Below are 72,089 nucleotides of genomic sequence, written 5' to 3'. Positions count from 1 at the left end.
CTATATGAGCCTAGGTCTCAAAAGCATGATTTGGAAAGGATTTTTTGGCGTTTTTGACTTTTTGGTGAGGTGTCATCCTGTTAAATTACCAAACTGCCCTTTTTGGCTTTTTTTTTATTTTTTATTTTGGGTTTGGATTTCCCATATTTTGCTTAATTAATTTATTTATTTCTTTATTTTAATTTTGGGTTTGGATGTGGCGTTTTTTGCTTAATTGTTTTTTTTAATTTTTTTTATTTTGGATTTCGATTTGCCGTATTTTGCTTTTTTTTTTTTTTTTTTTTTTGGGTTTGGATTTGGTGTATTTTTCAAACTTTTTTTTTTTATTTTGGAAGTGGATTTGGCGTTTTTTGCTTTCATTGTTTTTTTTTTTGTTTTAATTTTTTTATTTTGGGTTTGGATTTGGCGTATTTTGCTAATTTTTTTTTATTTTTTTAAATTTATGTTTTTGTCTTTGTTTTTTTCTTTTTACATGAATTAGTTCTTTTTCTTTATTTTTATTGGTATAGAAGCACTTGTTTTTGCTATTTATGTGTTTCATTTATTTGTAAATTACGTGACAAATAATGATTTATGTTTTCATGTTTTTTTTTTAAATGTTTTTGAATGAGGCGTATTTTTTTCGTTTTTTTTTTTAAAATTTACGATTTTGTCATTTTCTTATTCACTCACATTAACTTTTTATTTTACATTTTAAAAAAATGGATTAAGCATTTCTGATCTTGTGAATTTTGGTTTTTCAGAGTGCGGCACGTCACCAACTAGAAGGGGGTATATCCCCGTGTAAACACATACATATTGTACATGATAATATATTTCAATACAGTCTGTTCCACGTGTGTCATTAGTAATGTTACAACCCTACGGAAATTAGGTCGACTATTATATATTTCCTAACATTCCGTTATTACGCATGTAACATAATTTGTCGCGTATGTGATGGCGCACCAATGCCATATGTGGGTCCTCATCCCCAACCATTAAACCATTCTCGTCATGTTCAACTTCTGGTATGGCATTTACTATTGTCATAGCCTCTTCCTCGTCACAGATTGGGTGAATAGTTGTTGGGTTACCTGTGTTGCGCCGTATATAATTATGTAATGCCATTGACGCACCTACTAACTGAACTTGCACATTTGCAAAGTCATACCAAAGCATGTCTCGAATAAACCCCCATCGATTTTTCCAGGCACCGAAGGTGCGTTCCACCACACTGCGTAAGGGCAAGTGCACTTTGTTAAATAATTCCCTTGGCGTGTTTGCCGTCCTGTTCCGTGCAATACGTCGAAATTCTTGTTGGTGGTAACGGTGGCCTTTGAATGGTGCTAAGTACCATGTCCAGTTTGGATAACCAGAATCGACAAGATAATATTTGCCTGCAGACATGACAACAATGTATGGCACCTAAAATTTGTACAAAGAACCCCCTAAATCCACAAACATCGGCATGTGTTACCTTCGTCAGGATGTGGGAATGGGACATTGTCATTAGTTAGTATCTCGTTGAATATGCGACTATCATGCATACTTCCTTCCCATCCGCACGAAATGAATACGAAACACATGTCAAAATCGACTGCGGCCATGATATTTTGCGTGTGACAGTATTTCCTATCGAAATATGTTGCTGCATCTGGCCCCGTAACCCATGCACTTACATGTGTTCCGTCTATTGCGCCAATGCAGTCCTGCAAACAACCCAATTCTTTTGTTGCTTAAAAAAATATATGATGTTTTGTTTTTTCCATACGTCACGTCCAGTTAGTAATAAAAACAAAATAACAGACACTCTTTATGTATATGTGAATAATGTATTTCGGTAGTACCTTGAACGGTAGGTATTTCCGTCTAGACCGCACATATGGATGTATACGATGCTAATTGTATGTAGGCCGGCAATGAACAACATTGAACTGCTTCATGAAGTTAATACGTTATGCATGTGCCGAGACACAGTCTCCCCCGAATGTTGGAACCGTTCTTGGATTTCCCGATTTTGCTTCCCTTTCAACAAATGGATAAACATTGCAACGCTTTCTTCAACAGCTAAACCATGTGGACGTTGCGGGACTTGTAACCCAAAATCATTTACTAATGTTTCACACAGGGCGAGAAAAACTTCCTTCGGCATGGACACGTTTTCCTCAAATCGGCCCATATGGCCAGCATATAGTTCGGATATCCATGCATTCCCGGTTAGTATAGAAGTGCGACATGGCATTTTAGCCATGTGTTTTTGGTACCACTCTGTCGCATACTGGCATGCTTGTAGAAATGTGCAGTTGTGTTCTTGTTGCACCTGGACTGCCATTTGATTAAACATTTCTGTTATTCCGTCGTTGTAGCTTCCATCCCAGGGATTCATTACGTCTTCGTTGATGCGAAACCTACAAGAGTGGCACTGTTTCAATCAGTTTGCTTCCCCTTCATCGAGTCAATTAATTTCAAAATTTGCAATTACAAAATTCGAAATGTTGACAACCCAATTTAAGGCCTGCCGTCATCAATGTATTTTTTAACGCATAATGATATGCAAAATGGGAAAAACTTGAACCTGCTAAACTTTTGTCATATAGAGGGACCATTGTGGTGACAACCACAAAAGTTGATGTCTAATATGAAACTAACATCGCACTTTGGAAAATATAAACATACACAAAGCTAGCAAGCAAATCCGTTGTACCCAATTCTACAAAATATGCATACATTTAATTTGAACAGAAGCATCCCATTCATGTCTCAGAAAGTGTGCACAACAATGCTTCCATTGTGTCAACCCATGCACTGAACTAAAAGTTTTGAAAACCATAGGTAGCAAGAAAACACAAAAACGAAGGAAAAAAAAAACATGCACAGACAACCATCCTGTTTTAATACAGTGCCAACAAAAAACATAAGTAAAAGTTTTTAGAATGCAAGAGAAGGAAAGGCATATTCAACACTCGTAACACCGCTACATCACATCTGGCGAGCCCCGAACAGATTTGCAAAAGGCGCCGACGCAGTACACTGGAGCTGCTTCTGGATAAGCCACCCTATGATCGAGTCGTCATCAGGCTGGCACATCATCACCTCCTGCAAATCGGCGTTATCCATAAGTGATGTGGCGAAGTGGAATAACGGCATACCAACCAGCGATGTAATACCTGTCAGGCGATGCATGCACTCCGAAATAGTAAACAGCGGTTCGTTGCCTGTGAGGTGCCTCACCGTAACCTGCTGATTCTTCGTACGCACCACATCTGTCAAAGTGTTCATGCTTTCCGTAATAACTGACGCTCCACTTGTTGCCTTCTTGGACTTTGAAACACTGCTTGATGGCGTCTTTCTCTTTTTTCCCTTTTCAATCGAAACATGCTCCAGTGAAGAATCTGAATCCACGTCCTGTACTCCTGCGGGTATCGGATCAGCAAATGGCTAGGCCCCCAAACTGTGCACTGAATCAGATGAGTCATCGGCAGCTTCAGGAAGTTCCTCGCTTGGGGTCCAATGGTGCTTCCTAGTAGCTGACGCCCCCATGATGACGGTCTCTATCAACTCAAGATCTTCTAAGGATTTTTTTCTAAACTTGGCACACACCTTGTTTATTTGTTCAAATAGAGATATATGAAAGAGAATCATGTTACATTCCATATAATTAATTAAAATTTAACTACAAAAGTTAAAAATATACTGGTCAATGACACATATGAAATATAAGAGTACATGTACTTACCGATTCCATTTTGTCCCACCACTCCTCAGGTGCCTGAAACATACCGATGTCACAGTCAAACCCTATCCCTAACACTCCTTTGCTTGAATCCATCAACTTTGTCCACGCTTGCCACTCTTTTTTCAGATGCATGTACTTATTCTTCAACTGTTTGAGTCCATGTTTTCTTCCTATTTTTCTCTCAAATTTTCTTGCCAAGGACTTGTACCCTGCTTGGCTGAGGACTAGGAATGGGCGATTGCCTTTAGTTATCTCATTCGCAATCAACTGCAGGAAAACTTGGATTGAGGCATTGTCTCATGTGGCCTTGTGGCTTAAATGATTGTGTGTATCTTCAAGACTGTTTGACTTGTCAGTGACAACGCCTTTGCTTTTGGATTGGGTACGCGGAGAAGTACGTATGGAAGCCATTACTAATGTTCGGTTACAAAAGATTATCATCACACAAACGGTTGTTATATACAAACTCATAAGCCATTACACATTAATAACAAAGAAACAGAGAGATAAGATGTTAAATTACCCAGTATATAACCATTGCACATTAATTTTATACTACCACAGGTTCCATAGAAGTTAGTATTGCACATAGTTATGATAGTCATTAATACGTCTACCGTTTCGAAAATACCAACATAGTAACGTGTTTGTACATACTATTGTACATACTACCAATAAACTACCAACATAATAACGTGTTTGTACATACTGAAACATCGTAACGTTGCTTACATACGGAACAACAAAACGACAACGACAATGCATAACACATACACGATGGTCTTAAGGACACGCAAGGATTGTTGAATGTCTATGACATCAGCCCGCAATTGCATGACAAATTCATCCCTGGGTGACGCATAGTCTTGGTTATCTCGCCTGGGTTCATTGCACCAACCAATCCAACTGACACAGGGCTGATAAGTGCAAATTATGGAACTATTAGTTTCATGGGTTGTTAAAGAAGGACAGTTATGACCTAAAAGAATGGGTCACTCACCAAAGGGCGGGGATATGCAAAGTAAGGACGCCCTGGATTTTTGGTGGACCTGGAAATCTTAACAACACAGGGGCCATGTCCACAGGCACACATTCGTGGCCATGTACTGGAAGTTGCAGTAGAGGTAAACGAAGCCATGTTACGCTTTACAAACAATAGGCTTTTTTTTTTTAAATGTACATGAATGAACAACAAAACGTACACAAAGAAACAAAATAAAAGTTTTTGATTCTGATCATGGACACTTAAGTATGATAAGGGTATTGTGCATCTTCAATCAGTAGTACATTGGCAGGAGTAGTTACCGACCCATGTGCACTTGCACAGAGTTATGTTGTAACCACATACATATTTTATTGTAATTATGCACATTATTATTACTAGACTAGTAAAATATGTAAAATTATTTTCACTTGTTTGACTCAAGTGTTTGACAATACTAAAAAAATATATATAACATGCAAGATTGTACTTATTTTTAACATTGGAGATGAAAGTATAACACAATTGACATGCACATGAAAAATGGACATACTTGTTTGGTAAAAATATTTCGTAACCTAAACTCGTGATTTCATTACAAGTCAATAAGTATTTCATACAATCAGACATGCATTCGCAGTGGTCATTCACAATACCAATAGCAACTGGGTAGAGACTAGCTGCTGAATTTATGTATACATTAATTTGATAACTCAGAATTCATTCAGGTACTGAATTCGTAACATTCGAAATGCATTGACAAGAATCAGAGTGTTTCATCACAGTGTTTTACCATAATCAGAAATGCATTGACAAGAATCAGAGCGTTTCATCAGAGTGTTTTACCATAATCAGAAATGCATTGACAATACCGTAAGTGCATTCACAGTGCTCATTCAGAATTAATAATAAAATGAGAAACATATTCACTTGGGGAGTAAACTTGAATAACTGAAGTACTAATTTTATTGTGTAATTTTTTCTGAACATTGTTGGTAAACATTATCTTTGTATAAAAATTTATGAATGAGTATAATTAATATTTTTTAAAAATATTAACAAATTTATTACTGTATCTGAATATAATTAAAAAATGTAAATTACAATGTGAATATTTATTCATTAAGAACAGAATATGAAAAAAAAAATATATTTACTTACAGAAAAATGTTAATTAATAAAGAACAAATATTTATTTATACGAAGATAATATGTAACAAACAAATGTAAATTTTTTTGTTAATATTTATTCATTAAATTTTTTTGTTAATTTACAGAAAAATGTATATTAATTTTAATTTTTTTTTGTTCATTAATTAATTTTTGTACTTATCAGAAAAGTATTAAATTGTAAGTATTTATTTACTTGGTGAAAATGTAAACATAATTTTATAATATTTATAAATGAAGAACAGAATTTGGGGAGGAAAAAAATGGAAGAATCAACCATGTTTGAGGGATATTCTATATATGAGTTTGTTTTGCCCAAATTTGGAGTCTCATAACAACTGAAACAACAAATTTCGAACTGTGGCTTAAAAATTAACAAGAAAAAAATGTGAATATAGCCAGATCGGACTTTCTACAACGAAATACCATCAATACAGCCCAAAATACAGTGCGATCTGAAGTGGCGGAAGGAAAAAAGTAGAAAAAAATAAAATCATTTCATTCATAAAGCATTGGGCATTAAGATCTACGAAATCAGAATGGGTTTGGAAGAGTTACCACTTAATCGGTGGTGTATCGGATAGGGTTCGGTCTTGTTCTCCGCCGCCAGAAGCCTACTCCGGTGCCGATCGCCTCTGCGAGGCCGTATTTTGATGTCGTCGCCGCTGGTTGGGAGAGATCGCCTCGTTCGCTTCTTCCGTGCCCTAGGACCGTTGGGTTGTGTTGTGTGTGTGTGGTGACGTTGGACGAAATGAACAAAGGAAAGGAGATGTGAGGGTAATTTGGTCAATTTATCCGTAGAAGGGTTCTTCTCCAACCTTAGCAAGCGTTTTTGGCCTCATGTGGCTAAATGAGGCTGTTTTGTCGCATGTGGCTCATATAGCCTGATGAGCCCTTCCCAAACACACGCTTAGTATACTTTTTTCAAACGTAACACTTCAATACAACATATTAAAAAGCTCGTTAATATACTTTTTTCAAACGTAATAACGTAACATTCTAAAAAAAACTCTTTAGTATACTTTTTTCAAATGTAACACTAAAAAATTCATTAATGTACTTTTCTCAAACGTAACAATGTAACAGTCTAAAAAAAATTCTTTAGTGTATTTTTCCTAAACGTAACACTTCAATCAATGTAATACACAAAAACTTTAGTGTGTTTTTTTCAAATGTAGTACTTTAATGTAACACTCTATGTAATGTTAAAAAACTATACTAACAAAAATGTAGATTTTAACGTTCAACAACAAAACCTTTAGCCACCAATCCCCTTAAAAAGAATTTTTCACACCTCACCTTTCCATTCTCATCCCAAAAACAAATTAGAAAAATAGAAAAATAAATCATAAAAGAGTATTCATTTAAACTCAAATGGCACTAAATCAAATAAATATAACTTTTCAAAACAAAAATGACTAATTGGTTTATAAGAAACTCTTAGGACTAAATGGATCAACATTTCCTTATATAGATTTTATGGATAAATTTTATTTTTTTCACTAAATTAATTTTTAGTAGAAAAAAATTAAAATTAAAAAAATGAAATTAAACATAGTGATAGATATTTAAGAGTGTATTTAAATTTTGTTGTTTATTGACCTCCCTTCTCCACTACGATCAACTTCCTATCCCCTTTCCGTTGCTACTACTTTTCTTGCAGACCTCCTTATTGTTATCATTTCCTCCTCAACTTTCTTGTTCCATCATATTCCTCTTTCGTATTGTAGCCCATTTCCTTTGCCACAACCCATGTCCCTTGTCGTGAACCATAGTTACGAACTCCTTTTCAACTCTTTATGCCTTTCACAATTGAGATCGGTATTGAGAGAGTAGGGTATTTTAGGGGGGAAAATGAAGGAAAAAATAGGAAGAAAGATCAAAAGAAGAAGAACTAAGAAGAAGTAGAGGAAGGTGGAGATGTACCGTAAAGAAGAGTTAGAGGAGATAGTAGTGATAGTGACAGTGATGGTGGCTGGGGAGATAGTGGCGAAGGGATGATTGGGTTTAGAAATTATAGTTAGATATTTTATGATTTTGTGTCTTTTTGGAAAATTTTATAAAAGGGAAAAATTATAATAAAAATATAAAAAGCGTAGTGTAAATGAATCACCTAAATCCTTCCATCTCAATTTAATAATCTAAAAGTTTAACTCAAAATTTTACTTTAGTTATTATTATTTTAATTTAAATAATTTAATCCTTGCATTTTGAAGCAAATTTTAATTTGGTCATTCTGTTTAATTTGAACGTTAAAATTGATGAATTTGTAACACGTGTTAATTTCTTGAGATATACACAGAAAAATATCGACTGTTTAAACAAATGATCAAAATGAAACTGTACTTAAAGTGTACGGTCTAAATTATTTGAAAATTAAAACAATAAAGTTAAAAGTGGGCTTTTGTAGATTGAAAAGTGTAATTTATTAATCGGATAAATTACATATCTTTATACTTCCATCAAAATCCCACTTTGATCTATTCACTTTCAATTATAACAATTAATTCCCTACATTTTAAATCAAAAGTTTCAATTTTATTGTTCCGTCCATCTGGTATTAATAAAAGTAATGAACATCGAAAATGAAGGGACTAAAATGAGATTTTAGTAAAATTGTAAGGTTGTTAATAAGACAACAAATATGTTATATATACTTTGAATAATAAATTTTGTCAACTTTGTTAGCCATAGATCTATAAAATGGTGAGATTGTAACTTGATTTAGAGGGTAAAGAATTGATTATTATAATTAAAAGTGGAGAGATGAAAGTTAAATTTTGGTAAAAAGTATAAATTACGCCTTAAATATAACTTTAGAAGCTGTTTGGATACGCAAAATGTCGAATCCTTCCATAGCACTACAACAACGTCTTGTTTGGAAACAGAAAGGCGCTGGATAAGAACGTGCGCACCATAGATAAAATGGGCTCATCACATCCCAGCGCAAATTAGGGTTCCTCCTCAAAAATTCCCAGCTCCACCTTCTTCTCTTCTCTCAATGGATCCATCACCTCTATCTCTTTCTCTCTCTTCTTCTTCCATGTAAATTTCATCTTTCCCGCCATAATTTGCAGATTCAGAGACTCTGAAATGAAAACACTTGTTTCGTTTTGGTGAATTTCTGTGAGTACCCACAAAACCCATTTGCATTTTCTCTTGAATTTCTGATACTGGGCATTGGTTAGTACTGTGAATTCGTTGGAATCATTAGTGGATATAGCTGTTTCTGTGTATATATATACATGTAATTTGGTAGTTATTAGTGAATTTGATAGACAATGGATTCATCACTGGGTGACAATTGGTGACAACAAACAGATAATTTAGGAAAAATTTGATCTTTTCACGCCATAATTTCCAGATTTAAAGACTCTGAAATGAAAACATTTGTTTCGTTTTGGTGATTTTGTGCGAGTACCCACAAGACCCATTTGTGTTTTCCCTTGCATTTGTGATAGTGGGCATTGATTAGTAGTGTGAATTAATTGGAATCATTAGTGGATGTAGCTGTTTCTGTGTATATACATATATTTTGGTTGGGTTTAGTGAATTTGATAGACAATGGATTCATCATTGGGTGACAATTGGTGACAACTAATATAAATGCAATCGAAGTTTGTGGCCAAATTTGGAAAATTTGATCTTTTGATTTAAGAAGAATAGATTTTACAATGTAAATTGTTGAAAATTGAAATTACTTGCTCTGGATGCTTGTTTTAGCATGAATGTTATACAAATATATCAAACAAAAGAATGCTAGAAAATGCCAGAGTAGTTGTTCCAACTGTAATTGCATAATTTGCATTAATATTGAGCACAATTTCTAGGTCTATAATTGTTGTTGAATTTGAGTTGATCGAGTCAGTTACCTAGACAGCACATTCTTTTTAGAATGGTCCTATCAAATGTTATTTATTAGAAGAAAACCTTACATATGTATGCATTTCAGTGTATCACATACGTTGTGCTTTCATTAGTTACATCAATTGACATTGATATTGATTAGTCAAGTTGCCATAAGAATTGAATTGGCTGGAGAATTGATGGTTTATTTATTTATTTGGGCTAAAGAATGGAATGTTTGCTAGTAATACCAAACCAAACCAAACCAAGTCTTAAGTTCCATCAAATGGAGTCGGCTGGGATGTTCGCAAATAATGTTGAAAGTAAAAGATTCATTGGAAAGGATGCAATTTGTTAATTGTCAATTGATTGAAGATGTTTCTACAAAATGCTTTAGTTATTTCATTATGTGAATTGCTAGGAAGGGAAACCCAAGGCATGAATTATCAATCCAATCATATCAGTTTGGGTTGACAACCTGTAGATCAGGGGCTCAACTCCAATTGTTAGCTTCCTGAAAAACAAAATGAAGGCATGAACCAGTGGAAGAAGCTCAGCATTTCTGATTTTGAAGGGCACTAAAGGCTTTCTTGTAGCTCAAGTTAGGCATAATACGTTTTCCTGTTTTTTGTTCTAATTCATATTTTTTTCCTGGAAACAAAATTAAAAACATACTTAAATGATGTAGATAAGGTGTTATAATTTCCCAGAAAATCCAGCTAGCACGTTATTGGTAATTTAGAGGGAATTAATACCTAGTTCTATTAGTTGATAAAAATGATAAATTCAGCAGATATTAATTATTAGATGGTCTGTGTCTCATAACATTTATTGCTATGTATTAATACTGACTTCATATTAGAATCCTCCCTCCCTCCCTCTTTCTCTCCACTTTTATTCCCAGTGTCATTGTAAACAAACCATATGTTTTCTTACTTATTATAATAGTCATCATTGTGTTTGTCAACACAGTTATTACCCTATTGGTGCATATATCTATGTCCTGCTGATTTGTAAGTGCAAGATAGACAGTTATAACAGGTTGAGAAGCATTGTTATCAAATGACATTCTTTTAAGAAACTATTCCTTACCAACTTCTCAATTTTGTGCGCTATTGAAGCTTCACTTCATGAGGGTTATCTGTTCACTTCCTTCAGTTGTATCTGTTACACTAACTTAGAGTCATAGAAAGTAGTTAAGTAATCTGCAAACTTTTTGATAAATAGTTAATGGGAATGGGTTATGTACCACTTTGAGGAGTGGTATAAAGCTTCTTTTGGAAAATTGAAAGCGGTTTGGACATCTGTGTATTTTCTTTTGGGTTAATTTTTGAGAAAGTGACTTGCTGTTTTTATGGAATGCTTTATACTGGAGATAAATTATGTTCATAATAATCTGCTTTTTTGAAGAGTGCTGGGGATCCGACTTAGCAGGATGGATATAATGTGGGTGTTTGGGAAGTTGCTATTTTAGTAGGCTATTTTAGTTTTTGGCTATTTTAGTAGGCTAAAATTTGTGTTTGGGAAGATGATTGGATTTTTTTTGTAGTTGGATGTGATATTTGTGAGAGAAAAAGTGAAATGATTATGGGTTGATGTGATAATTTGTCTTATTAACTATTTTAGCCTATTTTGTCTTTTTGTGAATTTTAGCCTAAAAGAGGCTAAAATCTTTCTTCCCAAACACCCCCAATGTATTGATTGGTTGCATCACCCGTACGTTGAATAACCTATAGGATTGGTTTCCCTACCTGCCAGCTGTTCTTTTTGAGTCATAATTTTGAGTTGCTATCTGAAGTGGTGCTTCATCTTGTTACATCATATCAATTCATTTTGGCCCGGGATTCTATAGTATCTATGGATTTCTGACACTTTGATTATGCTGTTAGAAAAAGTTAAAAAAAGAAGCAATTCTTGTGAACTATAAATTTGAGCCATCTTCTCTATTGATGAACTTGTATACATCAAGACTTGATGTGTGTTTTTGTGTTACTTATGTGGCCTCCAACATTTGATGCATGTCTTTATCTGCACAAACGTGCTCTTATTCTTTATACTAACTTGTACCAGGTTTCACCTATTAATTTTAAAAGGTACTTATGTGTGTGTGTCTTCTGTGTCGTAGGTGGCTTGTTTGTGTGTTGTTTGTGTGCGTATGCATGTTAATCTGTTGGGTATTGGATTCTCTATTGGAATTGTGCCATTGGTTAAAGATACTAAACCTGTTTCTCTCACTTTGGATGACTTTTGATAGGGTAGGTAGCAAATGTTCTTACCTTAACTTTGGGTGGTTACTGAGAAGTATTATATAATGTCTGAAGAGGCTGGGCAGATGATGGTGATGTATGATGATCCCTCAGATCAAAGATCTTTGTCTCTGGATGATACAAGCAGCACAGAGGAATCACCAGATGAAACCAGGCTCTCACTAGAAACCACAAATGATGTGGTTCCTTACATAGGGCAGAGGTTTGCTACTCACGATGCTGCTTATGAATTCTATAGTGAATTTGCCAAGCGTTGTGGCTTCTCAATCCGGCGGCATCGCACAGAAGGGAAAGACGGGGTTGGCAAAGGGCTTACAAGACGCTATTTTGTCTGCCACCGTGCTGGAAACACTCCTGTCAAAACTTCAAACGAAAATAAACCTCAAAGAAACCGAAAATCCTCTAGGTGTGGATGTCAAGCATACTTGCGGATAAGCAAGACAACAGAATTAGGAGCACCAGAATGGCGTGTTACGGGTTTCGCAAACCACCATAATCACGAACTCTTGGAACCGAACCAAGTTCGTTTCCTTCCTGCGTACCGCACAATATCAGATACTGATAAGAGCCGGATTCTCATATTTGCCAAGACTGGAATTTCAGTGCAGCAGATGATGAGGCTCATGGAGCTTGAGAAGTGTGTAGAGCCTGGATATTTGCCATTCACAGAGAAGGATGTCAGGAACTTACTTCAATCATTTAGGAAAGTGGATCCGGAGGATGAGAGCATAGACTTGTTAAGAATGTGTAGAAACATAAAGGACAAAGATTCAAACTTCAGATTTGAGTTTACACTTGATTCAAACAACCGGTTGGAGAACATTGCTTGGTCGTATGCTTCATCGGTCCAGTCATATGAGATCTTTGGTGATGCAGTGGTATTCGATACAACACATCGCTTAAATGCTTTTGACATGCCTCTTGGGATATGGGTTGGAATGAATAATTATGGAATGCCTTGCTTCTTTGGTTGTGTACTTCTCCGAGAGGAAAACTTGAGGTCCTTCTCTTGGGCTTTGAAGGTAAGCAAGCGAAAACAATATATTTTTGTGAATTCACCTCTCAACTTTATTCTGCAAATTCATTTAGGAAGCTTACACTTATCAAAAAAAGAAAAAAGAAAAAAAGAAGCCCAATTGGGAGGGGTTAGATTGGGTACATACCTAACCTCGGGCATAACTTTATACTTATCAAAAAAATTAAAAGAAAATAATGAAAAGGAAAAATGTTATTGGGCACCTTATGTCTGTGCTTCAGTGCCTAACTGTTGGTTCTTCCCAGAATTCAAATTGGACCAGAAAGAACTCATTTTCAAGTGGATATCTGGCTTAATTGTTGGTAATGAACTTTCACACACATGTACACAAGGGCATACCTATTTTTTACCCAAAGATTTTGACTATTAACTATTTAATTTATGTTTGATGATGATATTCTGTTTTTGTATTGTAAATGTCACAGGCATTCTTGGGGTTCATGAATGGGAAGGCTCCACAAACATTATTAACCGACCAAAATATGTGTCTCAAAGAAGCAATAGCAGTGGAGATGCCGGCTACAAAACATGCACTGTGCATTTGGATGATTGTTGCAAAGTTCCCATCCTGGTTTAATGCTGTTTTGGGGGAACGTTACAATGAATGGAAGGCTGAGTTCTATCGACTCTATAATTTGGAGGCAATCGAGGATTTTGAATTGGGGTGGAGAGACATGATTAATTCCTTTGGGCTGCATACTAATAGGCATATAACCAATTTGTTTGCTTTGCGGTCGCTATGGGCGTTGCCATACTTGAGAAGCCATTTCTTTGCGGGGATGACTACAACTGGCCAGTCAAAGTCAATTAATGCTTTTATTCAACGGTTTTTGAGTGCACAAACCCGGCTCGCACACTTTGTGGAACAAGTATGCTCTCTTTTCTTATTGCTATTTAATTGGATCAAATCTATATATATATTTGATAACTGGGTATCCAGGTCAGCTTGCGCGCATCTCGACTAATCCTAGGGCTCTGAAGTTGATGACTAGGCCAACCTTCACTGGCCCCCCTTGGGGTGACTCGAACTCTGATCAAATCTATCACATTATTTTATAGTTGTGATGTGTATGTGTGTATGTGTTAACTACAGAAATGGAGGGATGCTTATTTTCTTTCACATTTTTGTCTTTATCTTGAACACAATTTGAATTAGGATTTGCCTATAAAAGTTATGGCTTGTTAGAATTTTCCATTATATTATTGGATATGCTCCATTCAAATCCCTATCTTTTGAGCCCCTAGCCACTGCCTCCTCCTAGAGGAATGAAGTAAGGTTGTTGGATGTCTACTGGTCTCTTCGGCATCTTTAACATTATGTAAGCTATAAATCTCTGGTTACTTGACTTAGAAACAAAATTACAATGAATAAAATTCATTATGATCGCTTTCTTTCATTTAATTAATGTTCATTCTGCATATGTTAAATCTAGGGATGACAATGGGGTGGGGTTTTTTTTTCTGGGGTTCCTGTTTCCCACCCCACCCTCAATCCACCGATATGAAATTGGTAAAAAATTGAGAATTTTATGCTTTGTGCAACCATGAAAGATAGCCTACTAATACGTTTTGATTTGTTATTGGCATTAGGAAGAAAAATCTAATTAAAAACAAAAAAACAAAAATCACTCTTGCTGCTACTACTGACCTTGCACACACAGGTGGCCGTTGCTGTGGATTTCAAGGATCAAGCAGGAGAACAACAAACGATGCAACAGAACCTCCAAAACATTTGCCTCAAGACAGGGGCCCCAATGGAATCTCATGCAGCAACAATCCTCACACCTTTTGCGTTCTCTAAGCTCCAAGAACAACTTATTTTGGCTGCACACTATGCGTCATTTCAGATGGAAGATGGTTTCCTTGTTAGACACCACACAAAACTCGAGGGAGGCCGGAAAGTCTACTGGGTCCCACGGGAAGGTATCATAAGTTGCAGCTGCCACCAGTTTGAGTTCTCTGGGATCCTTTGTCGGCATGCTCTTCGTGTCCTCTCTACCGGAAATTGTTTTCAAATCCCAGAAAGGTATCTTCCCCTCCGTTGGCGCCGAATCAGCACACCGTCCACAAGGCTCCTTCAGAGTACTCCAAGTGATCACGCAGAAAGAGTTCAGTTGTTCCAGAGTATGGTATCAACACTTATAACAGAGTCGGCCAAGTCAAAAGAACGGCTTGATATTGCAACGGAGCAAGTTTCCATACTACTATCTCGGATAAGAGAGCAGCCAGTGCTGTCGCAAGGTATGAGAGACATCTCCTCCATCCACAGGAATCTTTGAATTTAGTTGATATTCGCATGATTTAGCATTTTCAAAAGTGAGAGAAACATGCAAAAATGTGGTGATGACAAGTCAGCTGGTTTTGTAAAGCTAGTTTTCCAAGATGGGTTTCCTTTGTAAAAGGGGTGAGAGCTGGCTTGTGGGCTAATATTCCTTGCATGGAATTTTTGTAGTTTTGATGCATTCAATCACAATCACTTGGTGTTGTCTTTCTTAGACATCATGGACAGTGAAAGATTTCACACGGAATCTATTATGTAAAGATATCTATGGAAAAAGGAGATTTTCTTTTGCAAGACTGCATGTGCGCATATTTTTTGTTTGTCTGTTTTTAATTTTTGACAAAATGTGCTTGTCATGTTAATCATGAACCTAGACCCTCTAGGGGTAGTATGCGAGTTTGAACTCTTGACCGTGGTGTGGTTGCGTTCGTCGTGCTTCGTTGAGATCAAAGTTAATCATGAATGGTGGATATCTATTGCCAGTGGGATAGTGTTTGTGGCTAACTTACATGCTGTGCCTTCGCGTGCTTGTGTGCTGTGCCTTCATGCGCTTTTGTTTTTGTTTTTGTTTTGAAAGAGATTCATCATTCTTATCACCGCAGAGTTCAAGGCTCTTGTTATTTGATGGATTGTGTAGTTACCACTGTTTAAACGCCATCCGTGCTTTGATTTGTTAGTTTTAGTAATTGTAACAAATTTCTTTGTAAGTTTTAATTTGTATCGCGTCTATTGTATCTATACTATACATACATAGTTGTAGATTTGCTCTTATTTATATTCTTCTGTTTAGGTAGTTGAGGAGGTTGTCCAGACTCTATTGGGTGAACTATAAGGTTGTAGCTTCTGGTTCAGTTCACATGGAGCTGGTGTATTTTGGCTATGGCTGGGGTGGGGTGGGGTGGGGTGGTCCATGTTTTTGAAACAGATGTAAAACTTTTTCCTCCGCCCTTGGAGCTCAGGGTGAGTCCCATTCTGTCTTCCCAAAACACCACGTTGGTTGTCTTGTTCAATAACAAAGATTATGTGCTTATATAGTCTAAAAAATAAGAATAATGGTGGACAAATCACAAAACACCATTGGTCAGGAAGACTGTTACAGGAGTTTTGGATACATGAAAAAAAAAAACCAGGAGAAAAAAAGGGGCTTTAGTAGTTTTTTTCCCCCTTCAAAATTTAAGCTATATATATATATATATATATTTAAATTAGGGGCTTCTACTCTATAAGCACTTGAAAATTTTAAAAAATAGATCAAAGTTGTAAAAATTCACTAAAAATAGAAAGAAAAAAAAAAAAAAAAAAACTCATAAAAAGCGGGTAATATGTATTTTTTTTCTTATTTTTTTATATATTTATTCTCTAATATGTAATTTTGAAGGCCACCATATTCATCAAGGCCCTAGCAGCAACCATTTATAAATGATGAGTTCAATATGTAAATTCATGTAAAGCGCATCGAAGGCATTTGATCTTTTTTTGTGTTTTGTCACAAAAGCCATTTTAATCTAGGGAAAATTTTAGTCTAAGATCCTTTTTTTCATTTTTAGAAATGGAAGAAATCCACCATATTATTTTATAATGTGTAAGGTTCCTCAACTCTAAACAACACTCTCTCTCTCTTGTATGGACCCAAGCCTCTCTGCAAAATTCCAGTCTATCCCTATGCTGTGTTTGGTTGGGGGATTTGGAGAGGGATTTGGAAAGGAAAATGGAAAAGGTAGGTGAAATGTGAATAAATCATGCTTATATTTCACATAGTTTCACACACCTTTTCCCTTTCCCTTTCCAAATCCCTCCCCAAATCCTCCAACCAAACACACTATTAATCTCTTTCCCTACACTTTCTTCATCCTATTGCTCTTTCCTACTCCATTTCGATCCCTTCCTAGACAATATCTGGGATTCGGCCACAATGTAAGGCCACGAGGCCATCACTATTGGAGAAGTACCACGCAATGGCACTAGATTTTTCAATTTACCATGATGTCTCTTCTTCGGTATTCGGATTAGACCACACCTTCACCACCTCTTCGACATTCTCTGATGCTCCAACAATGGTGACTCAACTTCGACGAAGTGCCTCGGAAGAAGAAGAAGTTTTAAGTGCAATTCGAGCTAAAGTTCGGCGTGGATGAGATTTGAGAGGAGAGATGTGAAGGCGGGTTTGAGAGAAGGTGAGGCTTCGAGGAGTTGGATGACAAGGTTATAAGGGAGGCCATCGGTGTTCTCGAAGCCGGGAGAGAGGCCATGGTCGGAGTTGTTGAAGGCGATTTCAAGGAGGCCGATAATGGAGGTGGGTGGGATTGATTGTTGGAGTTTGATGATGTTGAGTGTGCTGCTGCAGCTGCTTATTTGATGTAGAAAGAAAATGGTGATGATGATAATGATGATGAAGGCTATCAAAAAAAATTCTTCAGTGTGGTTTAAATTTTCTCTAGATCAAGTAAGAACAAAGTAGAGAAATTTTAAATTTTTTTTGTAGTGGTTTGAATTTTCTCTGGATCAGGTAAGAACAAAGCAAAGAAATTTTGAATTTATCTAGAGTGCTTTGAATTTTCTTTGGATCAGGTAAAAACGAAGTAGAGAAATTTTGAAGCCTTGTGAATGCATCCTGTAATAAATTACATATTTATAGTCCAAAGAAATTCTCAACAATTCAAATTTATAGTCTAGAGAAATTCTCAACAATAATGAAGCCTTGTGAATTAGAATTTCTTTGTGAAGTTTAGAGAAATTCTCTGTGAACCAGAATTTCTCTGTGAAATCCAGAGAAAATTCGTCTAGAAAAATTCTCTAGATCAAATTTTCTCTGGATCGATATTGAGAGACCTTAGACATTATGAAAATATTGAGTGTCCTTTATACTATAAAATCTTAATATTTAATACTAGGGACCTTAAAAAAAATCTCTTTTATCTATGGAATGTTCAATATTAATGGAACAAGCCTAAGAGGTGCCTGTGTTGAATAAGTTTATTATTATTATTATTTTACATTTTGCCTAAATAGATATTATTTAATATTTAGCTTTTTAAATCACATCCAAAGTCGTCTTCTTCTTCTTCTTTTTTTTTTTTTAAATTTTTTTTTTTTATAACTGGTAAAACAAATTATATATTAATAAAAGATACATAAGTTCAGATACAAAACAACCACAAAAACGCAAAGAACTAAGATATGAACATAGAATCTTAATCAGTGTGTTTAGTTTTAATTTTTTGAAAATTAAATTATTTATTTATTTTTTATTTTTTGTTTTTAGTGAATATTTTTTAAATTTTAAGTAATTTTTTTTTAATATTTTTTAAATGCATCTTACTTAGGTATATCTAAATAATAAAATATTTGTGAAAAAATATTTTAAAAAATTAATAAATACACAAAAATTGTATTGAATTTTTATGTTTTTTTTTTATATTTTTGGTATCAGCACTGCTGGGACCCCAATGGGGGTTGACCCCTAGCACTCTTACCTCCATGCGGGGGCAGAAAGTGAAAGACAAAAAAATCAAAATATGGACCAATCAAAAAACAGTAGGGTGGTGGGGGTCAACCCCACTGGGGGTCTAAGACATTTTTCTTTTGGTATTTAGTGAATTTTTTGAAGATTTTTTTTCACAAATATCATATTTTTTAAGTGTATTTATGTTAGGTGTATCTAAAAATTAAAAAAATTACTAAAAATATTAAAAAAATCCAGTGAAAATAAAAAATTTGAAAAATAAAAAAATAAAATTTTTTGAAAACCAAAACCAAAACCAAACAAAGTGAATAGCATAAAAAAACCAAAATCAAAAGAAATGATAGCAGACCCATCAGCAACACAACCAGTTAAGCACAAGTGGAACAAAGGATTAGGTATGTGGTTGAAGGTTTCTACTCTGTGAGACTTGAAAAAGGCTTGGCTCGTTGTAAGTATTCACAATAACAAACCCCCTTTGGCGTTTTTTTCATGTTAAAAATGATTATCCCTCTAATTTGAAAGTTTTAAACAGAACTCTAATAACTTGACAATGAAAAAATAAATAAAAAAGGACACAAACATCAAATTATTGTGGAACCCACATACCATTAGAGCTCTTCTTTTAGAGCTTCCAATTTTTTTTCGTTTCATACACCATAAAGCTGTGGATGTGCACCAAATATAGTAGACTTGACAACAACTCTTCATCGTCACTCTTCGAATTTGTGATTGCACTGTACTACCATTGACAAACTCCTATAGCCAAACTCGGCTCCTGTGAAATTATTGCCTAAACTTTCTACCACATGTGATTGATATGCTTGGATATTTATGATAAATCAAATTGATGTAAGATTGTTGTGTATATTGATATATAGTATTACAAATCAGAGTGGCATTATATAGGAGAGGGTTTGGGTTAGTGAGTGGTGGTAGTGGATGGTAGTGGAGGTGGTGGGTGGTAGTGGAGATGGTAAGTGTGTTAGGTTTAGTGGGGTGGATGTAGTGGGTTAGGTTAGTGGGTTAGGTTTAGTGTACATTAACAGCCCCCCTCAAACTCAAGGAGGATAGGAACTAACCAACTTGAGTTTGAAGAGAGTAACAAAACAGAAAAGTAAACTGATAAATAAAAAAAAAACAAAACAGGATAGGAGACACGGTATGGTCGTGTCGGACCGTTGTAGCAGACAGTTTACGGGGTCATGTCGGACCGTTGAAGAAGACAGTTTACGGGGTCATGTCGGACCGTTGGAGCAGGACAGTTTACGGGGTCATGTCGGACCGATGTAGAAGACAGTTTACGGGGTCATGTCGGACCGTTGTAGCAGACACTGTGTGGTTGTGTCAGACCGTTGTAGAAGACAGTTTATGGGGTCATGTCGGACCGTTGTAGCAGGACAGTTTACGGGGTCATGTCGGACCGTTGTAGAAGACAGTTTACGGGGTCATGTCGGACCGTTGTAGCAGACACTGTGTGGTCGTGTCAGACCGATGTAGAAGACAGTTTATGGGGTCATGTCGGACCGTTGGAGCAGACAGTTTACGGGGTCATGTCGGACCGATGTAGAAGACAGTTTACGGGGTCATGTCGGACCGTTGTAGCAGACACTGTGTGGTTGTGTCAGACCGTTGTAGCAGACAGTTTATGGGGTCATGTTGGACCGGTGTAGAAGACAGTTTACGGGGTCATGTCGGACCGATGTAGAATGTTGTGGTGGTGTACCAAGGGGGCGACTTAGGGAGTGCGCCATGAGTAACTTATACATGATACTGTGTATAACCCCCCCTCAAACTCAAATAGGTGTGAAGATAGAAACCTATTTGAGGTTGAAACAAAGGGATTGATAAAGCTGGCCGGTGTAAAAGACACTGTATGAGGGTGTATATAGGCTGCCCAAAAAATATACATGGATGTAGATATCGAGCCCTCAAAAGTCGTGCCCTCAAAAGGTGTGCCCGCACCCTCAAAAGGCGTGCCATCAAAAGGCGTGCCCGAATGCATCAAAAGGCGTGCCATGAAAAGGCGTGCCAGTTTGTCGGCGAGAAGAGGCGCGCGATGCGCGTGGCTGCCTCGGCTATTTAACCAAGACGGAGCTGAGGCCGAGGCAGAGGCTGAGACAAGAAACTGAGAGAAACCTCTGAAGAAGGCTGCGTTGTGCTGAGAGAGAGAGGCTGTAACACGGTTGTGCTGAGAGAGAGAGTCTGTAACACTTTGTTGCGAGAGAAAATGGCTTCGTCGTCCCGTGGGCTGCTCACTCTCTTTCCCGATCTCAACGAGTCCACAGGAGAGAGAACTGGTGCGGTGGCCAGTGAACCTCAACCAAACACCGCTGGGTTTGCTCCTCTGAACTTTCCGATGCGATCTGTGGAGCAAAAAATGGCAGTGCAAACGGATGTGGAGGCGAATCAGTATACTTTGAAGGCATGTGTGGAAAGCATGACGGCGGTCACAAATTTGTCGAACCGGCTGCAGAGTAGGACAAATGAGGTGCAGCATTTAAATTCCCAACTGGCTCTGCTCCAACGCATGTATAAGGATGCGCGAGCAGAGATAAGCGTGCTAAGGGCAGAAAACAAGGAGCTGAAGCGGAAGGCCACCGTGATGTTCCGATTTGGAGGGCCACCATATGCTGCAGTGGAGGAGCAGGGAGGAGGCAACTTGCGGGGTGGTCTAGGAAGCACGGAGGCAACACCGTCAAGGGCCGCCCAGGATGGAGGCAAAAAGAAGAGACCGGCGGCAGAGTAGAGAAGGGATACGGAAAAAAAAAAATCCTTTGGTTGTTGTGATGGTGGTCTTGGCTGTTTTTTTTTTTTTTTTTTTTTTTTTTTTTTTTTTTTTTGGTAAGTGTGATCGGGGTTGAGCCCGGAGATGAATAAAATAAGGTAAAGTTTGGCGTGCCATTGTTTTTTTTTTTTTTTTTTTTTTTTTTTTTTTTTTGTTTAAATACCCATGTTCAAAAGATGGAGTAAAAAAAAAAATTGAGTGGGGAACATGAGTGTGTAAAAAAAAAAATGAAAAAGAAAAAGGATGGGTTGGATTTGTATAAAATAATAATAAAATAAATGAGTGGAGGTGGTGTGTGTAAAACATGAAAATATTGGAACCAAAAATATATTGATGAGGAAAATTGGAATCAACCCACGTGGGTGGAGGTGGTGTGTAAAACACTTTATGAAAAGATGTGGGTATTGTTTATTTTATGATGATAAATAAATAAGAAAAGATGTGTGTGCTGGTGTATGCATGATGGAGCAGTGTGCATAGCCAGATATGTTTTATATTTTTGGTTTTTTTTTTGTTTTTTTTTTTTTTTGTTTTGTTTTTTTTTTTTTTTTTTTTTTTTTTTTTTTTTTTTGGATTGCACCAGACAAGAACCAGTGCATGGATTAAAATAAGAGTGAGTGGGTGCAAAGTGAGAGAGAGAGAATGGGTGGAGAGGACACTGTTTATAGGGCTCCACTCGGTTGGCCACGGTCAGTCATCATGACTCCAACTGCGACATACAATTATATCTCGCTCTCTCTCTCGTGAGGGAGAAAAGAGAGCCTTGATTTGGGACAAACACACACATGAGCAAGCGAGTCAGGGGGATACCCAACTGAAAATCCTCCAATGGAGAAGAAGAGGTGCTGTCCGTATATGAAGAAGAAAGGAGACAGGAGCTTCATCGAGGGTTGATTTGAATTGCTGGAGGGAGAAGACTCAGAGGTTATGCCATACAAGCCATGGCGAAGAAGACCTCACTACCTCCACCGTCGAAGCTCTCTGCCAGTCCGCCACCTTCCTCTCTCCACCTCTGTCACCATTACTGTAGTCTGCATCAGAGGCAGTCCAACTCTATACGCCGTTGCAGATTGGCTCGAGTTGACTAGGTGCATGGGACGCGTTCTGGGTGTCTAGCCGGAGTTGATGACCGGTTTCCATGGTGGTCTTGAGGTTTGGGTCACATGGCAGACCGAAGATGACAGTGTGCTAATAGCCACCTGTTGAAGCTGATCAAGTGTAGTGTGATGGAAACGCGGGTCTGACCCACGGAATATGGGTAAAGGGTGTTTGTGTGTTGTGGGGTTGTTCTCCCTCCCCTGCACACCGAGAGAAAAAGAGAGAGGAGGAGTTGTATTAGTTGGAAGATGAGAGGGCCGGCGGGCGGCCAAGGCGAGGCTGCCGCCCGCCGGGGAAGCGAAAATACGAGGTTCTTAACAAAGCTCTGATACCATGATAAATCAAATTGATGTAAGATTGTTGTGTATATTGATATATAGTATTACAAATCAGAGTGGCATTATATAGGAGAGGGTTTGGGTTAGTGAGTGGTGGTAGTGGATGGTAGTGGAGGTGGTGGGTGGTAGTGGAGATGGTAAGTGTGTTAGGTTTAGTGGGGTGGATGTAGTGGGTTAGGTTAGTGGGTTAGGTTTAGTGTACATTAACAATTTATATTGTCAAAGAGAGGAGTAATACAATGGCAAAGCCTCTTCTATTGCCGGGCTCTGCTATTCCATTCTCCATCCTTAGATTAAATACATATAATTATGTTTTTGATTGCTCTAAAAAATAAAAAAATCTCATGATCAAGGGCATAAATAAATAATGTCACATTAAAATAGGATGCCATGAACCCCCAAGGGTTGGCCTAGTGGTGGAGACTTGGGACATAGGAGTTTGCTCCTCTCTAGGTCTCAAGTTCAAAACCTCTTAGTTGCTATCAACTCTTGTGTTGGGCCAGTCCATACGGAGCTCTGCTCTGGCTTTAAATGGGCCCCCTGCTAGTGGACGGTGGGATTGGTTCCCCAGGGATTAGTCGAAGTGCGCGCAAGCTGGCCCGGATACCCTGAGTTATCAAAAAAATAGGATGCCATGTTATCTTTGAAGGAAAAAAAATGCGTGACATTTTAAAATTCTCAAAAGTAAAAAGTAGCAAGAGTCTTTCAATGGAAAAAAAAAAAAAAAAACTCAATCTCTTATGGTGTGTTTGGTTGGGAGATTTGGGAAGAGATTTGGAAAAGAAAAGAGAAAAGATATGTGAAATTAGAAATGAAAAAAGAAAGTGAAATGTGAATAAAATATATTTACATTTCACCTAATTTCACACATCTTTTCTCTTTTCTTTTTCAAATCTCTTCCCAAATTTCCCAACCAAATACAGCATTAAGAGATCCATTTTCAAATTCTTTGTTACGTATTTCGGGAAATCTCTTAAAAGCTTGCTTGTTTTTTTTTTTTTTTGTATTTTTTTTAAATGTTGTCAACTGCTTGTTCATAAAATTTAAAAAAAAAAAATTCTTGGCGAACCTAGTTGGAAAAAGAGGCAGACCCCACTGGGGTGACCCCCAGGGCCCAGTGGGCTCTGATTGGGTAATTTTTTTTTTTTTTTTTGAACCAATGACCAACCCCCACGTGTGTGTGGGAGGGGGGAGGGGAGACTTTACTGGGGTCTCTAGCAAAGTTGAACCTGGTTTCTTATGAGTGCTTGGCAACTGTTTTTTATTTATAAAAAATATGAAACATATTTATTTTTTATTTTTGTTAAAAAAATTAAAAACATTATGTATTTGGGAATAAATCTCTGAAAAGCTGGTTTTTTTTTATTTTTTTAATATAAATGTTGACAACTTGTTCATAAATTAAAAAAAAAAAATCTTGGCTAACCTAGTTTCTTATTAGTGTTTGGCAGCTGTTTTTTTTATTTATAAAAAATATGAAACATATTTATTTTTTATTTTTGTTAAAAAAAATTAAAAACATATTTGATACACAATTTAAAAAATTTGTTTTGAAAATAAGTATTGTGTCTAGGAAGGAAAGAGTTTACGAGTAGGGATGGCCATAGGGCGAGTTTGTCATCTCTACCCCCACTTTCAAACCTCACCCCCCACCCCAACCCCATTACGGGTAGAATTTTTCAACCCCATCCTCGCTCCTCCGATACTTGAGGATACTCGACCACATTTTAAATAACCAAAAAAATTGAGAATCATTTAAATCCTTAACATACTAAATAATTTTTCTTATTTTCATATATATAAACAGTAAAACTTTTAGGATTATTATTTAATTATATTTAAACAAAATCACAAACTTTTAGTATTCTTTTCTTATATCTAATTATATTATATATATATATATATTATTAATTATATCGGGTTAGGTTTGAATCGGAAGAGGAGATACTCGCTCCCTCCACATCCCGTTGTGGGTGACCAAAACATAATTCACCCCCCGCCCCACATAAGTATTAGATCGGGTAAAATCCACTCCATTCGGGTGGGTATGGGTGGGCTCCCGTGAATCAGATTAAAATGGTCATCCCTAATTACAAGTGATTGGAAACGGTGATAATTCATTAGAGGTGATCAGAAGTGGCCGAAGGTAGTAGAGTGATATTTTTTAGAGGGATAAAATAATGAAAAATTATTTAGTAAAATTTAAAAATTATTTTCATTTTAGAAAATAAAAATATATAGTAAATAAAATTTTATTTTGGGTAAATTACATTGACACCCCTTGAGGTTTGTCTTTAATACAAGTACCCCCCTCACATTTTGAAAATTACATCCCTTCCAAAAGATTTAAACTTTCATTACAATTTTAATCATTCCATTAGTCAACCGTTAAGTCAACTAACGAAAAATACCAATATAAGAAATTAATTTTTTAAAATCCATATTTTACTCTTATTAAAAAAAAATTTACTAGATGAGTAAAGAAAATTTACAAGAAATTACAAAAATTCATTTAATACATATATTATTATACAATTAAACATTTAGGTAATGCTATGAAATATTTTGAAAACCGGACTGATAAACGAATCGGAAAAGTAACCGGGCGGACGGGTCATTGATTTAACCGTGGGTGAACCAGAATTGAACCGTAATGTCATAAATATATTAAAATTTGTAAGTATAAAAAATATAGATATTAAAATTATAAAAATAATAAATAATAAACAATTACAAATATATATATATATATATATATATATATATTTTGCATTTTTTATACATTGATTTTTAGTAAAAATAATTAAGATAATACTGAATATATAGTATATATATTTATTGCATTGTCAACAATTGTGTTGCTGGTATAATGGTTTGAGTGCTTACTTTTTATGCACTTGGTTCCATGTTCAAACCCTGTCTACAATATATTTTTGAAAGAAATTTCAATTCTTCAAACCTTATCGATTCTTATGTTGACCTGTGAACCGGTTTGCTGGTTCTTTCGGTTTTCAAATTGTAAGTCAGTTTTGAGCATAGTCCAAATTTGGAGGGTTATCAAGACTGGAACTAGGTTCAACTGATCCAACCGGTTTGTCTGATCCGGGTTTTCAAGCATTGATGCTATGATACACAAGCTTTTGTGCTATTAATTATCACAAATATTATAATTAAGTCTTCGTTTGGTATTGGATTTTTTAGCTGATTTTTTTGTATTAGAACTTTTTTAGTCTCGTATGGTTTGGTTTTTTTTGGCTTTTGTGAGAAAAAAGTGTAATGATTATGATTTAAATATAATATTTTGTCTTATTAGTTTATATAGCCAATTTTGCCTTTTTGTATTTTTTTTAGCCAAAAATCTTTAGCCAAATGAAGCCTAAATTATTTTCAATCATAACTAAAAAAATAGTTATAATGAAACACCGCATAAAGTATAACCACCAGATGCCTTTTGAATTATAACCAAAATAATGTTATAATCAATAGTTATAACTAATATCATAATAGTTCATAACCAAAAACCATGACTAGGGTATATAAAGTTTTCCTAAATGGTAAATTATTTGTCAATTTTATATAGGGCTGGGCATAGGGTCACAAATCTTATAATTAAATTATTTTCAATCATAACTAAAAAAATAGTTATAATCAAACATCACATAAGATATAATCATCAAATGCCTTTTGAATTATAACCAAAATAATGTTATTATCAATAGTCATAACTAATACCGTAACAGTTCATAACCAAAGACCATGACTAGAGCATATAAAATTTTCCTAAACAATAAATTGTTTGTTAATTTTATATAGGGCTGAGCACCCCTAATTTTATATATACAAACAAAGATAAATAGGCATTTTAAAAAATTAATTTTTTATATTATTTTTTTCTGTTAATGGACTTAATGATTAATTAACAAAAAGATTATATTGTAATGAAAATTTAAATCTTGGGATGAGAATATAATTTTCTGAACTTGAGGGACTTACCCTTTTATTCTTAAAACTTTTATGAACAGATCTCCTACAGTGATTCATGGCTGGCCCTAAATTTAAATCTTGGGATGAGAATATAATTTTCCTAAACTTTTATTCTTAGAGTGAATTCCTACACTGATCTCCTACAGTGATCCATGGCTGGCCGACATGTGTCCCACTCAACTTTTAAGGGCTGAGATCCAAACTCAAAAAAACGTTATGGTTTTGGTAAGTAATTTGCAAAAGAAAGAAAAAAAAATTCGGATTTCTTTCTTTTGAAGTCGTTCCTTTTCCTGTGAAACATGAGAGGGAGAGAGAGAGAGAGAGAGAATGGCTGAGAGAAGGAGAGAAAGAGGCTGGTTTTCAAAACCCAGATTGAAAAACTCGGAAGATTCTAATCAAGCACGACGATAATCTGAGGCCTTTGAGTTGAAAGAGTGAATTTGGAATCGAAAATTAAAGAAAGCCAAGACATGGAAATGGACTTGAATCTAAACAAAGAATTGACTATGAGAACCGCAGTCTCTTCTGGTAGGTGGTATGGGAATTGAATTGGGTTTATTCTGATTTTGGTTTTATGAGAATTGGGTTTCATCTTCTTCTTCCTAGCTCCATTCTCATCCAATACTAGGGTTTTTCACTGAGAAATCCAATACTAGATTGTTATAGGCCTTATATGCTAAATCATTTCGTTTTCAATTTATATTTATAAAAATTTTAAAAATTGTCAAAAAAAAATATTTATTTGGTAATTTTTTTTTGATTTATAAATAATTATCTCAGTTTAAAAAAAAAAAAAACATAAACCCATTTACGTTTTTAGTTTTTAATTTTTTTTTTCAATTTTTTTTTAATTATTTTTTCTTTTTATTTTTTTTGAAATAATTTTTTTTCTAATTAATTATTTTTCAATTATAATGGGTGTTATCTCATTGTCATAAATAATAAAAATAAATATAAATATAAATATTTTATAGGGATTTTTATTAATAAGTCCAATTTAGAAGTGTTTTAACCTAAGAAGTCCATGAAGGAATTTTTTAACCCATTTAGTCCCATGTATGTATAGTTTTATTCCATAAAGTCCATTTTCTTGATTTACACTATTTTCTTGGACACTTATGCCCTTATATTTAATTTTGATACCCTTATAAATATTTTTTCAACGATTAGCAATTTAATGATGTGAAAATTCATTTTTTAAATTTCACATTTGTAGAAATATAAATTGGCCCGTGGGCGGCCCGAAACCCGCCCGCGAGCCAAGGCGGGCCCGGCCCGTTGACAATGTGAATATTCACATTGACATGTTAAAATTCACATTAATAGGAGTGTAAAATTGGCCCCCGTCCCGTGGCAGCGCGAAACCCGCCCGCGGTCCATGGGCAGCCCGGGGCGGGCCCGATCTGGCCCGTTGACAATGTGAATATTCACATTGACATGTTAACATTCACATTGATAAGAGTATAAAATTGGACCGCGGCCCATGGGCGGCCAAAATCCCAACCGCAGCCCGGGGCGGGCCCGGCCCGGCCCGTTCACAATGTGAATATTCACATTGACATGTTAACATTCACATTGATAGAAGTGTAAAATTAGTCTGCGCCTCGTAGCTGCCCGAAACCCACCCACGGCCCGTGGGCGGGCTCGGCCCGGCCTGTTGACAATGTGAATGTTCACATTGACATGTTAACATTCACATTGATAAGAGTATAAAACTAGACAGCAGCCCAGGGCGGGCCCGACTCAGCCCGGCCCAGCCCGTTGACAATGTGAATATTCACATTGACATGTTAACATTCACATTAATAGGAGTGTAAAATTGGCCCCCGTCCCGTGGCCGCGCGAAACCCGCCCGCGGCCCATGGGCGGCCCGGGGCGGTCCTAGTCCGACCCGTTGACAATGTGAATATTCACATTGGCATGTTAACATTCACATTGATAAGAGTATAAAATTGGCCCGCGGCCCATGGACGTTCAAAAGCCCGCCCGCTGCCCGGGGTGGGCCCGGCCCGGCCCGTTAACAATGTGAATATTCACATTGACATGTTAACATTAACATTGATAAGAGTGTAAAATTGGCCCGCAGCCCGTGGGCGGCCCGAAGCCCGACCGCAGCCCGAGGCGGGCTTGGCCCGACCCGTGACAATGTGAATATTCACATTAACATGTTAACATGCACATTGATAGGAGTGTAAAATTAGCCCGCGCCCCGTGGCTGCCCGAAACCCGTCCACGACCCGTGGACGGCCCGGGGCGGGCCCGGCCCGGCCTGTTGACAATGTGAATATTCACATTGACATGTTAACATTCACAATGATAAGAGTGTACAATTGGCCCGTGACCCGTGGGCAGCCCGAAGCCCGACCTCGGGCTAGGGCGGGCCCGGCCCGTTGGCAATGTGAATATTCACATTGATATGTTGACATTCACATTGATAGGAGTGTAAAATTAGCCCGCAGCCCATGGGCGGCCCGAAACCCGATCGCAGCCCGAGGCGGGCTTGGCCCGACCCGTGACAATGTGAATATTCACATTGACATGTTAACATTAACATTGATAGGAGTGTAAAACTTGTCCGCTGCCCGAAGCTCGCCAGCAGCCCGGGGTAGGCCCGGACCCAAACCCGAGCCACCCTAGGCCGCCCATGGGACGCGAGTCAATTTTACACTCTTATCAATGTGAATGTTAACATGTCAATGTGAATATTCACATTGTCAACAGGCCGGGCCGGGCCCTCCTCGGGCCGCCCACGGGCCGTGGGCGTGTTTCGGGCAGCCACAGGGGACGGGCTAATGTTACACTCTTATCAATGTGAATGTTAACATGTCAATGTGAATATTCATGTTGTCAACAGGCCGGGCCCGCGTTGGCTCGGGCCCGGGCTTCAGGCTGCCCACGGGTCACGGGCTAATTTTACACTCGTATCAATGTTAATGTTAATATGTCAATGTGAATATTTACACTGTCAACGAGCCGGGCTGCGCCCGCCCTGGGCAGCGTGCGGGCTTCAGGTCGCCCACGGGCAACGGGCCAATTTTATATTCCTATAAATGTGAATGTTAATATGTCAATGTGAATATTCACATTGTCAACGGGCCGGACCGGGCTCGCCCCGGGCCGCCCATGGGACGCGAGTCAATTTTACACTCTTATCAATGTGAATGTTAATATGTCAATGTGAATATTCACATTGTCAACAGGCCGGGTCGGGCCCGCCCCGGGCCGCCCACATGCCGTGGGCTAGCCGGGCCCGCCCAGGGCAGCCCACGAGCCGTAGGCGGGTTTCGAACCGACCACAGGCCGCGGGCTAATTTTACACTCCTATCAATGTAAATGTTAACATGTCAATGTGAATATTCACATTGTCAACGGGCCGGGCCAGGCCCGCCCCGACCCGGGCCCGGGCCCGGGCTTCGGGCTGCCCACGGGTCATGGGCCAATTTTATACTCTTGTCAATGTTAATGTTAATGTTAATATGTCAATGTGAATATTCATATTGTGAACGGGCCGGCCTGGGCCCGCCCCGGGCGACGGGCTGGTTTCGGGCCGCCCACGGGCCGCAGGCCAATTTTACACTCCTATCAATGTGAATATTAACTTATCAATGTAAATATTCATACTATCAACGGGCCGGGTCGGGCCTATTTTTTTGGCTTGTGGGCCGGGCCGGCCCGACTCAAATTTTTCGGGCACCCACGAGGATCGACATGAGCCGAGCCCCTACACATTGACAATATAAACATTTATATTGACGGTGTGAACATTCACATTAAGGGTATTTTGGTAATTATGTCACCCATAGAACTTATTGAAACATAAGAAAATAATGTGAACTAAATGGAACATAAGTAGATGAAAAGGGTATTTTGGTCTTCTTATCTCAAATTGGACCTAATGGAATACTCAAAAAGAATATGGGTTGGATGGAATAAACCTCTTAGAAAATGGATTTATCAAAAAAGCTCTCTATTTTATACTTAAATAAACATATTTTTTAATTTATATTTTTTAATTTTTTAAATATTTTATTCAAACTAGACGTATTTACAATTTATGTTTTTTTTAAAATAAATAAAATTAATTTATAAAATTTTATAAACATAAATAAAAAATGTAAGCGTTATCCAACACGACTTATATATTTTTTGTTCCGTTTTTGTTACTGATGTATATCCATTGGATGTGGTTCTCATGTAAGATGTATATATGTGAAGAGTTTGTGTTTGTGTGAGAAAATAATTTTATATTCAAACTGTTAAAGTGTTTTAATTGTTGGAAATCAAAACGAGAAGGTTGAGGGTGGAAGGAGTTGGTGATAAGGTAGGGATGATGGTGGTGATTTTGGGACGTTGGTGATAGTATCCTAGGTGTAGGGTTTTGGGGAAGGGGGAAGGGGAAGAAGGAGGCTGGGAGAAGAAAGAGGAAAGAGGAGCAGGTGAAAGAGGGGATTGGACGGAGCGAGATTCCAGTCGACGGAGGAGGAGGGGGCTGGGTGAAATCGCCGGCAACGGGAAGAAGGGGAAAGGACTGGGCGAGATTCCAGCTTTATTTTTTGTTGTTTTTTTTTTTTGGAACGATCGTTATTTTTTCTTGCTGTTGTTGTCTCTAACGAAAACGACGTCGTTTCGTGAGAAAAGATCCCAGCCATTCACCACTTTTGTGTGACAGGTGTCACGCTCTAAATTTTTCACTGCACCAGATCACTCTAGAGGATCTTAACGCTTTAAGCGTGAATGCGTTCAGCATTCGCAAAGGCCCTTTCGCTCCTCTCTCGCTCTTTCCTCTTCCGCTATTTCCAGGTTCTCTCTCTTTGGTTGCACCACTGAAGCATTGCATGTCACACTGAGTGTAGATGACAGTTGTTAGATTTAATTTTACATTTAAATTGTTAGTTTTTCTCTTCTCCTTTCATTTCATGCTTTGCTTGTTCTTTCCATTAACTTTTTTATTTTTTTTGGGATTAAATTTACTTATTCTACTTCCTATATTCGATTTTAACTTATACACACAAATTTATACATACATATAATCCTTATGCTCGCCTTGTTGATAAAAATCATATTGGGATCCTTATGCTCGCCTTGTTGATAAAAATCATATTGGGTTCAAAAAGGATAAGGAAAAAAGAATAAAAGATAAAGCTAGAAAAATTGGGTCTTTTCTTCCCAGATTGATTGATGGTATTTTATGATTTTGGAAAAATTTAATCTCAGCTAATTTTTCTGGGTTTCTATGACTAGCTCAAAATCAAATTGCTATGTATCTCTCTATCTCTCTCTATACATACATGCGCGAATACATGAAATTGTAACTTACTACATTGTTGATTCCATAGAATTCATGGGTATTTGATAAGTAAATGAAAAGAAAAAAAATGCAAATTCAGTAGTTGTTCTTAAAATTGAAAATACTTAGAAAAAGTAGTAATGTGTGGTCGAGATTCATTCTAAGCATGGGTTACATCATATAAAAGTTGAATATGGACTACACATTACTTTTCAGGGTCCGTAGCTTTATTGTTTTGGAAAATGTTTAAACTTTTTAGATAATGTTGAAGCCAAAAATAACGTTTGAAATATGAACTGCTTTTAGCTATTCTTGCTATTGACATCATTATCATAACATCATCCTTCGACAATTATGGGTAAATTTTCTTACAAGCTGCCATTACTGTCAATATTGCTAATTTTTAGCTACTGGAGTTGGTGGGAGCAGTGTTATTAAAGGCGCGCCTAGGCGTGCACCTAGGCCCAAGTCCTATCTAGCCCCAAGGTTTGCGTCTTGTAGTGTTCCAAGCCAGGCGACTTTGATAAGGCACGCTTAGGCGTGCACCTAGGCCCAAGTCCCATCCAGGCTCAAGTTTTGTGCCTTGTAGTGTTCTAGGCCAGGCGACTTCAATAAGGCGCCTGACTGGTCCAAGGCATAATAAGGCCCAAGGCTTGCGTCTTGAGGGCTTTTTTTTATTGTTACTTTAATTGGTTTTGTTTAAATCTAACCATTGATTTAATATGGTGAAGCTAAGAAGATCTCTACTCTTATTACAGATGCCAATACATTGGGGCATTCAATCCGAAATCAATGTTAGGAAAAAAACTAACCTTAATTCCTAATCTCCGAAGAATACTAAATATTTAAGATTTCATTTTGTTTATGTTGAACTCTAAATTATTTACTTGTATTAAATTATATATTTTTTTCCGTATAAGGTGCGTTTCACTTCGGTGAAGCCTGTGCCTCGCCTTGTGTCTTGAGCCTAGGCCCCAGGAGACCTTGGTGCCTTAGTGCGCCTATCGCCTTTAATAACATTGGGTGGGAGCTTTCTTATGTGTTTCTTTAACGTCTTCATTGGAATTGTCATGCCATGTCTATAACTTAAAATACTCTTCCTCTACTCTTTTGGCATTTTCCAAGATTTTGTTGACTAGGAAAATGTCAGAGGAGTGGAGGAAGCGTATTTTAGTGCTAATCTATAAGAATAAAGGAGATGTCTAGAATTGTAATTACTATAGAGGAATCAAGGTAATGTGTCATATAATGAAAGTGTGGGAGAGAGTGATGAAACGTCGATTACGAGATATAACAAAAATGTCAGAGAATCAATTTGGATTTATATCTGGTAGGTCAACAATGGAAGCGATCTATCTTTTGAGGAAAGTAATAGAAAAGTATAGAGAAAAGAAAAGAGGCATTCATATGATTTTTATCGATCTTGGGAAAACATATGATAGAGTGCCTCGGGATATAATCTGGTGGGTGTTAGAGAAAAAAAGGATGACGAAAGGTTACATTGATGTGATTAGGGACATGTGTGAAGGTGTGGTGACCACTATTAGATTGCCTGTTGGAGAGACAAGTGAATTTTCAATTATTGTGGAGTTATACTAAGGATCAACCTTAAGTTCATATTTTTTTACTTTAGTTATGGATGAGTTGACGAGAAATATTTAGGATAATGTGCCATGGTGTATGCTTTTTACAGATGATATCGTGTTAGTGGATACTAGAGAAAAAGTTAACACTAAATTGGAGATTTGAAAAGAAGCACTTGAATTTAAAGGATTTAGGATAAGTAGAATTAAGACAGAGTATATGGAGTATAATTTTAGTATTAGTAGCAGTAACAATGGAAGCCAAGGCGAAGTGAAAATTGAGAATCAAGAACTATCTAAGAGTGAACATTTTCGTTATTTAAGACCGATTATCACGACTGGGGAGATTAGAGCTGATGTAATTCATAGAATTAAGGCAGGGTGGCTTAAGTGGAGGAGTGCGTTTGGGGTACTGTTTGATAAATGATTACTCATTAGACTAAAATGAAAGTTCTATAGAACGACTATTAGATCAATGATGTTATATGGGATGGAATGTTGGACAACTAAGAAACGTGTAGATAAGATGAGTGTTGTTGAGATGAGGATGCTAAGGTGGATATGTGGTAAGACTAGAAAAGACAGAATTAGGAACCATGAAGCACGGACACGGACACGCGACACGACACGGACATGCGGACACTCAAATTTTAAAAAAATGGAAGACACGATACGCTGGGGACACGTTCAATATATATAATTAATTTTATTTATTATATGCCATAAAAAAATAAAAAAAATCATTAAAAGGTAATAAAAAATACAAAATAACACTATTAAAATTATAAAAAATTAATATTTAATTGATTTAATATCATATATATCATTCACAGATAGCATAAAATTGCATTCCATCAATTCATAACATGTCATTCGAAGTTATCAACCATCATTTGTTACAAAATGCATGAAAATCAAACCACAAAACATAAAATTATCCATTGTACCAACAACTATCATCTATTACAAAATCCATAAATATCAGAAAATGTAAACCTAAGCAGAGAAAACTATTACAACATCTTTATCATCGCCTCCATATTCTCCTTCATCTGTAAATAGAACCACCTCCATAGCCGGTTCATCAAGTGAGAGGTTAGCTATCCCAAGCATTCCAATATCATCAAGTGAGTCAAAGTTATCTCCGGCAATGTCTCACATTTTTGTCTCTCCTTGCAAGTATTGGGAGTTCCTCTTTGATAAAAGACGAAGATTGTTATGAATGAACACCAAGTCCTCCGCTCGTTGAGGGACCATTTTGTTTCTTCTCACTGAGTGAATAAAGGAGTAAGTACTCCAATTTCTCTCACAACAAGATGAAGAGGCGGGTTGCACACATCATCCAAAATCTTTTCTTTTGCAAATTTTGTCTTCCCAACATCATCCTCTCTATAACAATTCCACTTGTCACTAATTACCATTGCTTGAAGACCACGTTTTATAAGCTTCAACCTCTTGAGCAAAACAATTGTGGAGGCAAATCGTGTTTCGGCAACCGAAAGCAACTTCAATGGCACAAATTCATTGTACATAACCAATCGCGTTGAGTGATTAGAGATAAAATTCTTAATCATCAAACCATCTCCGGTAATATCACTAATCCAACTACACTCTTTATATTTGATTTCATTCCTCTCAATATTCTTTGCAACACAAATATTTTTCAATGCTAGATTTAATGTGTGCACCTCATAAGGAGTCCATAGAATATGAGGGAATTGAGCTTCAATAAGTTGTCCGACTGCCTTACAATTAGGAGCATTATCCGTGATGACTTGAACCATATTACTTGCCCCAACCTCATTAATCACTTCTTTCATAAAATTTGCAATGAAATATTTGTCTTTAGTTTCTCCAGAACAATCAACTGCCTTAATGAACATAGGCCCACTTTCACTCACTACCATAAAATTAATCAAAGGCCTTCTTTGAGAATCACTCCAACCATCACTAACAATGCTCACCCCTTTGTCCTTCCATGTGCTCCTAATTGGTTGCAACAATCTATCAATATTTGCCCTCTCCTTTTGAAGTAATGTGGTTTGTAACAAATTATAATCGGGAGGCAAATATCTAGGAATATTATGATTTGCAACAAATGTGTAAGAGTTAACATAGTAAGGATTTCTTGCAAGATTAAATGATACCCTCCTGAATAGAACATCCTAGCAATTTCAAAATGCAATTGCTCTCTATCCTTCATGTTGAATGCTTTCTCAATAGCAGTCCCAATCCCAGTCCCAGGCCCAGGCCCACTCCCACTCCCACTCCCACTCCCACTCCCACATGTTCTCCTTTTCTTTGATTCATAAGCATAACTACTCCCCACTGATACACTAGAAGGAGGCAATGATACATTTTTGGGATGAGCATTTTTAATTCTCAGTTCAATAGCATCATTCCCATTCTGCAGTTGTGATTGTGAAAGTTTTTGACTTATAACTTTTTTACAAGCACCAATTCCCTTTCTTGGGAGTTTTAACAGGTGTGCCCTTACTCTTGTATATGAACCTTTGAAAGTATTATTACAAAAATTACATTGTAATTGGTAATTTTCTCCTCCTTCCCTAGGTTTTGCTAATTTAGTAATATACTTTCACAATGGTTTGTTCTCATCAAAATCATCATCAGGTATATCATTAGAACTACCATCCGTAGCCATTGTTTCAGAATTAAAAATTGATTCCTATAATAAAATTAATAATCACACATTATTAAAATTAACAAAATTAATCAACAACAAAAAAAATTATATACTCAAATAATAGAGGCACAGAGAGAAAAAAGAAAATATAAGATGAAATTAGGGGAAAAAAAAAAATAGAAGACACAGAGGGACGGATTACACTCAGTAGTCACTCACATTCACCATATAAACGAAAAAATAAAATAAAAGAAAAAATAAAATGAGAGAGAGGGTGTGACTGAGAGAGAGAGAGAGAGACATCAACTGAGACCGAGAGAAGATCGAAGCAGAAGAAGAAGAAGAAGAAGAATGTAGAAGAGCAGCGAAGGTGTACCTTAGATAACGAGCGAGGAGCGAGGAGCGAGGAGCAACGGACGAGGAGCGACAAGCGACCGCCGAAAATCGACTAGGTCTTCTCTCTTTCTTTTCTGTTCTGTTCTTTCTCTTCTGTTCTAACTCGATTTAGGGCAGATATTGTTCTATTTTTGTTTTTTTACAAATCGACTCCAAAGAAGTTTTATAAATTATGAAATTGACCCCCGAACGTGTCCCGAAAGTGTCCGGAATGTGTCCGGCTGCAAAAAAAATAAAAAAAAATGGGACACTCTTTGTTGCGTGTCAGACACGTGTCCACCGCGTGTCCGACGTGTGGTATGGAGCCTTCGGAGAGGTGTCCGTGCTTCATAGATTAGGAATGAGTATTGTTAGAATATGGAATATGAATAGGTGTCTATGTGTTATTTTTATGTCAAGTAAGGGTAGTATGGTCATATGGTATGTTGTATCTCACATATATATTGATGGTTGGTTTAGGTTTACATTGTAATATGTTGAATAAGATATTCTCTTCTTCTCCTTATTTCTTCTCTCCTTCTCTCTAACCCTACTCTACTCTACGTCTTTCATATTTTTTCACTTCAACTTTGTATTAGAGCATTGATTCAACCTTGCTAGGAGTTCATTAGATTCTTAAGATTTTTCTGAGGTGAAAATGACATGCTGACGTCATCTTCCGTACAATGATGTCAAAACCTGTACGAACAAGGTTGGCCCTTCATACTTGCCTCTTTCTTCTGAAGTTCATGGTGATTTTTGTGGATTTTTTTGGAACCATCTAATGTGAGTTTTCTATTATTGAATCTTTTTTGTATTTTTATTGCTCATACTTTAATTTGTCCCCAATTTCCTTACGTAGAGTTGTTTGATTGTTGGAAACCAACCCTTAGTAGCCGAAAATCACCTAGGAGGTGTTTCGATGAATTTGTTTTGTGTTTTTGTTGCTAATGTGTTGGATTCCTCTATGTTTTTGGTTCGCTGCTATGTTGTTGTCGTGTTTATTGTTGTTGGTTTGTTGCTGTTTTGACCTGTGTTGAAACCTAGTGTTTGGGTTTGTTCGCTTTTGCAAGGTTTTGGTATTCGGGTTCTTACTCCTATGAGCATGTATTGTGATAATGAAGCCGCTATTTTCATTGCTAATAATCCTGTGTTTCATGAGCGTATAAAGCATATTGAGATTGATTATTATTTTATCCGGGATTTGTTGTTGCGAAAGCAACTTAAGACACCATATGTTTGCTCCGATGATCAATTTGGTGATATACTCACGAGGCCCCTTGCTTATTCTTCATTTCAGCGTCTTTCTGCCAAGCTAGGAATGTTTGATCTCTATGCTTCAGCTTGAGGGGGAGTGTTAGAATATGGAATATAAATAGGTGTCATGTGTTATTTTTATGTTAAGTAAGGGTAGTATGGTCATATGGTATCTTGTATCTCACATATATATTTACTGATGGTTTAGGTTTAGATTGTAAGCCTAGAACATATGTTGAATAAGATATTCTTTTCTTCTCTTTATTTCTTCCCTCCTCTCTAACTCTACTCTACTCTACGTCTTTCATGTTTTTGCCCTTCAACTAGTATATTTGTGAATGGGTAGGGGTAGCACCGATAGAAGATAAGTTAAGAGAGAATAGATTGAGATGGTTTGGTCATATATAACGGAGACTAATAGCGGTAGTAGTGAAGAGATGTGATACAGTGACGGTAGATAGAAGTGTTAGGGGAATGGATAGACCTGGATTGACGTGGGCGAGTGTAGTAAATAGAGATATGAATCTCCTTAATTTGACTAACCAAATGGTTGTTGATAAAGTCGAGTGGAGAAAAATGATTCATGTAGCCGACCCTATTTGATAGGACTTAAGGCTTGGCTTGGTTTGGTTTGGTTTGCTTTCTTGATAATATTTGTTGTTGTGTGTATTTTTAATTTTTTTTATTAAGACAGGAAACGTGATGAGTAATGTTTCTTGCAGTGTCGTACGAGTTGCATTGCTTGGGTGGAAATGCATCCTCCTTTGACGCTACACAGGCACCCGATGTGTGCCGAAGTAAGTAATTCTTTTTTGACTTCCATGTTATGTTTTTTATTTTTTATGCTTATGAACTACCAATGGCATGTGGTTTGGGATGGATCACTAAAGACATGCATTGTATAATGTCATCTCTTGCATAAGCTTTAGGGTGTGTGTTGGTTTGGGTGCATCTAGTTGTTAGATTCATTTTTTTAAAAAACAGCTGTATCATTTAGGGGCTTTTGGTTTTGTTTTCATTTTCTCCCTTTGCTTTTTTCTTTTGTCATTTTTCATGTTTTTGGAAACAAAAATAATGATAAGTTCGAAAACACCATCGTTTTCATAGCATAAGATTAGGTTCCATGGTTCAAATAATTTACCGCGATTACTTTTCTTGTGTTCATTAGTGTGAGCCCTAGCCAATACTCGATCCTAACGAGTTGGATTTTAATTGAATGGTAAAAGGGCAGTTTTTCCGATCTTGCTGAGGAAGAGGTTTGGGAGTAGCCATGGATCTCACTATAAGACTTTGAGAGAATTGAGCGAGAAATGCATCCCGTGACAAACGGGAAGCTCCAACGAGAGCAAATGCTGGTTGCCATATTTCATTTTTCTAGGAGCACATGTCATATTTCATTTTTTTGGGAAAATAGTTATCGAAAATTCGAAGTTAACATTTTAATGTTTCCCAAAATGGGTTGTTTCTAAAAGTTTTCCCTAAATTTTTTTTTTGGAAATAATTTGCTAAACAAGTTTTTTATATTTTCAAAAAAAATGAAAGCAGAAAACAAGAACACAACCAAACAGGTTGTTTTCATTTTCGATGTTTCATTTTTATGTTTTAGGAAACAAAAACAATTAAAAAAAGTTCAAAAAATCCATCGAATTTTGAAAATTAAAAAAAAAAAAAAAAGTCTAAAATGTTTCCTAAAAGGGGTTGTTTTTGGAAAATTTCTGGGAAAACAATTTGCCAATTAAGTGTTTTGTGCTAGTTTTTGTGTTTTTTCTGTCCTCAAGAACAGAAGACAAAAAACAAAAAACAAAAACAATACTGAACTTGATATTTTCTATATTATATGGTAAAAGGATGTTTTTGCTGAAATTAAAGTTCCCACGCGGGTAGTACCCTTGCTTTGATATATCCTATATAAATGCAAGGAGCTTATTTTAGAAAGTGTTCCATGGAACTTCTATCAAACTAGGAAGATATTTTTCCTCTTTTTACTGCATGCATGCCAAACACATTTCCCATCTTCATACCCATCTTGTGTCGTTATGAAGCATAGACAAGGATATGGAACACGGACATGACACAGACAGATACGTCAACATGGCAAAGTTCAGAAAAGTAGAACTCGGACATGGTTCAGGGATGCCACAAATAATTATATGTTGATAATTTGTTTACTAGAAATATATTATATTATATAGTTATATATGTGCATAATATATATAAAATTGAATAATTACTTTATACTATGTAAATCTTGTATCTAATTCTCTTACATTAATTTTTAGACTACTAAACCATAGTAGTTTAAAAATCGGACAAATATAGCAAATATATATAATTATAATATTCTCTCATCCTCCTAAGCATCTACTTATACAATTTTTTTTTTAATTTTTTTTTTTAAAGAATTATACATTTTGTATTCTTAAGAATTATACACTTTTTAAGGGTACAAGATATTTATGTCAAATTTTCGAACTTTGAAAATAATGCAATAGCAAATGTCCAAGAAGTGTTGGTCTTGTGCAAGGTTGTTAAAATCGGGATCCTACGTTGGATCGTTGAAGGTGTTTATAGGATCGGATTGTAGAATCGGATCGAGGATCGTAAGATCCTACTAAAAAAGACAGATTACATAATAATTTAATTTAAATAAATATTTCTTATAAAGCATACACAAAATGAGCTTATATTCTATTAAAAAGAAATAAAGATATTGTGAAAAATATAATACTCCATGTAAAATGTACATATAATATTATACAATAGAAAACTCGATGGTAAAAGTATTGTATTTCATCAAAAAAGAAGATGAAGAAGAAGAAGAAGAATTCTACAACAAAATACTTTACAATCTATAATAATACATAAAAAGTGAAGAAAAAATATTTAACAAAGTTGATATGATAATAGATTAAGAACTCAAAAGAATAATTTAACCGAATGATAAGGTTTGTCGTTAGCATCCCTGGTGGAGCGGATTCAAGTCACAAAAATAATCTCTCCAAAAATTGAGATAAATTTGCAATCATCTTACCTCCTTAGACTCCGCTAAAGCTAAGTTTGTTTTTTCGATTATTTAATTTTTTTAAATTACCGCAATATTTGAATGTTTGTTTCCTAGTTTGTTTTTCTTAGTCTATTTGATTCAATACTACTTAATTTTTATTATTTTATTTTGACCACATAAATTGGTATTTAGACAACAAGTATAAAATTTACAATAAAATATGTCATACAAATACAAAACAAGGCTTGTAAATCCGATCGGATAGGATCGGATTCGGATCGGGATTCCATGATCCTTTAAGATCCCACTACTAGGATCGAAAGATCCTACCTATAAGGAGTTTTTTACACGATCCGGATCGATTGTATTCAAATGGATCGTAAGATCGTAGGATCGTAAGATCCGGATCGGGATTCTGATAACCATGTAAGAGTATCGGACATGTGTCCAAAAGTGTCTGAGAAGTGTCGGTGTCCGACACAAGTCCGATACGGACACTTCGCCTTCTAAGAAGTGTCCATGCTTCTTAGTTGTGTTGTGTCTAATGTGGCTACTGCAAACATCTTGGAGTATTCATATATAATTTAGATAATAGCTCACAGCAATGATGGAAGTCCTATCCTTATTATTATTATTATTGTTATTGAATAAGGCCTATTTTGGCAATTAGGAAAAAAACCAACTCATTGGCTTATTTGAATCACATCATGTGGACCTAACTTTAAATTGTTAAGTGAGAGTAGAGTGATGTTAGGGGAATATTATTTCACCAGCAAAATCCTTGTCCTTCGCAGAGATGAGAAGCCAAAGTTGTTGCGTTCTTTACCAATAATGATTTCATGGTGAAACTGCTTACATTGACTTTTGTTTGCTTCATAAAACTTCATTTGTTGACCTTGTGATGTTGATATTGTTTCTGGTTGTTGGAAGGATTCTTCATGTTAATATGAAACAGCGAGAGATTGATAGATGTTTGCACATTGAGATTGTTCTGATGGTCTGTTTGGTGCAGATTATCGAGCAATTCCAAAAGTGTCATCTAGATCATCCTATTGGAAAATTCTTTGGCGAATGTACTGATCTCAAAATAAAGCTTGATCACTGTTTCCGACAGGAAGTGAGTTTTCTTTGTCCGGGTGTTCTGTTTTCCTTCCTGATTGGAATTTTAGTTCGAACCTCATGGTTATTCTTTGTTTTCTTTCACAGAAAGCATTGAAGCGAAAGGCGAATTTCGAAGAGAGTAAGAAACTGAAAGAGAGGCTACAAGCTCACAGAAAGGAAATAATGAGAGAAGATCTGAAGTGAGATGATTTATGAAATTTTAATTGTTTTGAAGTTATTGTGGAGGCTTTTATAGTTTGATAGCGAATACCTCAGAAGATGACCCATGTCATGGTGCATTGTGATAGCAAATTCATCTGTTAATAAATTTAAGAGACATTAATTTTATAGTGTAAGAATTATTTATTCACCAAGAAGATTTGTAATAATGCAAAGGAAGCCAATGGAAGTTCTGATATTTGAGAATTTGTTGGGGATGAAAAAGGAAATAACAAAAGATGTTGAAAATTTTCTGATTTGTTTCCCAATTGTTGTGCATTCTGGATGAAATCAATATATATATATATATATATATGTAACTGCTGTTCATGTTAAATGTCTTTGAATTTGTTATTCAGATGTGGTGAAATGATTTTGATATTCTTTGTGCTACTTATTCTGCCGAAGCAATCTCAGTTAAGTAATTAAATCAATTATAACCTGTCTCTCAATTTATTTAATTCCAATCAAGTAAAATGTTAGAACTCTTTAATTTCCTTTTGAGAATTGAGGTTAATTAATTAATTTATTGTTTTTAAAGATTGCATTTGTTCAAAAGTTACTACTAGTCGCATCAAGTGGATTGGACCAGTCTCGGCTACAATTGGCTTTGTTTAGTTAATTTTTGGGAAATTTAGCTATAAATTCCTTTTACCTTCCTTTCATTGTTATAAGGACTAAGAAAAAAATTATACTTTCTAAACCTCTCATAATTATAAAGTCTTGCATAAAGGACAAAATTTATTATTTAAATATTTTATTAGATTATTATACCCTCAACTAAATTTTTCTACCTTCTCCACCCACTCTCCCCCCACCTTCTCTTTCTCTCTCCTCCTTCTTTCCCTTCTGACTTTGTTCTCCGCCGACGTGCTCCTCCTCATTACCGTCGGAAACTTCTAGATTCTTCTCCGGCGATGATAGCAACGACTGCTATGATGATTCCCTTCCAGATCTGAAGCTCTGTTTCTCGACAATTTTGGTGACGTGCTCCTCATCCTTCTCGTTGCCTCGATCTGTCATCCGGTGCCAGAATCGAAGGAGATCGTCTATGAGGAGAAACAGATCGTCTCTGAATTTATCGTTGTTACTTCGAAGAGCAATGAATTGATCGCTGAAACGGCATGTTTGGTGAAGTTGTTTAGTTATACATATTTTTTTAAACACAAATTTGAGTTTTGAATATATGTATGCATATATATATATATATATATATATATATATATATATATATATTTGTGTGTATGAGTGTTGTTGAACACATGTATTCTTTTCATTGAGATTTGTGATTGTTGATCGAGCTTTAGAAGTTTTTCTTCTCAATTAAATATGTTGATTTGTTGATTAATTTGTTTTGTTTTTGTTTGTTTGTTTGTTTGTTTGTTTTTTGATTTATTTTTGTTGTTTTTTATCTAATTTCATTTGATAGAACCAGAGTAAAATTTTACTCTGGTTCTATTGCTCTGTTTTTTGTTTCAGATAATGAGAGTAAAATTTTACTTTTTTACAGAGTAACATTTTACTTTTAGCTTCAGAGTCTCATAGTTTACTCGTTTTTCAGAGTAAAATTTTACTTTTATACAGAGTAAAATTTTACTTTTGTGTAAAGTCTAACATTTTATTAGTTTTTCAGAGTAAAATTTTACTTTTATACAGAGTAAATTTTTACTTTTAGCTTCACAGTCTCACAGCTTACTCGTTTTTCAGAGTAAAATTTTACTTTTATACAGAGTAAAATTTTACTTTTGTGTAAAGTCTAACATTTTACTAGTTTTTCAGAGTAAAATTTTACTTTTATACAAATTAAAATTTTACTTTTAGTTTCAGAGTGTAAAATTTTACTTTTATACAGAGTAAAATTTTACTCTGAAATACACAGTGAAGATGACTTAATAGGAGAACTAATAAATATGAGAGTAATATAGTAAAAGAAACAAGTTTCAAAATATTAAGGGGTTTTGAAAGTACTTATATAATTCTTGTCCTTTTGAAAGATAAATTAGATAGTGAGGGGGTTATCACCAATTCCCCCTTAATTTCTCAGAGCTTATTTTCTGATTTTTAAATAAAAAACTAATTTTAAAAAAATAAATATCAAAGCAAATATTTTTAAATTTTTAAAAATTATTTTTGCCTAAAAAATAGAAAATCATATGGTAATTCACTATGGTTTTAAGTTTTCACAAACCATATATATTCTTTTGGTTTTTAGTTAATTTTTTAAATATTTTTTGGTCCATTATTTTTTATTTTTTTAGATCTACTTAATCTAAATACATTTAAAAAGTATAAAATTTTAAAAAAAAAATTAATTTTTTTTTAAAAATATAAAAGTACATTTTTGTAATTATTGATTTTTTTTTTTATAAAAAAATTGTAAATATTCTACTTTTTAATTACATTTAAATTAATTGCATTTAAAATTGAATAAAATATTTAAAAAAATCACATAAAATGAAAAAAAAAATACAAATTAAAAACTCAAAAATTAATTTTGAAAGCAAACAGGTTTTAAATATTTTTCAGAAAACTAATTTAAAGAACTTGACCAATAGATTTTCAAATTCATTTATGTAGATGTAACCAAGATTCTTGAGTACTAATTTAAATGAATGCATCGCAAATTCGTAAATAAACCTACTTGCAAGGACTGATCCAAATCTTAGGTCTAGTAAGATACTTAACTAACTAGGTTAGTTCAGTTAAATTTTACCATAATCAAAACTCCCTCCATGCTATGATATCTCATGCACCAAAAAACCAAAAACAAAAAACACATAAGGTGCAACTTTGAGCCAGGTAAACTAAAATTGAAATGCTTCCTTCTTACCCCAAACATAAGAAAAGCAATTATAAGCAACTAGCAAAAGATAAACTAAGCTCAACTTCTCAACAAATTGCACAACAAACAATGGAATTACATGTTGTAAAAGAATTCTCAAGAAGTTGAAGGCATTGCCCTAGTGGTACAGGCATGTCCCGGGTTCGATCTTCATCCTCTACCTCAACCACTGTACTTTGCATCACCAAAAGAAAAACAAAAAGAATTCTCAAAAATCTAATCAGGAATTTAATCTGATCTGTGTCTCCTCTTCATGGAAGAAAATCAAACTGTGGTCAACAGTAACAATAAAATCAAAAGCAATTATAAAATAAATAAGTTTTTCAAAACAAACCATCCACTTCTGAAATCTTCAGTTTCCTGCAATTATTCTCGAGTTCAAGCTATTAATGCTGCCAAAACAAATAAAAAACAGAACATTCACTTAACAAAACAAGTTTAAAAACAGTAAGTCTACTTATTTGCTTCTCTATGTCTGGGAAATTTCTGGTAGACAAACCACAAACTTCAAGTAATAATTTTCTGGGGAAAACCCGAGAAGAGCATTGTTCAATGAGATTGCATTGTCTTAACTTTGACCAACTTTCCACACCTTCAACTTCAAAGCAAAAGGACTAATCTCGCTCCAGCGTTTCAACATTGACGGCTAATGGGGCCCATTTCTTTCTTCATTTAGCCACTGATAACGTCACACAGGTGTATCCACGCGTTTGAGTTTTTGCTTTCGAATTGCAACCCTTGAACCATCATTATCATCACTGCTACTCAACCCAGTCAACTGAACTGCCGGGGCCTCTTGGTTTCTCGTAATGTTGGTTCTGACCTATCCAGCTCTTCAATGATAGATGCTAAGAAACGTTTCTTCTTTGCAACTAAGCATAAAACACAGAGAACAAATAATAAGCTGTTTTACGCTTTCTATCAACCTGATCAAAATAATATAAATAAGAATGAATAGTAAGCAGAAATTACAGAAAGATAAGGAGTTCTAATCAAATTGATAGGTTTATAGCCTATAATCCACGATAACTACGGCACCCGTTACTTGAGCACAAGAGCAATGAAAGCAGCATTCATGCTCTTCACAAAATCTCCTCTCAAAAAAGCATGCATCATTGCCATCAAAATAATGATTACATTTCCTCTAAATATATATATGTATATATATAAGAATGCATTTAAATAATTACATTAAAAAATGGAACTATTCCATTTAAACTTAGGAATGAATCTAATGAGTTCATGATAGACTGTTACAAGAAATTCTCCACTTCCATGGGAAGATGAGGAGATATTTGCATACCTTTATAAACTGTCTCACCTAGGGTAACCTATGAAAAGAAGTGGGTGTAAGGAACGAATAGAACTTTCAATTTCATTGCAGAGTTTTAAATTTTATGTTTATCATCCCTTTACACATAGAATCATAATTTCAAGAAACAATGTTGAAGCAATCAAAGTTTTGCAAAAGAAAAATTCTAAGTACATTTCTGAAAAAATGGAACTTGAAATGGCTTGAAGCCAAAATTATATCCGATAGTTAATAGTCAGATTTAGAAAACTGTTTCTTCTTGTACTGTATTATTCAACACAACGTTTTTAGAACATCCAAAATTATTAATGGAAATACATGCATAATAGTAGAAATTTAATCAACTATACCTGAAGAAAATCCACTGCCTTTCGAGCTATCTCCTGAAATTGCCGAACTCCCTAGGAGGATTGATTTTGGCAAGCTTTCATCTCCCTGTTTATTTTCTTTAATGGCATCATTGGCCATAGTTTCAAGTTCTGATACATCCGCAATCACCTTGGGAACCACTTGTAGCAACCGCGACTGTTCTGATGGCTTCTGAGGCAGCTGTCTTTTCTCCATGTATTCAAAGAACGTAGAAAACCATGTAGGTTAAGGGGCACATTAACATTATACTGCAAATATTGTCACCTCACAGATGCTAAACAATTTATTTGTGAGTATATGAGCATTTATTTACATTCTCATGTGGATGACCCCCATTTTTTTGATTTACGATTTCTCTATCCCATTGAATTTGGGGAGTAAAAATTAATACATATCTTTTAGCAGTTTAAGTCTGAAACCATAAATCAATACAAGGTGTCAATTCAAACTGGATGTATAAGTCCACAAACGACGAAGCATGGACACCTTTTTGAAGGTCACATACCAGTGTCGCAGACACACTTTGGACACGCTGGGGGCACGTTGGGACACCATGCATCCCCTTTTGGACACGCATTGGACACACTAGGGACACCTCGTGTCTCATTTTTTATAAAATATTATGGTTTGATTTAATTTAATTTATTTATTTTAACTGAAATGGCATATCCAAGGTTATGAATTTGATGAGAATAAATATTTGATATAGAATAAGTACATAAGATTAAAAAAGGAGACATATTAAATATATAAAATTATATGTTTTACATATGTCCCCAACATGTCGTGTCTTGCATTTTTTGAAATTTTGTGTCATGTCACGAGTCTGTGCCTATGATTGTTAGTCAACAAATCAAAGAGTTTTAGCTTCTGCTCCTGCATACTAAAATCATAAATCAAATGAAATCTTAGGTTGTGGGTATTAACAAAAGAATAGTTGAGATTGTTCAGCAGTAATCCCCTTAATTTAGTGACGTGTGTGGTTGTTGCTGTACAAGCTATCATAGCCTCTTGGCAAATGCTAGTATACTGAATCTTCACTCACAAAACACTTATAAAAAAGGATATTCCCGTCTCCATCCTTTCTCATTTGCTCGATCAATGAGGTTTCTCAGTAAATTCAGCTCTCTAGCAATCCACTGACAATTTTCAATGTAAAGAAAGGTAAGCAGAAAAATAAAAAGCAAGCAACAGATGACAAATAAGCAGAAAGATTACAATGAACAAGGTGACATTTGGATGTTCTTAAATGAAAACCATAACCCCTTTTTTTTTTCTTCAACAATTGGGTATACAGGTAAACCAGACTAATCCCAAGACCCATGCCTCCTTACTGTAACCTTATTCAGATCAATCCATAAATTTTCGGTAAAACAAACAGGCACAAGGAAATGAGATAAAAAGAAAGGGATCTACTTGACATGCATAACAAAATGGGATGATTACCATTTATTGAGATAATCGGCATCCTAAGGGTAGAACTTGAGTGCAACTAATTATTCAATAGAAGGAATGGTAGGACACATTGGCCAAGAGAAAGCACAGGACCACCAATTTATGATGACACACTGCAGTAAGTTTCTAAACAAAAGACACAACACATAATTTGTAATACATATAATGTTATAGGAAATGTTTGTGTTTTTCAATAATTCATTTCATAACCAACAAAAGCCCAGAGTTTCACTCTTACATACATACACACTAACAAACAATGTTGGATAGCTTGATATACATGGTTGGGTCCATTTCGTAACAGCTTAAGCTTTTGAAAAAATTTGTGACTTGACAGGGTATCTGAGCTCAGGTTGGGAGAGGCCTTGGGTTCAAGCCTCTCTGTTTGTATTGTTTCTTCTTTCTATGTATGATATGTATTGATGTTTGCATCTCCACGTGCAAGATGGGATTGCACGTGAGGGAGGCTATTGGATAGCTTGATAAACACTGTTGGCCCATTTCTTCACAACTTGAGCTTTTGTGACAATTGGTGACTAAACAAACAGATCCACACATAGAGTCATAGACAAACACAAAGGATGCGCTAAAATGCAATGCTTTGGTAGGATATACAGTGAGCACATGCTGAACTTCAACTCAAGAAGTCCTAAGAAGCAGACTAATAAACACAGAAGAAACCCAGAAGCTTTCGTGACCAGACATATTTGGCCTTTTTTCCATTTTATTTTTGTTCCTTTTTGCTCACTCATATTATTTGCTCTCAAGATTGATGGAAGTTAAATTCTAGACTGTACAACTCACAGATTGTTCTATGGAAAAGCACAAAATAAATGAATAATGTACGTTTACAAATAACAGTGGAGCAGAAGTTCATACATGCTTTGTTATATCTTTGTGCAGACTTATGGCCTTCAGTTCAATGTCCACCAGTCAGATAATTGTTTCAATCAGACAGTTTAAATAAACTTTCAATCAGAATATTTAACATTGATTAGCTAAATAAACAGAGAGAAATGTAAGGAGCAGCAGCAAAGTTTGTCTACATAATCCTGGATTGTGACACAAAATAAGTTCAAAATTTGTTTTTAACATTGTAACATAGTGATTCCATTTAGTTAAGATATAATATAATAACCAACTTAAAATACTTGGTGAAAGAATAAAAATGCCGTAACATGAGATGATCAATACACAAACACAAGTGCAGATTGCTTTCTTCTTAAGGCCAGTTGTCTGCTACAGGATCCTTATATATTGAGAATATATATATATATATATATATTGATCAGCAACAAAAGAAGCTTTTTTTTTTTTTTTGGATAAATAAGATAACATTTATTAAGAAAGCATCAAAATGATGCAAAGAATACCAAGCCGCTCAAACAACGAATGGAAGAGAAAGCACACTGTTAAAAAAGATATATTATTGATTGATATTTTGATTACAAGATACATTAATTACAATTCCTATACAATCTATATATAGAAGAAAATGTGGTAGTAGGTGTAGTGGAGGTGATAGTGGGTTAGGTGAAGTGGAGTGTGTAGTGGAGTAGAGGTAGGTGAAGTGGAGTGTGTAGTGGAGTAGGTGAAGGTAATGTGGTAGTAGGTGTAGTGGAGGTGATAGTGGGTTAGGTGAAGTGGAGTGTGTAGTGGAGTAGAGGTAGGTGAAGTGGAGTGTGTAGTGGAGTAGGTGAAGGTAAAGATGGGAAATTCTAACAGCCCCCCGCAAACTCAAGGAGGAGAGAAACTAACCAACTTGAGTTTGGAGAGAGTAACAAAACAAGAAAATACATAAAAATAAAAAAGGATAGGAGACACTGTATGGTCGTGTCAGACCGTTGGTGAAGACACTGTATGGGGTGTCATAACGTTGTAGAGGACACTGTATGGTGGTGTCAGACCGATGTAGAAGACAGTTTATGGGGTCATGTCGGACCGTTGTAGAAGACAATGTTGTGACAGTTTACGGAGTCTTGCTGGACCCTTGTAGAAACTAACCGGAATCTATGTCGGGACAGTTTGCAGAGTCTTGTCGGACCCATAAAGGAGCTAACCGGAATCAATGTCGGGACAGTTTACAGAGTCTTGTCGGACCCATAAAGGAGCTAACCGGAATCAATGTCGGGACAGTTTACAGAGTCTTGTCGGACCCTTGGAAAAGCTAACCGGAATCAAATGTCGGGACAGTTTACAGAGTCTTGTCGGACCCTTAAAAAGTCGCACCCTCAAAAGGTGTGCCCAATTTTGTCAAAAGGCGTGCCATCAAAAGGCGTGCCCAATTCATCAAAAAGGCGTGCCATCAAAAGGCGTGTCCACTTTATCAAAAGATGTGCCATGAAAAGGCGTGCCAGTTTGTCGGGCGGCAAGAGGCGCGCGATGCGCGTGGCTGCCTCGGCTATTTAACCATGACAGAGCCTGAGGCCGAGGCAGAAGCAAAAAAAACTGCGAAATCCTCTATACGCTCGGAGAGCTTGTCTCTGCAAATCTTGAAACACCCGGAAACCAACCCTTCTCTGAAACACTTAGCAACCCAAAAACATGGCCTCTTCTTCCCGTCCAGCTACCCAGAACCTGCTCACGCTCTTTCCAGAACTGAACGAGCCCACAAGAGAAATAACTGGTGCGGTGGCCAGTGAACCGCAACCAAACACCTCTGGTTTTGCTCCATTGAACTTTCCGATGCGGTCGGTGGAGCAAAAAATGGCGATGCAAACTGATATTGAGGCTAATCAGTATACTCTGAAGTCATGCGTGGAAACCATGACGGCGGTCACAAATTTGTCGAACCGGCTGCAGAGTAGGACAAATGAGGTGCAGCATTTAAATTCCCAGCTGGCTCTGCTCCAACGCATGTATAAGGATGCGCGAGCAGAGATCAGTGTGCTAAAGGCAGAAAACAAGGAGCTGAAGCGGAAGGCCACCGTGATGTTCCGATTTGGAGGGCCACCATATGCTGCAGTGGAGGAGCAGGGAGTGAACGTGCTCGGTGGACTAGGAAGCACGGAGGCAACACCGTCAAGGGCCGGCCAGGACGGAGGCAAAAAGAAGAGACCTGCGGCTGAGTAGAGAAGAAAAATCCCACTGTGGGTGTGGTTGTTTTTTTTTTTTTTTTTTTTTTTTTTAGATGTAAAAAGGGTGAACGGGAGGAGCCCCGACATGAATAAAAGAAGTTTGTGTGCAGATCTTCCTGCTTCTTCTGCTTCTTTTTTTTTTTGTTTTGTTTTTTTTTTTTTTTTTTTTTTTTTTTTGTGGAGAACTGTGATCAGGGTGGATCCTTAATATAAATAAAACAAAGTTGTTGTGCAAATCTGTATTTGTGTTATTTTTTGTTTTTATTTTTTTTGTTTTTATTTATTATTATTATTATTTTTTTTTTTTTTTTTGGTGTGTGTGTGTTTGGAAAATAATAATAATAAAAATAAAGAACATGAAGTGTGGGAAGCCAGTGGAAGGAATAAAACGAGTTTTTTTTTTTTTTTTTTTTTGTGTGGTTTTGGGTGCAAAGAATAATAAGAAAAAGAAAAAGAAGAATAATAAAAAAATGTATGAATGGGGGAATAAAGTAAGGCAAATGAGGGAGATGATTAAAGTGGTCTGGGGGAGAGAAAAAGGAACCAGAGAGAGAGGAAGTGGGGTGATTAAAAAAATAACAAAAAAATTTGCATCAGAAAGTGCATGTGTGTGTCTGTCAATCCCGTGGGTTGTGAGTGCCGTGGGTGAGAGAGAGATTGGTTGAGGGTCATTTACATTTGTCATCATCACTTCACCACTACCCCTTCCTTCTATTCCAGTCCTCACCCAGACGAAACCGCGTAGATCTGAATCCACTGACTTCCAGAACCCTAGCCCCAATTGCGAACTCGGTTCTAGCAATAGCGTGAATGGCGGCAGTGGATGCTCAAAATCCTCTTCTTGGAGATACTACTTGTGGTTCTCTACTACAGCAATTGCAGCGAATTTGGGATGAGGTTGGTGAAAGTGACGAAGAACGGGACAAGATGTTTCTTCAGTTAGAGCTGGAGTGTTTGGATGTGTACAAGAGGAAGGTGGATCAGGCTGCCAAGTCAAGGGCACGACTTCTTAAGGCCTTGGCAGATGCCAACGTTGAAAGGAGGTTGGGCAATTGAAGATCTCGATTCTGTGTCGATTGAATTCACTGATCGGACATTGGAGATATTACCGATATTCCTGAAATCAAGCAAGGGTATTTGGCACAAAGGCATGCAATGGTGGCTGCCAAGAACTTGAAGTTGTTGATGACAGGAGGAGAAGAGAGTGGAATGGCTACTTACAGAGCTGTCTGGCCATTAGCATTTGTTTCACTTGGTAGAAATGATGCAGTGGCACAAATCCTCTTTATAACAATGATTGGATACATTCCTGGTATGATCAAATCCAGGGACTTGTTTGTGGGGAAGACAAGGAAGCAACTTGGCCTCACATCTGATCTTCCTTTACGGCAGAGTTCTTGTTGTCGATGGTGGTGCAAGTTTGCGGTGTGCAATTTTGGGTGGCAATCCTGTGGTACAGGCTCAAAATAATGGATGGGCGGGTATAGTAGTCAACGGTTGTATTAGAGATGTTGATGAAATCAATGGCTGTGATATTGGGGTGGCGAGTTGATGGAGGTCTCAAATTGGTTGAGGTCCGGCGGGCGGTCCGGCGGGCGGCCAAGGCGAGGTTGCCGCCCGCCGGTGAAGCGAAAAATACTAAGGTCTTAACCTTGCTCTGATACCATGTTAAAAAAGATATATTATTGATTGATATTTTGATTACAAGATACATTAATTACAATTCCTATACAATCTATATATAGAAGAAAATGTGGTAGTAGGTGTAGTGGAGGTGATAGTGGGTTAGGTGAAGTGGAGTGTGTAGTGGAGTAGAGGTAGGTGAAGTGGAGTGTGTAGTGGAGTAGGTGAAGGTAATGTGGTAGTAGGTGTAGTGGAGGTGATAGTGGGTTAGGTGAAGTGGAGTGTGTAGTGGAGTAGAGGTAGGTGAAGTGGAGTGTGTAGTGGAGTAGGTGAAGGTAAAGATGGGAAATTCTAACACACACTACCTCCTAATTAAGAATATCCTCTAAAAAATCTAGAAAAACAAACAAATCCGGATCAAACTTCTGTTCCAACCAACTATACAAAACTATAAGGAGACGACTCTCAAGCCATGAAACGCTATGATGAACATCTTGAAAGGTTGCCGCCCGCCGGTGAAGCGAAAAATACTAAGGTCTTAACCTTGCTCTGATACCATGTTAAAAAAGATATATTATTGATTGATATTTTGATTACAAGATACATTAATTACAATTCCTATACAATCTATATATAGAAGAAAATGTGGTAGTAGGTGTAGTGGAGGTGATAGTGGGTTAGGTGAAGTGGAGTGTGTAGTGGAGTAGAGGTAGGTGAAGTGGAGTGTGTAGTGGAGTAGGTGAAGGTAATGTGGTAGTAGGTGTAGTGGAGGTGATAGTGGGTTAGGTGAAGTGGAGTGTGTAGTGGAGTAGAGGTAGGTGAAGTGGAGTGTGTAGTGGAGTAGGTGAAGGTAAAGATGGGAAATTCTAACACACACTACCTCCTAATTAAGAATATCCTCTAAAAAATCTAGAAAAACAAACAAATCCGGATCAAACTTCTGTTCCAACCAACTATACAAAACTATAAGGAGACGACTCTCAAGCCATGAAACGCTATGATGAACATCTTGAAAAGTTCGCCTATTACGTTCCATCCAAACCGGCCACATCAAACAAAGCGGCACCACAGACCACACTCGCCGCCGCCGCCGCCGCCGCCGACGGCCAACTCGAACGCCACACCAACTCCACAGCATATCCATCACCCGCCATGGCTGAACCCAAGCAATTCCAAAAAGAGAGCAAATAAGACCCTATAAACGACTCGCCACAGAACAATGCAAAACAAATGATCCACGAACTCCCCATCCACACAACACATACAGCAGCGATTTACTAAATTATGACCTCGCCACACCAAGTTATCAATCATAAGATTCCGGCCTAAGGCCGCCGTCCCCATGAAGAAGGCCACCTTGGAAGGAACCCTTGGCACCCAAATGCTCTGCCAAGGAAAATCTCTCCTCACCACCCCCACCAAACTTTTGTAGTAGGACAAAACAGAAAAACTCCCCTTGGCTCCCACCACATTCCACCCCAAAACATCCAACCCTTGCCCAGTCACGCCCAACCCATACAAATAACCCCATAACCGTAGCAATTGATCAACCTTCCAATCCTGAACCGGTCGGCGCAACTGAATATCCCATACCACCACATCCCCACCCCCCAAATAAGATGCCACCATAGCTTCTTGACCCCCGCCAGGGCAAAAATCAATGGAAAACGATCTGCCAACAAAGCCTCATCACACCATCTATCCTTCCAGAAGTGCACCCTCATCCCGTCACCCACCCAAAACCCCACCCTCTCCCAAAACTCCACCCTCCCCAACCAATTCTTTTCCATAAACCACAACCATGAGAACTAATCACATTCCCTGACCCCCAACCCCCTCTCTCCAGGACATACTTACCAGCCACCACCCGTCTCCATAGCTACTCCGGCTCCCAAGCAAAGTGCCATAGCCATTTCCCCAACAAAGCTCTATTAAAAGTCATCAACCTCCGAACCCCCACACCCCAGCCTCTTTTGATTGACATACCTGGCCCCAATCCACCAAATGATATCTAAAGTCAACCCCCCAAGCACCCCACAAAAAATCCCTTTGAAGCTACTCCATCCGTCACGCCACCGATACCGGAATAACAAGCAAAGACATGAAATACGTTGGCATGCTACTCAACACACTCCCGATCAAAGTCAACCGACCACCTTTCGAAAGATATTGCCTCTTCTATCTGACCAACCGGCGTTGAATCCGTGCCACAACTCCTTCCCACACCCCTGACACCTTAAACGTTGACCCCAAAGGAAGGCCCAAATAAGTTGTTGGAAGAGCCAACACCTGGCAGCCCAACGCCGCCGCCAACACTAGAAGACTCTCTATCTGACCCACCGGGATCAACTCTGATTTCCTAAAGTTAACCCGAAGACCTGAAACGACCTCAAAGCATAACAAGACACATCGCAAATACCCTACTTGCTCCGCCCTTGCCCCACAAAAGATCAAAGCATCATCAGCATACAGCAAATGGGAAACACAAATAGGCGCCCCCGTAAGCGATCCTACCAAAAAACCATCTAGCAAACCTTCATGAATGGCCCTATCTAACAGTCTACTCAAAGCCCCCATCACTAAAATGAGCAGTAAAGGCGATAAAGGATCCCCTTGACGGAGACCTCGATGTGTCGGAAAAAAACTTGCCGGCGAGCCATTAACCAAAACAGACATCCTGATAGTAGAAATACAAAACAGGATCCACTGGCACCAAGTCTCTCCAAAACCCATGCGACCCAGAACATACAACAGAAACTCCCACCGGACATTATCGTAAACCTTTTCAATGTCAATTTACAAAGCAAACCTGGGAGGTCCTGTCGAATCTGGGAATCCACACACTCATTGAACACCAACACTACATCCAGAATCTGGCAACCACCCACAAAAGCATTTTGAGATTCAGACACAACGTCTGTAGGACCCCACGAAGCCTATTTGCCAAAACTTTAGCCAAAAGCCTATTACAGATAAGAAAAGGTACAAAGAGAGGACAAGAAGTCCTCTTCAAATGACTTAATATTGAGAATATTTTTCAATAGCAACAATATTCAATAGTCATATAAGCAATTTATGAAGCCAACCCACAAAAGGCAGGGTAAGGCTGAAAAGATAACCCAATGAAGTACAATGATATAGCGAATGCCTACACAACAAGGGGCAGGAGTGCAGCAAATCAGTCATCATTTGGTACAGGCAAAACTGTAAACTGATGGGTAGAGGAACTCTAGATTAAGAAAATCTGAACTGTAGAGGAATGGCTTATTTGCAAGTTGCATGAAAATAAGTTCAGATTTAGGGCTAGACAAAAATAATAATCAATCAGTCTTGCCACAGTTTGTTGCATATTTTCTATATCAAATGGGTGTAATTGCCAGGAACACTTGCCCTGCATTTTTATCATTAAGACCTAATAAAAAAAGTAGGTGATGGTTCAAATTCTGCAAAAACAGCCTTACTTTTCCAGTTCAGTCAAGTTGAAAGAAATTACAAGTATCCAAGAAGGATGGGAAGCATTCGGGGACAGAGAAAGCAGATTATAAAGACCCAATAGTTCCGCCGCTTCATTTGACTGGATCCTCAGAAAATTCAAATGCAAACTACATTTTGTTTTTAAATTAGTTTTTCTGATGGTAAAAAAAATTAAAAGAAAAAGGAAGATTTTTTTTTGCTCCTCTCCATTAATTCCTCTTCTAATCGGATTCACTTATAATAAAAGTATTTATGACACTGATCCCTTTATCAATATAATTAAAGAAGTTTTACTTTTCCAATGAATAAAAGAAAAAAGAATAAAAAAAGTAGGAAGAACTTACTATTTAGGCTTTTTCAGTAACCCATCTTTCACTTTTTGACTCAAACCTTCACATTCTTCCTGTAAAAGAAAAAAGCAACTACTGTAATGATAGAAATGATAAACTACTAATGGTATGTTGAACTATTCAAAAAATTTAACTTCCGATTAATGTTTTCCCATCTAAACTAAAGTAGAACTTTGGGATGAGTAGTACAGGAAATAATAAGAATTTATTGGGGACAAGTATAAACATTATAGTAAGGAGTGAAAATTTCAAGAACAAACTGTGGCAGTAGGAAAAATTTCTAGAAATAGATGCACAAGTCACTATACCTCATAATTCACTAAATACTAAAAAATAAAATAAATAAATAAATAAATAAAAATTCAATACATTTTCATATTTCTTCATATTTATTGATTTTTTTAAAGATTTATTCACAAATATTTAAAAACAGGATAAAAATTCAAAAACTGTGTATGAAAACTCAAAACCAAATATAATCTGCATTAACAAGGAGAATCTGGTCACTATACCTCATATATGGAGTCCACATTTGATTTATTGCGAGTTAAATTTGTAAGGTCAATTTGATCACAGATAAACCTCACAGTTTTGGCTACTCTAAGCAGAATAATGTGGCAGGAATGTCCAAATGATTGTAACGAGTGTATGTGCATATTGGAGGGTTATTGCCATATATGCATTTTGAGTTCAAGAAAAATAGTCCACAATGTATCTGTGGAACCCAAAAAGAACTTTCAATAAAGACAATGGAAATTAGAAGATTATTGCCATGCTTCAGTTTGATGGAAGTTTGCATTTTCATTCCATTAGTCAAAGCTAAGAGGGGTGCCTAAACCAAAACAAAACTTGTCATTCCAATCCATACAATACAAAAATACTACGTTCAAAATGTCACAAACTATAAATAGCATGCATTATCATTGATGCAGGGAAGCGTGTGGAATGAACACTTATACAGAGAAAACCAAGAACAAAATAAAAAAGATACTCTCTCTTCCAAATTGTATTATTAATTGACAAAAGTTTATTTTCCCTAAGGCTTACAAAGACATTTATACTAAATTATTTATTGCTAGTCAAGAATATTAAAAAGGAAAATATTAATTCCTATAGAATAAGAAATACATAAAATAAGAAAACTAAATTAATACAAAATACGTATCAATTCTTGCATATTCTATACTAACCAAAATATTTCTAATTAACTACTAATTCTAAAATAACAAAATATCGATCTCTTCAAATCTCATCTCCATCATTACATCAGTATCCTCCATGATTATTAGCGCTAGGAATTGGGAACCATGGTTGTCCATTATTCATGTTAGTCATATACTGACTGAAATCAGAACCGTATTACAGGAGTATGCTCCATTTGAATTCAACAATAAAACTTTAATTAAGGTAATGGATGGATAGAAAGAAGAAAGGGATAAAACGTGCTTCTAGAATGCGATCCATCACTGAAATACTGTGTCACAGTGAAGAAGAAGAAAAGAAAAGAGGAGAAGAAAGGGAACAAGAAGTAGAAAACAAATAGGAAATAAAGAATGAAAAAGAAAAGCCACTGAAAATACTTCCACACAATATTGTTACCTCAGAGAAGAAAACATCTGAAAGCATGCTGATGCAAATGTCTTTGACATATTTGAAACCTGGAGGAGAATCTGTGTATTGTTATCCCCCTTAGATATCTTCTTGATGCCTGGGTGCATACAAAATGGTAACAGTACGAAAACAATCAAAAGTTTAATGATAAAGAAAATGTGTGTAGAAAACAATAGGTTTCCTGGGCATTGGAATCATTCACATATCGATGAAGAATTGGTTAGGTTTCTGAGAACTCTAGGATAAAGTCATCAAATAAACGAATTAAGGGAAATCTGACAATTCAAAACACAATATCAAACATTTAACTTTGACATGTTTTAGTGCAATCTACGAGATCATTCCAAAAGATTACATGGACTCTACACCCATCAGATTCTGAACACACTGTATTCTCTCAAAATACATAAATTAACATGAATGGAGTAACTGGATTGGGTCGTAGATTCTACTAGTATGGTTCCTGATATCAATTTCATTCCTTTATATTTAGCTTCCTGCAAAATCAGTACTTGTTCAGATTTCACTTCACTTCTTTTCACTTGTAACTTCAAAACTTTAACCAACTTCTTTTCACTTGCCACTTGAAGACTCCATCAAATAAATTCTACACATAGGTTCATCTAGAAGTCATTCCTCAAAGTTGTTTGGATATAAAAACTAAGTAAAATGGTATACAGTCCTCTTCCAGCATCTAAAGTACTGAAACAAAAAGCATAAATTGAGTTACTTTTGCTTCTTTCTGTTGTGCAAGTTGTGACATGTTCTTTACTTTTTTAAAACGTATTGCTTGGGTTTTTGATGGATTGATAAGTCTATCTTTCAGAGAGTTCTATTATTGATATCATAGCACAACTAGTTAGAGCACTGAATGGCCTGCTATTGTGATAAATTTATGCAAGTCAAATATGAACTAATACATTGCAATAACAAAATAGCACAACTAGTTAGAAAGCACTGAATACTAAACAGTCACAACTGCCATGAAGGAGATGACCATATTGTTAAGAGGGAAATAACACTGTCCTTTTAAAAAAATATTACTTTATGGTCATGCAGTTTGTTAACTCATCAAGACAAACCTGTAACTTGCACAAGCTGATGGGAATTTCTCTGAAAGGAGTCATTACGGTCTAATTTAACTCTGACAAAGCTTCCTATTAATTTGTTTTCAAAGGTTTCAGGTTGCTTCAGTAGCTCCTGCACTAGGCTCCTCTTCAGGTAGACAAGCTTGATGTTTTCAGAAACAATGGAAGCAAAACAGCTCTGTGGAGCATTGATCACTACCTCCTTTTCCAGGGATTTCCTATTTGTAATTAACTCTCTCTGTTTTTTACAGGCCACCATGACATTCTTATCCTCAGCTTCTGAACTGAGTCCTAGTTCATCCTCATCTGACGACTCAAGGTTCTCAATAAAATGGGGTTGGAGGAGGTCACACATTTGATTTCTGTACACTGTTTTCTGCCCCAAAACAGACTTCAGTCTTTCATCGCATAAAATCTTCCTCCTATTGTCGAGGCAAAAAAGCTTGTGTTCATTGATGTATTCTTTAATGATAGAAGACACATCATATTGTGACATTTTTGTACTTGTGTCTTTCACCAAGTGACGCAAGAAACTCCATTATTGATTTTGATCCCCAACCAATAAAATCTCTTTTTCATCACAACTCCCTTCCCATTGGATTTTACCGCCCTTTTCATCACAACTCCCTTCCCTTTGGACTTTACCTCCCTTTTCATCACAGCTCCCTTCCCTTTGGATTTTACCACCCTTTTCATCACAACTCCCTTCCCTTCTGACATTCTAATCTTCCCTCTCCTGCAATGCAATAAACATAGAGTCAGTGAAGAGATTGAGAAACAAAGCTCAAGTTCGGTTTACAATACACCTCACAAAGACAAGAAAAAAGAAGAAGGAATTAACAGAATAAAAAAGAAGTGATACAAAAATAGTATTCGTTACCAAAATCCTACATCAAAATTCTTCTTTTTCCAATATCACTTGAAAAATCTCCAAGAAAAGATGGTAGAATAAAGAATACAAGAGCAACATAGACAATATTAATGCAGTTGAACCATGAAGTCCAACGTATGTGGAGGAGCCAAATTCACTATTTTTCTCAACTAAAATTCATAAAATAGAGACAGTGATGTCAAGTTGATCACACTTTGTGTGCCAAACGTTGAATATTGATGATATTGTATTGACTGGGAATGATGTAGAGGAGATGGAGAAATGAAGGACTTGGCTAAGGAGTTTGAAGTACTTCTTGGGTGTTGAGGTTGCTCAATCTAGATATGGTATTTTCATCTCTCAACATAAGTTGTTCTAGATCTTCTTAAGGAGACTAAGATGTTGGGATGTGAACTTCCTAACACTCCCAATGAATAGAGTCATCAACTTAGTGATAGTGGAAGTGATATGTGTCCTTCGTAATTGTAGTTAGATTTGTCAGTTTATGCACTCACCTTGTGAGATTCATATAAATGTCGTGTAAAGGGATTTTGCAGTATTTGAAGTCACACCTGGTAGGAGAATATTATTTTCCAAACATAATGACTTACAAATAGAAGGCTGTACTAAAGTGCATTAGGCTGGATTTATTACAGACAAGATATCTATTTCAGGGTTCTGCACCTTTGAAAGCGGTAATCTTGTGGCATGGCGCAAGAAGAGGCTATCTATGGTTGCCACGTCAAGTGTGCAGGCAGAATTTAGAGCTATGGCTCATGAGATATGTGAATTGTTGTGGTAGAAGTCAATTTTTGAAAGAATAAGATTTTGATCAGAAAGGCCCTATGAATGACTGTAAAGCTACTATTGATATAGTTCATAATTTTGTTGTTGCTGATTCAAAAAAATATATATAGTTCATAATCTAGTTCACTATGATAGAACTAAACATGAGAAAGTTGACAGACATTTCATCAAAGAAAAGTTAAATGATGGTATTATTTATACTATGTTTATCAAAATTGAGGATCAACTTAGAAATATTTTGCCTAAAGGAGTGGGTAGTACTTAGTAGCAGGAATTCTCAAAAAGGGTGAAGCATAGTTGCATGAAGCAGGAGTGGGAGCAAGAGCACAGAAGCATGGGCACATAGAAGTTTGTTAAGTTGGGAAGGCCTCGCGGAGCACTTATGTATTTTATATACATAAATATATAACATAAAATAATTTAAACATAATTTATTTTTTTCATTTTTTTGTGGCTTTATTCAAATATATTTTTTAGATTGGCACTAGGGTGTCCGGATCAAAGCCCGACTAATCTCCAGGGGTACACAGTCCCTCGGCAAGGAGTTTCCCGCAAGTGCACTACGGTTAATTCAAGGTTTTTTTCCCTATCCGATGGCCCCAAGGAATTGTTAACACCCAAGAGGTTTCGATCCCTGAATCTTGGAGGGAGCACACCCCCAAGACCCAAGGCCTTGTCACTAGGCCAACCCCTTGGGGTTGGCTTTATTCAAATATATCAAAGTTCATTATTCTATTTATATAATGTGTTCTTTTTTTTAGTGGACTTTGATTTCTATACAATTGGTTTCCAATAATCTTTGGATTTGTAAGGTATAACCAATTATAGGGCCAATGATGAAGCCCAATGAACTTTTAAATGAAGCCCATGACACAAGACTAGGTCAAAATAAAAATAAAATAAAATAACAAGATAAAAAAAGAAGCAAATAAAGCGATGATGCTCTCTCATCTTCACTCTCATTGAAGACAATGGTTGCTTCGACTCTTCTCTCTCGATCCGTCCCTCTCGTTTCACATCGTCTTATTCGATAGGTATGTCTTGTTCTACCCAAATCTGATTTCTTAAAAAAATCAGATCCATGTTTTGTTTCAGATCCATGCCCAAATATGCTTCAGATCTATACCCACCGATCCCATCTTATAGATAGAAATGCGATTCTCTCCCCACAAAAACACATTTCTTACACGTTTCTTTGAAAGACATTTCTAAAAAAAAAGCCCCTGATTGCTTGATCCCTGCTACTAAGGGTGAAGTTTCTACCCTAGAAATGCAATTCTGCGATTCAAAGAAAGAAACATGATTCAAATTGAGAAGAGACCAGTCAAACCAAGGATTATAAACTTTTTTCTTTTTGACTAAAATGACTGATAAAACAGTGACAACAAGAGATTATTTGGTATAAAAAGAAGGGGGAAACAATAAAATAGAGAAGAAAGACTGAAAGAGAAAGATTCATAGAAGAAAACCTGGTTGTGATTGGATTAGTGGTCTCAGATTTTGAAGATTGCTTGAATTCGCTGCATTGTTGGGTCTTCAGATCTGAACCACCTCCTCTATTCTTCAATCTTTCTGATGGGGACCAAGAAAGAAAGAAAAGGAAAGGAAAGGAATGAAGGCGTAAGAGGCGTCAGGTTATTGGCTTCTTCAAGATATGATTGGGTAGGTGTATTTGGGCTTTTGGGTTGCTGTGAGGAGTTGAGCTGGTAGGTTTTTTTATTTTATTTTTATTTTTCATTAGATTGGGCTGAGTTAATGGGTCGAGGTTTATAAATATGGGTCGGGTTTAGGGTTATAAGGAATGGGTTGGTCCTTAGGGATTCAGGTTATACACTGTATAATCCTTGCACTTCTTTACACTGGTTTTCTCCTTCACTATTGAAGGAATAACTATGATGGTGACGATGATATTCAGAGTCAACTGTTAGAAGACAAGGCGGTGGCAGCAACCAATGAACTGACTGGGTTTCGCTGCGACATTGATAAATAACGCAGTGGAGGTCACGATGAGAAGAGATGCAAGGAAACAATGCTGTCCACAAAGGAGTTTGCAAAGGCAGTAGTCAGCAGCGCAATGGCGAGGTGGTGAAGGTTTCTGGTGGCTGGTTCAGGATTGTAGAAGAGGCAGCGAAGGTGTGACTTGATGGTGACGGATCACAAGTTTGCTCTGATACCAAAATGGCGTAGAACCAAGAACTCAAACGGCACAACCCACCCTAGATTTTCTCAGAAAATCATGCTCTCTCAAAATCAATTATTATTCATTCAAAGATGAAATTTATGTTCCACAATCTCCACAAGTATATAAGACTAACAAGATTATTAAAACAGAACGAGAAAAAAATTAATTCAGAAACAAAATCTCCTAAAAATTCTAGGGTTCCACATGACATCTCTTACTCCTATAATAAGTCTTCATTTCTTTCCTTTCTTACGGCAAAACCCTAGTCATAGGTAGAAAGATGCCTCTCATTTATCGAGATTTATATTTTTCTCGAAGAGTCTATTATGACTCTTTTCTAATTGACATAAAATGTGTATTTATTGGCTACATCTTGTATATAGGCAAAAATTCACTCTTCTCACTATTTTTCATTTAATGAAGTTACTCTCTCGCTAAAAAGTTAGTTTCTAATTTTATTTAATTTAAATAATGTATTTATTGTTTGATTGGTTGTTTACATATTTACTTAGAAACATACATATATTTTTTGATGACGGGATGTTTAAGCCTTACGCGCACCTTGACTAATCTCAAGACCCGTGCAAAGCGTGACCCTAAGGAGTTGATAGCGCCTAAAGGAAATTGAACATGAAACTTGGAGGAAGCACACCCCCAAGCCCCAGGCTACACCTGCAAGGCCAACCCCTTGGGATTTACCTAAAAATATATATATACTTATAACAAACAAGATAAATAGTTTCACCCTCTTAAAAGCTTAAACTAATATTTATTAAAAAATACATAAAAAAAATATTTACTAAAAGCTCAATATTATCCATATTTTAAGAAATATATCAAAACATACACACAAATAAATAAATAAATAAGTAAAAAAAGTTTTATATTATAAATGAATTTATATTATATATAAGATACATAAACGCTCCCAACCCGTCCCCTGCTTCATTCAACTAAGGTCTAGTATGTTGTTTTATCATGCTCTTAACTTATATTCAGCTTTACTTTGTTGGGCATTCACAATATCTTTGCCCTATTTTGAGGGGGAATGTTGGTTATGTATTAGTCAAGAGGTTAGTTTTGTAATCTCCCATATGTAAGTATAAATACAAGGACTTAAGGGAAATAACCCTAGTGTGCTCATAGTCTCCTATTTTCTTATAACGTTATCTATCTTCTATCTTCGCTATTTTCACACTTCCATTATTAATGTAACCTTTCGTCAATTCTACTTACAATACAAAAATAAGTATGAGAAAAATAAGGCCTTATTTGGGATAATAGATTTTTAGCCAAAAAGTCAAAAAGTCACTATAAATTGTCACATCACTTTTTCTACTTTTTTATACATCTTTTCGTAAAAAGTTCAAAAACTAATTAAAATAACCAATTCTCAAACGAGCCCTAAAATTAGTAACAAATTGTTAGCTAAAACCAAAATTGGCATCACCATGCTAATGCACATTACCATGAGAAGATCTTATGGCCAGCTTTTTAAGTACATAAATGTAAGGGTAAATTACACCGACACTCCCTGCGGTTTCTGTTTAATACAGATCTTCTCTCACATTTGAAAAATTATACTTACCCCCTATCAGATTAAAATGACATATTTGCCCCTTAACCTTTATACTTAAAAAATAATGCAAATATTTTGTTCATGTCATTTCAAGAGAAATAACAATCATCTTCTTTGGTTTAACTCATGCAAAAAATTGAATTTTTTTATTTTTCATTTTTCATTTTTTATTTTTACTGATTTTTTTTAATATTTTTAACTTTTTTTAAAAAAAATTTTTAGATACACCTAATCTAGATATACTTAAGAAGTATAATATTTTTTGTGTGTGTGTGTGTGTTTTTTTTTTTTTAATTCAATAAATACAAAAATATATATATATACAAAAATTCAATACATTATCTTATTTTGTTGTATTCAATGATTTTTTTAAAAAAATTTTTGTACAAATTTTATACTTTTTAAATATATCTAGATTAAATGGATCTAATCTAGATGTAATGATAGAAACAAAAATGAAAAATTATATTCATATATAAAAATTTATACAAAAAATATCATAAAAAGGGCAAGATGGTTATTTTGAAAATTTTAGGGCATGACATCAGCAATCCAGGGGGTAATTTGTGATGAGATTACAAACTTCAGGGAGGGGAATGTAATTTTTCATATGTGAAAGAAGAATCTGTATTAAACAGAAACCTCAGGAGGTGTCAGTGTAATTTACCCTAAATGTAAAAATCAAATTTTATAAAATCTTAAATACATATTACATGAATTTTGTCTGAACAATTACAAGAATGGCCCTATTGCCATAGCAAATATTGTTAGGTCAAGTGTGAGAATAACTAAACATGACATTAAATATGGTTGGGTTCAATGGTACCCAACCATATTTGCTTTGTCAAATGTTTTAGCACTGTAAGCTAATAGTGATAATTGCCACTAAAATAATTATATCTTTTCATAAATAAAGTGTGATTAAAAATAGTCGATCTACATTAAAAAAAAAAATGTGATTAAAAATAAATTTGTATGCTTAATATGCGTGGGTTCATTTCCTAACACCTTATGCTTTTGAGACAATTCAACATAGTATCAAAGCTCTAATTCCAAGAGGTTTGGGGTTCTAGTTTTGTCACCCTCGTTATTTTTGTCATTGTGCACCTACGTTATATGGACTTGGGTACAATTGAATACGAGTGCATGTCCAAATGTCAAACCTTTATAAATTTAAATATTAAGATATTGGGATATGTATCCAAAATAGGATACGGGTATGGAGAATTGTTATGGACACACATATATATTACATACTATATAATTTTTTTTTTATTTATTGTTTTGATATGTAGGGTATTCTTGGCCGACTTACGGAAGTCCGTACAATCCGAACAAGCTTTCTGAAACAGGTTTATCCCCTATGGTCTATAACCCCAAGAGTTTTGCTGACGAAGGGAGTCGAACCTGAGACCTTAGAGGGAGCAAACCCCAAGTCCTAGGCCTCATTCACCATGCCAAACCCTTGGGGTTATTACATACATAGTTGTCAAATCGAGATTCGAATCATGAATCGAAATAGCCCCATACCGAATTGCGAATCGAATTGAATCGAATCGAATCGAATCATGAATCGTAAAGATTCGGTCACTTTTTCTAAGTTACTTATAAAAATATATCTACACCCTTGGATGTTAAATATATTTTATGAATATGACATGTTTAGACTTAAATCAATAAAAATGTTGTTTTGGATTATGGTCACATAGTTTAATAAGTAATAAGTTAACAAAGGTTCCTATGTAAAATCACCATCTTACCTTTTTCTTTTTTTAGATATTTCTTATTAACCATTCTTAATAAAAATAATAAGTAAAGACAAAGTCTCAATTTTCAAAGTAACAATAATTTAACAACAATATTGATATTTAGACAATAAGCATACATATTTTTCCAAGTAACAATGACCAAATAATAGAATTATTTAGGATCTTTTATTTTAAAGCCTAAAATATTTTAAAAGGTATAATTGATCTCACTTATGTAATATTCAACTATATTTAATTTAATACAATAGAAATAGATAATTTCTTGTGTAAGTTACTTTAATCTTAAAGAAAATATATTATGATTTTTTAAGCAAACAAATGAGAAGGTTAAAAACATGTTGGGTCTGACTGAATCTGATTAGATCATATTAAAAACTCCATGATCTCTAAAATAACAACAAATCATGCATATGTATTACTTATTTTGGTACTAAACGCCGTTAGAAGTTGTATCATGTCATTTTTACCAAAAAGATGAAGAAAAAAATAGTTAAAAATATGTTGGACATGATCGTTTCAAGAATTGCATAAATAGTAAAAAGTGAATCGAATCATGAATCGAAGACTCACTATAGATTCACTTCCAAAAGAGATTCACCCATAGATTCGTATCGATTTTGCAAAAACTATTAATCGAATCACGAATCGTAAGATTCTGATAATAGAGATTACATATTATATAATATTTTAAGATAAGATGTTGTAAATTATGTAAAAATGTACTTAAAAATTGAATAACGTTTAGAAAAAAAGGGGGATTTTTATCTCTTACCTATATTAGAAGTTATAAATGTTTCTTTTTTAATAAATGTGAGCTTATTCTCAAGGTTTTAAATAACGATGGCGGTTACTATAACGGTAATAGCAACGTTGACACGGTTGCGAGGTGTTACAGCCATATGGTGGCGATAACCGAAACCGTGAATTTTTTAATTCTTTGCACAACTTTAGAAAAACATACCAAGATACTATTGTTTAAAATGATTTTTAGAATTTTTTGTTTAGTTTTAAAACATGATCTAATATATATACTAATTTCTATATTAGTTTTAAGTAGCTACTATTGTTAGATTTATTTAATTTTCTTTGATTTACTAATTATATTTATGGATAACTTTCAATTTATTAAGAAAAACAATGAAGTATGTTTAATATTAAAAATAATAGTCTCATAAACATAAGTTCAAAATAAAAAATGTCAACATAATAATGTAAAAGTATATAACATGAAATCTAAATTTTGTTCAATAAATTTAACAGAAGGGAAATAGATATAAATTAATATTCAAATATAATTATGTGAAAAAGTATAAAAATCTTGTAGAACTTGAAGATTGGACATTCAAAACATTTATAAAATTTTTTTTTGGGTTACAACGGAAAAAAAAAACCATGTATAAATTTTTACTGAAGTTCTATGTAAAAAAAAGAGAAAATAGCATTACATACAAAAATGGAAAAAATAAATATAAAAATAGAAGCGTACCAATCGTAACGGTGCTGTAGCGACAATATAACGGCCGTTATGGCCTTTACATAATGGTGGTTGCCATTACGGTGGTGAATTTCACACCGCTATAACGTCCGTAACGGGTGGTTGTAACCACTACAACTGTTATGTAACGCCATTACGTAATGGTTGCATCCACTTTTTAAAAAGGGTCTAAATTAGGTACGAGTGTTGGACACAAATTACACTCCCTTATCCTTGTCATATCCAGTGGACACAGATACTTTGCAAGAAATAGAAGAGTCCATGTAACATAGTAATTCCATTGTGCACTCAATTCTACTTGCACACCATGTTCTCTCAATCTATTGTTAGTCCATGTGTGAGACAAAGTTGCACATGCAAGGGAGTGCTAATTTGATATACATTGTTAGACTCATTTCCTAACAACTTAATCTTTTGAAACAATTCAACCAAATCATCAATATATTTCAAGGAAAAATATTTAGGTAAGAAATTTAGCTAATAAACAGACTGGACTTGGTGTGAATTGGGTTTCTCCAAAATCTCATTCAGTAAAAGATAAAGAAAGACTGAAATCTTAGTTTGAAACCAAATACAAAATATAAAGGGTATGTTTGGTTTGTGTTTGAGAGATGTGTTTTAGAGATAAAAAGTACGAAAACATGTTTGGTTTGGTTTTTTTTAAAAGATGTTTTGGAAAATTATTTTGAGATAGAGTTTTGGAAAAAGTGATTGATTTGATGTGTGTGTGAGAGAGATTTGTTTGGAAAACTTGTTTGGTTTACAAGTTTTGGGAAATTTTTTTGGGAAAATTTGTTTGGTTTGGTTATTTTTGAAAACTTATTTGTAGAGAAAATTTCCCAAATTTTTTTCAGAAAATCAAACCAAACGAGCCCAAAATCTTTCTGCTATTACACGTACATATTACTATACCAAAATATCATCTATATTAAGACTAATCTGAATATGAAGCAATAAATCTAAATTTCATGAATGGATCTAAATCAAAAAAATTATGTTAAGACATAATTTATAGAAAGACTTTTTTATCAGCCATAGTAGGACTCTTTAGTAGCCCTAATAATTATTATTTTGTATTATACAATTTATGTCATTGCTATTCTTTTAAGTTTTAATGCTTACAAAAGCAAAATTTATGTTGTCATGTTGAGCAACCTAAGCACTTCAAATAAAGAAACTATTTTCATATGTTGTACCTACATTTGAAAAAAGCATGCTGCCCAATGACTAGAAGAAATTAAGACTATAAATCTCATTAACAGGCATATCATTCTTAGTAATGTAATTTCATTCCTAATCTTGCATTCCTATCATTGTAACAGAGACTAAAAATTGATAATATATTCATAATGCTAAATAGAGTTATATGTTCCATCTAATGTATCATGAGTTGAGCAAAGCAGCTAACCTTTTGAAAAATAGTATGTCGTAGAGATTTCCGTCAAGGGGTTTCTTTCTTCACAACAAAGAGATAGTCTCGAACCAAATAAAAGAACCTACTAATAATGAAAGAAATCATTTTGCAACGCAAAGGAAAATTAACAGAATTTCAAGAATGTAATTTGCAAGTCTTCTTAGATAGTATCATACCCCATCAGAGTCGACATCCATATTCTCTTCCCGAAGTAGTGCAAATTTTAAGTAGTATTACAGAACCCTTTGTTCCTTCTAACACGTGCAAACTCTGCAGTAGCGATGCAGTGCTGGCACACAGCTTTTAGACAGCAAAAGCAATGGAATTTTGAACTCTTACAGCAAATGAAGCAAGAATGCCACTCTGAAATAGAAAACGGGATTCACTTGGCATACTCTTACAATTTTTTATCCAACACAACGAAAATAAGATAAGAAACTAAGAACATAAAAACGAAGAGCAGAATTTTGGATACTCTGAACTCTCAATGTGTGCACAGACTAATAAAACTCGCAATAGAGGTGATACTCGCATTGAGTCATCAGCAGACTCTGGATCATAAATTAAGCATGTTAAATATTATTTAAATCCATTGCAAAACAAGTATTACTTGTCAATTTCAATTATTATAAAATTCTATAACATATTTAATTGATCACAGATAAAGGGCAAACAGGGTTTTCATAAACATTCAGTACTTTTTCTTTCTTTTTTTTTCCTGACCAAGTTATATGGAAGATAGGAAACTTTAAGATCATCCAAAAAACGTAATTGAAATACATCATGGCATTGTATGTTAACTGATGAGTCTTTAGATTTCATCCATGCCACACACATAGCAATTGGTTCCATGCTTTTACTTAAAAAATGGAGATTTCATAAAAAACAAGAAAACAATAATAATAATGTAATGTCATAGAAAAAAAGAAAATCAAATCACACATAAATGAGTGACTTACTGCAAGTCCAGCTGTTTCCAGACTCAACAAATGACTCATCTTTCGCCACACACTCAACATGATAAGCTTCTAGACAATCCCTGAAAATCAGAACATTTGACAATTAGACATGATAAAATTAATTCCATGACAAGAGTAGAAAAGATTTCATTATAATAAAAGCCATCAATATAGCTTATAGCAATGATAACACTCATTGTTTTTACTATTTTGAACAAATTACACCCATTGTTCAAATTTTGAAATCACTTCTTTGTTTTTTTGAAATAAAAAACTTACTAATAAGATGAAATTGATGGTTTAAGGAGAGAAAAAAAAAAAAAAAAAACTAGGGTTTCGGTAGTAACACATTTACCGACGAACCCACTGCTGATCTAGGTTATCCAGATTCCAGAATCCAGCGCAACCCACGAGATCTCTGGTTAGGGTTTAGATTAATAAGAGAGAGGGTTTGAGATCGAAAAAGTAGAGAATCCTAGGGTTTCGATCTTGGGAGTGGCGGGCATATCATGAATTTGACTAGTAAAATTGGACTAATGGGTTTATCAAGAAATTTGATCCATTTTGGTATACTTTGAATGGCTTTCAAGTAGATTACAGAGTAGTTTTCAATTCTGAGAATTTGAATCGAGTTCATCGGCAATGTGGAGCTTGATCGCATTACATTGTTTGTGTAGAAGAAGAGATTACTAATCAACAGTTTCGCCGTGATTTTTAATGAAATCCAATACAGTTATAAAAATATATTTAAGACGCTGTACTCTGCATTCCAAACACATCAAATATAAAAAAAAATTAAATATCAAATAATGCATATCAGCCAATACTCTACAATTTAAAAGAAATTAAAATTAAAATATACATCAGTTAGTGCTATTATTGGTGCCAATAAAATTAAACTACATAAAAAAAAAACATTATATTGTCATACACCAAAAGAGTGAGTTAAAACTTTATAAAAAAGTAAAAAAATACCAAATAGAAATATACTAAACAGAGAAAACTACATAATCATTCTGTTCTGGAGAGGTTGTTTTCGAATTGGGTAAGAGAGAGAGAGTAGAAGAATCTCAGATAAGCTCATCATTTAATTTTTTATTTTTTAGAGAAACAAAAAAAGAGAGTAGTTTTTGGATATAGAAATGGTAGAGACTAAGAAATTGACTACAGAAAATATAACGCACACACATCTATTCTATCATTGAACAAAATTGTTTTCATCTCCAAATGCAAGATGCCTACTTTTTGCAGAGTATTGTTGTGTGATTACCAATTTTTATACCAAATTTATATATCATTTTGACATGTAATCACATAATTAGTACATCAGACCACACCTTACATGCATTAAAATACACATATGCATGACATATA

The 72,089-nt window shown here is 35.7% G+C and overlaps 3 protein-coding genes and 1 long non-coding RNA gene across 26 annotated transcripts; 2 read left to right on the top strand and 2 right to left on the bottom strand.

Annotated features, from left to right (window-relative positions):
* The first annotated feature begins 8,705 nt into the window (after window positions 1–8,705).
* On the top strand, window positions 8,706–15,594 carry FRS11 (FAR1-related sequence 11). 2 transcript variants are annotated; one of them, XM_028224145.2, is made up of 4 exons: window positions 8,706–8,996; window positions 11,971–13,005; window positions 13,445–13,888; window positions 14,681–15,594. In XM_028224145.2, exons 2-4 carry the CDS (start codon window positions 12,028–12,030, stop codon window positions 15,296–15,298), a joined length of 2,040 nt encoding a protein of 679 aa, XP_028079946.1. In that variant the 5' UTR covers window positions 8,706–8,996; window positions 11,971–12,027; the 3' UTR covers window positions 15,299–15,594. The 2 variants fall into 2 exon arrangements, with proteins under 2 accessions (XP_028079946.1, XP_028079947.1); XM_028224146.2 differs by having other exon boundaries at window positions 8,779–8,996; window positions 11,976–13,005.
* Window positions 15,595–27,248: 11,654 nt separating this feature from the next.
* LOC114281598 (Cytochrome c oxidase biogenesis protein Cmc1-like protein) lies at window positions 27,249–42,697 on the top strand. Its single transcript, XM_028224141.2, has 5 exons — window positions 27,249–27,496; window positions 31,638–31,768; window positions 38,837–38,911; window positions 42,131–42,235; window positions 42,325–42,697. Exons 2-5 carry the CDS (start codon window positions 31,703–31,705, stop codon window positions 42,421–42,423), a joined length of 345 nt encoding a protein of 114 aa, XP_028079942.2. The 5' UTR covers window positions 27,249–27,496; window positions 31,638–31,702; the 3' UTR covers window positions 42,424–42,697.
* Window positions 42,698–45,568: 2,871 nt separating this feature from the next.
* Window positions 45,569–71,448, bottom strand: LOC114281594 (uncharacterized protein At5g08430). 22 transcript variants are annotated; one of them, XR_014360985.1, is made up of 11 exons: window positions 71,071–71,448; window positions 70,716–70,795; window positions 69,933–70,119; window positions 69,751–69,838; window positions 59,634–60,375; window positions 58,540–59,158; window positions 56,935–56,993; window positions 49,296–49,328; window positions 46,943–48,100; window positions 46,584–46,611; window positions 45,569–46,152 (listed from the first exon to the last, which is right to left on the bottom strand). XR_014360985.1 is itself a non-coding variant. In XM_082914592.1 (11 exons), the coding sequence occupies exons 6-9, from the start codon at window positions 60,133–60,135 to the stop codon at window positions 48,082–48,084; spliced, it is 651 nt and encodes a 216-aa protein (XP_082770718.1). In that variant the 5' UTR covers window positions 60,136–60,375; window positions 62,787–63,533; window positions 69,751–69,841; window positions 69,933–70,119; window positions 70,716–70,795; window positions 71,071–71,448; the 3' UTR covers window positions 45,569–46,152; window positions 46,943–47,169; window positions 48,030–48,081. The 22 variants fall into 22 exon arrangements, 21 of the variants coding, with proteins under 21 accessions (XP_082770718.1, XP_082770716.1, XP_082770729.1 ...); XM_082914592.1 differs by lacking the exons at window positions 46,584–46,611; window positions 49,296–49,328 and adding an exon at window positions 62,787–63,533 and having other exon boundaries at window positions 46,943–47,169; window positions 48,030–48,100; window positions 58,540–58,610; window positions 69,751–69,841; XM_082914590.1 differs by lacking the exons at window positions 46,584–46,611; window positions 49,296–49,328 and adding an exon at window positions 62,787–63,533 and having other exon boundaries at window positions 46,943–47,169; window positions 48,030–48,100; window positions 58,540–58,610.
* Window positions 51,623–53,474, bottom strand: LOC145820069 (uncharacterized). The gene is made up of 2 exons (XR_014360989.1): window positions 52,715–53,474; window positions 51,623–52,610 (listed from the first exon to the last, which is right to left on the bottom strand). It is a non-coding gene; the product is annotated as an uncharacterized LOC145820069 (long non-coding RNA).
* Window positions 71,449–72,089: the final 641 nt, after the last annotated feature.

This window comes from Camellia sinensis, chromosome 2, assembly GCF_055761805.1.
Source record: "Camellia sinensis isolate YWXY chromosome 2, ASM5576180v1, whole genome shotgun sequence".
NCBI lineage: Eukaryota > Viridiplantae > Streptophyta > Magnoliopsida > Ericales > Theaceae > Camellia > Camellia sinensis.
The sequence above is the reverse complement of the archived record's forward strand: the minus strand, read 5'-3'. Positions and strand labels throughout refer to the sequence as shown.

Bases quoted from the DNA above. Each gene is read 5' to 3' on its own strand.
- FRS11 (XM_028224145.2), top strand. From the start codon at position 12,028: ATGTCTGAAGAGGCTGGGCAGATGATGGTGATGTATGATGATCCCTCA. The intron at 13,006-13,444 runs GTAAGCAAGCGA...TAAATGTCACAG, and splicing joins CCTTCTCTTGGGCTTTGAAG to GCATTCTTGGGGTTCATGAA. The intron at 13,889-14,680 runs GTATGCTCTCTT...TTGCACACACAG, and splicing joins TCGCACACTTTGTGGAACAA to GTGGCCGTTGCTGTGGATTT.
- LOC114281594 (XM_082914592.1), bottom strand. From the start codon at position 60,135: ATGTCACAATATGATGTGTCTTCTATCATTAAAGAATACATCAATGAA. The intron at 58,611-59,633 runs GTTTGTCTTGAT...AACAATACACAG, and splicing joins TCAGCTTGTGCAAGTTACAG to ATTCTCCTCCAGGTTTCAAA. The intron at 56,994-58,539 runs GTAACAATATTG...TTTCTTTTACAG, and splicing joins CAGATGTTTTCTTCTCTGAG to GAAGAATGTGAAGGTTTGAG.
- LOC114281598 (XM_028224141.2), top strand. From the start codon at position 31,703: ATGCGTTCAGCATTCGCAAAGGCCCTTTCGCTCCTCTCTCGCTCTTTC. The intron at 31,769-38,836 runs GTTCTCTCTCTT...TGTTTCTTGCAG, and splicing joins TCCTCTTCCGCTATTTCCAG to TGTCGTACGAGTTGCATTGC. The intron at 42,236-42,324 runs GTGAGTTTTCTT...TTTCTTTCACAG, and splicing joins ATCACTGTTTCCGACAGGAA to AAAGCATTGAAGCGAAAGGC.